Consider the following 60,948-nt stretch of genomic DNA (forward strand, 5'->3'; position numbering starts at 1 on the left):
AAGAGGGACGGCAACGACTGGACAGTAGCGCTATGGCGGAGTGGCGATGTCCACCGGAACAGCAACAGCGGCAACGATGCCCCAGGGTGGGTGACTTCCGATTTCTTGCCGCCACGACATCAAATGGAGGTCTCCGTCTTCAATGGGGTGGCACAGCGGCGGTGCAACAGGAAACGAGGGAGGTGGCGGTTGTAGCTTCATTTATTCCGGCGAAGCTAGGAGGCAGTCGATCGGTTCTTCAGCGTGCCTCGGGTTCGTCGACACTCGTCGGGGAAACATCTCTGGTGGCCACAGCAGCGTCACGGCGGCTAGAAGGTGGCAGTCAAAGGTTGAAGGTGGAGAGGGTGGCGGATGGTGCTCCTTCTAGGGTTAGGGTAATGTAACAGTTAAATACCCGACACCCACTTAAACTTAACCCCATAATGTCACAAATAGTCCCTCCCCATAGGATTCTTTTCATAGAAAGTCCATAATTTACTCTTCCCACCCCTGCTCACATAATTCCTTTCATATTTAGTCCCACAGTTACCATTCAACCCCTCCTTTACAAATTATTTTCAAATAAATCCATATGTTACCCTTTTAACCCTGACCTTCAAAACTCTTTACAAATTGAGTCCGAAATTTACCATTTAGCCCTTAGCTTCCAACATCTCTTCATATTAAGTCCCAATAATTACCCAATAGTCCATGACTTTATGATTATTTACGAAACCAATCCGAAACTTACACTTTTAACCACCAATCCCAAAAATTATGACGATTAGCTCCTCGAGACCAACACCTTACTATATAGTTATTGATTTTTGGGCTACTATGCATTCATTAATTTATTTATTTATTTATTTAATAAATGGAGTGTTACACTAATCCAACAAGTATTGCCTAGGTTTCTAGAGTTTGATACTCCTTTTTGTTCTTAGTTACTCTATTATGGGATGTGGGCTGGTCGTATTGTACCTATAGGCGTGATGGGGATGATAGCAAGACCGGAAAGTTGTCGTGAGCTGGAGGAATGGTAATTGGAAACCTACAAGTTTTTGGAATGATGGGTACATGCATATAGACCCATAATGGTTGGTTATGGGGCTTAAAATTGGTATGTATTAAATGTGTGTCTAGACTAGTTAGTATGATTGTTCGGTAACTAATTGATGAGGATACCATGGTGTATGTTTGGTGTGAGGTACGAGACCTTGGGTGCTAAGAGTAACAGTGTAAGAGTGTGAGTTGGGTGTATCCATGGAAGATCGTTAGCCACTTTGTAATATTTTTTTCGTTCATGTAGTTGAAAGTGTTGATTCGTTAGGATGCCAACCAGAGTGTTAGAGTCGTATGGATGTGTATCGGAACCATTGTCTTTGTCAAGATGTTGGGAAGCTTTTGATCAAAATATATCTTCATTTAGGAGTGGTGGAGTTCCTTGCTAAAGGATTAGTCGGTTTTGTACCTAAAGAAGCAGGATTGATCGTCCGCCTCAGAGAGTCGGTATGCGAAATTTTAGACCGTAAAGTTTTAGAGTTGTGGGAGTTTTTCAAGGAGTGGGCTTGTTGCCATACATGGTTTAGGATTCATATGGTGAGATACCTTACTATTTCGGTAAAGAGAATGTAGTTGTTGATGCACTTAGTCTAAAGTCGGCTAGTGAGCTACTTCGAGAGTGTTGTCTACAAATGGAAGCGCTTACTCCTCTGTTTGAGCTGTTGGAGAAGGTACAAAACGTGACGTTTATGGAAGAGAATGCCAAACACGAGAGGGTTTCAGGAGAGATTTTGACTATTGATTAGGACAATCGGGGTTATTTGACATGTTATTTCCAGGTATGTGTTCCGACACTTGAGTTAGCTAGCAGATATCTATGCTAGGGAGGTCGTAGCCAAGCAAGGGGTGCTAGTTTCTATTATCTTTGATAAGGACATACGATTCACGCCTTAGTTTTAAGGAAAGTTTTCAGAAGGAAATGAGTATTCAGTTACGATTTAGCAAAACTTCCACTCTTGTATTGGAATGTCGTCGTTCAATCTGTGGTGTGATAAGAAGTGCGGGACGCCTATGCGTTTGGCGAGATTGGGAATTGAGTACTATGAAGCACATATATTGTGCTTAAGATGAATAAGTTGATTCAAGTGTTATGAGTGTGGTTGGTAATTATGCAGAGTTGACAAAAGGGCTAGACTATCATGAGACATTCATATTTCGAATTCCAGGAGGGAGATTATAACATGTTAATAGTTTCACCTCAATAAGAGGTGATGTGGTTTCGTAAGAAAGGAAAGTTGGGGGCCTCAGTACATAGGTACGTAAAATATTATTCCTTAAGTGGGGAAGGTAGCATTTCATTTGGAGTTCTAGATGAGTGGGGTTTTTGTTGGGTTTTGAGCATACTACAACATCCTATGGTGCACATACAACCCTAAATACCTTGGATCTATGTTTTCTCTATTATACATGCAAATGGTTTCCAAGGCATTAAACCTATAACTAGCATGCATTTGACATAAACCATATAATATACTAGTTAGGGAAACATACATTTTATGTGGCTTGAAGTCTTGATGTATTTGGCCTTAAGAGCTTAGCACCAATAGTATGAAATGCCTTAAATGGAATCACAACACACCTAGGACAAAGGTGGCTCTTGAGAGAGAATTCCATGCACCAAAACACCTCCATATTTCTCTAAGAAAAGAAGTGGTGATTTTGGCTATGGAGTAACCTATTTATATATAGGATTCCAAGGGTCATGGGTATAACCCATAATCCATACCCATGGGTTTTATGATCCATGGTTCATGTGGCCCAACTCTTTATGTATCCATACATAAACTTGGTCCAACATGGATCATAAGCCCAACACATATAAATATAACTAATTATCATAATTAGTCCCCATAGATTTAATTAGTCTCTTTTGATCACTAAATTAATTCCAAATTAATTCTTGATCGATACTAATTAAAACATATGATTTCATATTAATATATTATAACTTATAATATATTAATAAACCATAAATAACCTTCTCTCAAACGTCCATCCTAACAAATTGTCCTGATGATATGCAACCCAAATTGACCATGCTACTCTCGGGTCAAGTACATACCAATAATAGTTATGGGCTTAGACATCTAATCCAACACTCTCCCACTTGGATAAGTCTAAAACTATTATTGCAAGTACGACTTCATAACCTGACTAGCAATCGTAGCTCTTAAAGCTGATGTCGAACTTTGAACAAATCAATGACGCGTCCATTAGATAAGGGATCATATATTCCTCCATTCTAGATATCATATGGACTGAGACATGGATTATAATCATTCTCTCTGTCCATTTGTTGTTTCCCGATTTTCGATTTATGATGACTGACTGATTGAACAAATCAAATCAGTCCTGGCTTGGCCAAGCACTCACATGTGTCATCGCTAAATCATCGAGGGGCCCACAGATATCGCTTTTATCCCAAAGGTAAAAGGAATGGATAAACTTCGACTCAAATGGTTTGTTCTACTACTTGTTGAATCATAGACAAAGGCACGTTTTATAACATCGAGTTACCAAATGCATTTTCGTGCAATCAATGTATAACCAACTCATAGTAACAACTCATACCTCTAGCTTTGAAGAACATAAGATATTATCGTCTCATGATCACTCGTGATAAAATCCATGAAGTGATTCAAATGAGCGCGGGTTGAATCCAATACTCAGAACTTATGAGAACTCATGAGTGTTGTAGCACCACTTTGTCCACCAACTTGGACCTCTACAAACCAACCCATGACAGTCTTGATTCATATCTACTTCCAACATATGACCGAATGTGGATGGTTTGAATAACTTAATCATTCAGGAAGAGCGACTTAGTTATTCTGGAAGTCAAAACATGCAAAGTGAAACACAAGAATAAATGAATCAAATATGGTATCAAACCCTATGAATATAAATAAACACTTTTATTTATCACCATACTGATTACTCATTATTCATTGTTTCGGTTTTATCAACTTTATACTTGAATTAAAAACACTAGTTGTCCCATGCTCCAAGCATGTACACTATGTTTTTCTTAAACAATAGCTTTGCCATACACCAAGTATGCACTCTATGTTTGTCTATGATCCTTACTTTGTGAAATAAACCAATTGAACATAATTTCAATGATTCTAATTTCACACTCCCAAATCCTTATCGAAAAATGTGAGAATTTCAAATTCCTATCATTTATCGAAATCTGTTTAGATTTTAAACTTATATGCACTGACCCTCCTGTAATGAATATGTACAAAGTCACAAAGACTTGTCAACAGTCATTATAAGGTATTCCAATGGAGATCAACTCCATGGAAACTAAGTCTCATATTCAAAGTACATTGCTTTGGACATGCATCTTGCATTAAGTTTTCTAATCTTACACAGATAACTTCCACCTATGGAGACAACTCCATATTCTCATTTTGACTATCACTTCTGAATAAGAGATGCCTCTTTTCAGAATATGTCAATATGGTCCTTCCAAAATTAGCACTATACTTCCAACTGTCCCTGAGCAACCAATCTTTGGTAAACCTCAGATTGTCCTCGACAATTGCTTAATCATTTTAGTCATATCCAATTCTAGACCTTTTCCTTCTTAATGCCTCTGGGCATTTGGAAAAATTTAGAAATGACAAATATTATAGCACATGCAATCGATCCTGTACCCAAAGCAAATGGTACACGATTCATGATGTCTCACATAAAGACATGATTCTAGACCAGTCTTTTGCTACAATATTTTTATTTGCCATGTTTTCAAAATTTGACTATGAAGAGGGATGCCGTAATCATAATCGAATTTTGAGAACGCAATATATAGAATTTCCTTAAGTTGAACCAATCCAACATGAAATTCATATATATATTCTTGACTAAAGATGATTAAGGTCTCAATCTAAGCCTTTAGAACTGAAATGAAGTATATCCTCCCCTTAATTATAGCAAAACAACTTTTTCAATCCCTGCAGCCTCACGAATTGAAACTTTTGTTTTCTATAATTAACATTGCTAACTTGCAACACTAACAATAATTATCATGCTCCCACTAACATGATGATTATTAGCATAACACTTATGCTCCCACTAGCTTTGACATGTACTCAGAAATCAGCTGGACTTCTAGAAATCAATACTTTATTGACTTTCTTACCAAAGTTCAGATTTCTGATACGAGATGCTTTGATAAAACTTTATCAAAATCATACACCTTTCCTTAGATAGCATGCATGTGTGTCTAAACAATTTCATAACTATGAAAAGGGATGCCGTAATCATAGTCTCAATTGTTTAGACCTTTTGCCATCTGCTTCAAATCTACTTGGTGGAAGTGTTTCCTCACCATCATTTTCATGAATCGGAGAGAAACCTTATTACCCTTAGATTTTATGGTGTATGTGTTCTTATCCATGTGAATCGTCAAAACCATAGTCACAAGACAAGGATAATGACAAATCCAAACTCATATGGACTGAACTTATGCAATCTTAACTTCTTGCCACCTGGTAGTACAGGGCCTGCCATTGCTTCCAAGTTGTTATGCAACCAATTGAGAACTTTCAGAACTCCTATGCAAAGCCAACTTTAACTGGAATGGGCACAGAATATGTCAACACGATAGGTTATAAACCTCAAGTCGTGTGCTAGTGAAGAACCTCAGGTTTTATTCTTGATTAGTTCTTGAAATTCTTTTTAGGATCTTTAAGACTCCCACTATCCTCTTGACATATAAGACTATCTTGCCAAATATTCAAGAGATAGTGCGGATTCTTTATCAAGACAAACACTTCACACAATTGGCCTTAGTTGGTCTTTGTTTTATCCAAAACATCACAACTTACCAATTTCAAATGTACAAGAGTAGGACACTTTTACTCTTACATTTGACAAGTGTTTTAAACCTTTCTTTAAGATATGTCACTCAAGTTACAATCTTGGAGTATGACTCTAAGAATTGTTTTGGAACGAAGTATGACTCATCTTCCTGATCTAACCATTTCAACATTTCATGACTCCTCTTCTTAGTCATAAGAATGCACTAAGATGAACTTTAGAGGACTAATTGTGATATGATTTATAAATCATTAAGATGATCACAAACATGATACTAAAGTACTCTCCCATCTTTTCAGATTTGAGAAACTTTTATCTTTCTGCCTAATTTTATTCTTCCCATTCGTTCTGCCATACATTGAGACTTTTCCAATGTTTCAGAATTGTACTTGAACTTGTAAGTATAACCATATTTACTAAACTTTAGTAAATCAAATAGTCTTAACGAGCTTTGTGGTGGACATGAACAGTGCACAAAAATGTGTACTCGATCCCTTTAGTCCTTCACTTGACTCACACATCCATGTGAACAAGTAATTAGTCTTGATTTTCCAATGCTTTAAAGTTCTCATTCATCATACTATTCAACTTGCATGATTCCAAGTTTCGGTCCAATTGAAACTTGGGCGATGAGGAACTTTCCTGATTTGGTAAATTTAGACACTACCACAAATGAAAGAATCAAATCCATTTTCCAATATTGCTGTCAGTGGAATCATATAAGCAACAATTTTCCACAAATGCCATTGTAAGGATACCTCAAATAAATAAAATTAAACAATTTTCTTTTATTTTAAAACTTTGCGGAAAAACTTATCCTTACAATCCACATGGAAAATTGTTGTTATCTATTCCTTAGCAATATATCATAACTTCTTAAGCAACTGCTCAAAATTCTGATGCGATCGAAATCCACCTTCGCGATCAGAATCAGCATATACTTCCTTTAAGATTTTTCTCTATTCTTTGATTCTTAAAACATCAACATGTGACCCAGTCACATCATGTAATGAGGATCTCAGAATAGAACTTAACAGAGTTAGATAATGGGCTCTACCTGATGTAGAGTCAAACTTATTGACTGTAACATCCTTAGGTAAATTTGGCAGCTTTGCAATCAACGCCCCTTCCTTTGGCAAAATAAACATATGGACCCTTTGGTAATGGGACTATCTCAGACTTAGCCTTTCTCTTTACCATTTGGTCAACCGGGTTGACTATGGCCAATCCCTTTCCATTGGGAAGAGAATGCTTTTTCTGGATTTCCAGTGTCACCATTGTCACTGTCCATAAAGTTTTTGGGAAGTTGATCTTCTAATCAAATTTGCTTTACTATCGTTCCAAATCATTGCTGATTCAGCAGCACCAAGCAAATAGATATGATCATTAAGGTTCATGTCATAGTCTGTTTCATAGTAGTCCCAAAGGAACTCACTATGTGACTTAGAAAGTGATTGAACATCCAACTTTCTCAAGACTTTGACACCCAACTCTCCCGGCTTGTCAATATGTGACTTCATCTCTAAGATGTGATCACACATAGACCTTGCTTGCCATTAGGGCTTGAGTGACCTTGAACTTGTGGGTTAGGGAGAATAATTGGAGGATGTGGAGGAAGAGAAGTATGACTTCCATGAGCCAAACTCGGGAAGTCATATTCATTAGGAAAGCTTGGTTTGGGAAGATCATTGTTGTCTAAACCAGACATCAACAATGGGAGAAATTCACGTAAAGTTGATTTAAGTCCTTAATATAACACCCAATATGATATATTAAGGCTAGGACCCAACAAACTATTTTATAACTTGGAAGAGGGATGCCATAATCCAAGCTATAAAATATTTGAAGGTAGGTGAATGACGATTCACCAATTTCCACCAAGATAAACGAAATGTATTATTAGGTTTTAATTGGTTTTGAAACTCCTAGATTCTTTTGAGATTCATTGAACTTTTCAATGGCATGTTTCAATCTCGAGTGTGCCCTTCAGGTTTTGTGACTGGGATGCCGAGGATCACAAAACAAGGTGTGAAGTAACCATGCAAATATACTTGGTACCCTTAATATTTACCCCTCAATCGATGTGCCGGTTAACCACACACGCTCCAACGATACTATGATAAACATTAAGTTACCCTTTGCCTACCTTGTTAAGTCCAGGTTAGTGTGCCGGTTAACCACACACGCTCCACTAACAGCTTAAACAAAGTGCAAAGTGTAATTTCATGGATTAGCACCTTATTCACATTTTCCTAAGTAACTAAGATTGGGAATAAGTGTTTAGTTACCTAGTATTTATCATTATACTTATAATGAAGGGAGAATTATAGTCCTTGTCCTACCTGTTCGGCTAACGACCCTCCACCAGTCAAGGAAGCGGTGGGTGAGAGTGGACACCCATTAAACTGCCATTTTATAGGCAGTAACCTTATACCCCCCTTATAGACCGGCTTCGTGAATGAGGCCTACTAATGGTAAGACGACTTGCTCTTATACATATAATATATTAAACTTTTAATCTTATAATATTATAAGGGTGTATTTTAGACATTTAAAATACTTGGTGGTTTAATCTATTAATTAAACTATACTCTTAATTTAATTAAATTTAAACCATGTCATTATGGAATTATTAATTCTCTTTTAATTAAACACTTTAATTATCTATTAATAAAGTCCATAAGAGTTAGTTGAATTATTCAATAAAAACATCATAATTCCAATTATTAAATTCAAAATTAAAACCATTTAATTAATTGTTTAAGTTATGAACCCAAGAGTTTTAGAAATCAATTCTTTTTTTTTATCATAAAAAACTTTTTCCAAATTCCAAAACTTGAGGGCAAGTTTTGTAACTCTTGAAAACTTTTGGATTCCATAACTTATGGAGTTAAATACTTGTTTTATGATGAAACTTTTCATGTTCCATAACTTAAGAACAAGTTATGGAATTCTTTAAAATATTAAGACCAAGTTTTGTAACTCCATAAAAAACTTTGAATCAATTTTTTTTAAAAACATTTTCATATCCATAACTTATGGAGGTTTCAAAAAACTCTTTAGATCAAACTTTTAAAACTAATAAAATAATCATATCATTTTATCTTTTACTAAATTTGACCTAATCCAACTCATATAGCAAATGATTCAAATTTTACAAATAATTAGTTTTTCACAAAAACAAGTAATTATCTTAAAATTTGACAAACGTCATGTTTTTTTTCCTTTTTTTTCAACTTGAAAATAAAACATTTGCATCAATATAACAGAAAACAACCCATGCTTTGATACCACTGTTGGTTTTCAGCATACTACAACATCCTATGGTGCACATACAACCCTAAATACCTTGGATCTATGTTTTCTCTATTATACATGCAAATGGTTTCCAAGGCATTAAACCTATAACTAGCATGCATTTGACATAAACCATATAATATACTAGTTAGGGAAACATACCTTTTATGTGGCTTGAAGTCTTGATGTATTTGGCCTTAAGAGCTTAGCACCAATAGTATGAAATGCCTCAAATGGAATCACAACACACCTAGGACAAAGGTGGCTCTTGAGAGAGAATTCCATGCACCAAAACACCTCCATATTTCTCTAAGAAAAGAAGTGGTGATTTTGGCTATGGAGTAACCTATTTATATGTAGGATTCCAAGGGTCATGGGTATAACCCATAATCCATACCCATGGGTTTTATGATCCATGGTTCATGTGGCCCAACTCTTTATGTATCCATACATAAACTTGGTCCAACATGGATCATAAGCCCAACACATATAAATATAACTAATTATCATAATTAGTCCCCATAGATTTAATTAGTCTCTTTTGATCACTAAATTAATTCCAAATTAATTCTAGATCGATACTAATTAAAACATATGATTTCATATTAATATATTATAACTTATAATATATTAATAAACCATAAATAACCTTCTCTCAAAAGTCCATCCTAACAAATTGTCCTGATGATATGCAACCCAAATGGACCATGCTACTCTCGGGTCAAGTACATACCAATAATAGTTATGGGCTTAGACATCTAATCCAACAGTTTTACCCAAAACATTTTCCATGTATTCCAGTTACAAGAGTGTTTGGTGGATTAGAAAACAATAGTTCCACTAGAGGATGTATAGATTGATGAGCGACTTAACTATGTGGAGAAGCCTGTGGTCATTCTTAAAAGGAAAACAAAGACACTGAGGACAAAGAGATCAGTTTAGTGAAAGTGCAATGGTAGCATCGGAAAGACTCAGAGTAGACCTGGGAGCCAGAGGAGGAGATCCGGGAGCATCATCCGTAGTTGTTCACTGATAGAGACTTCGAGGACAAAGTCTGATTCAAGCATGGGAGAGTTGTAATGCCCTATTTTCTGTTTTATATTTTAAAATCATTAATTATTGGAGAAATTGATTTATAATGTTAAGGGTTGTTATTTTTGAGTTGAAAGTACTAATATGATTTAAAGGAATCATATTAGTTTGTACAAGGTTATTTATGAAGAGTTAGAAAAAGATAACAATAATAAAAAAATGTTAAATTTGATAAGGAGTTAAGGAGGAGGACCTAGTGTTGGTGTGTTACAGACTTGGAAGGTCTTAATTTAATTTGGGACCTAATGGGTTAAGTGGATTGAACCATAAACCTAGTTTTCTCTTTATGAAAAATCCATTGTTCTGTCCCGTTTTTGTAAATATCATAACTAATTCTAGAGACATCGGTTTTGGTTGAAACTAGTGCCCAAAGTTTCATTTTGGAGTCTACTATATTTCATTGGTTTTAACCAAAAATCAGAAATGCATCTAACAAGGCTAAAAGCGACCATTTACAAAGACTAGTCCGAAATGAGCTGTTATGTGAGACAGTTTTGTAAAATTAACCATAAACCGTATAAAATCTTATGGAGGTGTGTGAGTACTACTTTTAAAGCTAAGGACCTGATCTATAATCATGTGATACATTTTCAAAAAATATGAAGCTTTAGGTGGGAAAAACAGGTCCTGAACAAACCCCAATTTTTATGTAGAAAGCTGAAATTTAACCCCTTAGTCTATTTGCACAATTAGGCCAAATAAGTAACTAAACTTAACTTAAATCGTTATTATTAGGAAGTGTGAAGGACAAGAAAGTTTGAGTGATTCACGGGTTACTTAGGAGATTGCGTTGCTTTTGGAGGTGAGTTCTTCACTATACCGTGTTATGTTATATTCTCTTTACGTTAGCTCGTGTGTGCTATGTGTTGCTTATGCGGGTAGTACTAGGAGGGGTACAGTCTAGTGGTTTTCCCTCATGTATTGAGGATTACGCATGGTGGGACTCGGCGCATCCGAGTGGGGATGTGGCATAGCCAATGTGTCCCACAGGCTCCACGAACTGAGCAAGGGGGATTAGACATGGCCAATGTGTCCCAATGGGTTTGGGTTCGGGTACGGGGGATCGGGCTTAGCCAATGTGTCCCAAGCGCTCGATGTACTGAGCAAGGGGGATCGGGCCTAGCCAATGTGTCCCAGTAGGAGTATGTTTGTTACTGATTCATTCTTTGACATGCATGCATGGTTATGTGTTTGATACCATTGTATCTGTGTATGGGGGTAAGGATTATATGATATGATAATGTATATTTGTGAAATTCACTAAGCTTTGTGCCTACCCCTTTTCCCTTAAAATACTATTTCAGGTACATAGGATGGTTGGACATGATTGTACACACTGGCTCGAGGCGGTTTTTGGAATTGATATTTAATTGGTTATGTTTCATAAATTTTAGAATCATAACTATTAATGTTTGGAAACTGAATTAATCTTGGGGTTTGGTATTTCATATGTTTTGAATAAAATACATTAAATGGATGATTTATGTTGTTTTAAAAAGTTCAAATTTATTGGAAATTTTAGGATGTTACATTTTGACTTTAGAAAAGAACTTCACAAAATCGATTTGACAAACAAAAAGCTAAAAATTGTGAAATCGATTTTACAAAACCACTACACCGGAGTTGCCTCGTCCCTTCACGTCAAAAATATCACATATATTGGGAAGGTTGTGTGGGCATAAGGGGGTGTTTATCGGAGAAGAAGAAGGTTGATAAGATGTAGTCATCGATGGTGGAGACCTACAACGGTCTTCGAAAGACTTGCCCTAAACAACCTATGTTACTGATGACAAACCCATTCTAGAACCCTTTCTGGTGGAATCGATGTTGGTCACGTGATAAAATCGACGACGTCATGAAATCAGATAAAATCGACCTAATGGTTTTGTCGGACGTTGATGTTAGTCGGGCGTAGATACGTTGATGGGTGGTGTCGCATATGGTGGTGTAAGCGCTTGGTGGTGGGCATTATTTATGGTGGTTATTGAATACTCAGAGAGGGTAAGGAAGGAGGTTGAAAGGGATGATTGGTGTAGGGGTGGATCTTGGGTTATGTAACATCCGGATTCCCAGGTATGTTATTTTAAGTATTTATTTTTGAGGTTCATTAACCTACTCGACGAGTTGGTGCTATAACTCGTCGAGTAGAGACGGGATGGCCACATGGGTTTAATGATCTACTCGACGATTCCGGGAGTAGACTCGCCGAGTAGGCGCTGGGAGTGAAAACCTTAGATCGCCAAGTTTGAGACCTATTTAAAGGCACTTATAGCCTCATTTGCGGCCACACCTCACTGAAAAGAAACCCTAATCACCCCTTGAGCTTGTGAGAGAAGTTTTCAGCCTTACTTGAGATTTGTGAGTGCATTTTGGTAGGGGAAAGGAAGATTCCAAGCAAGGATTGTGAAGAGGTTGATAGATCTACTGCTTATACGTCCAAGGGTTTCTGTTAGAGGTATCAAGTTCGAACCTTTCTCTTTTATTTGAGTAGATCTCTCATTTTGAAGATTAGGGCTTCCTTTCTTTATATTTTGGGACTATGAGGATTTGGGGTTCATGAGGAGGCTTGAACTCCAGATCTGGACCTTAGGAGGTCCCTAACATATAAAGGTTCCTTCTTTATTCAGCCTTGATGGAATTTATGAGTGAATAACCCATTTAGATCATGTTCTTGGCTTTTCATGCCCAAAATTCCATGCATGGACATAAAGTCTATGACTTTACGTGATGAATGAGCCCTGAGAGTATGAATCTAGAGTTTGGGAAGGTCTCCTACCTTAAAGTCGTCTAAATACAAGTTGAGTCTGAATGGACTCGCTGACTTGATGAACCGACTCGGCGAGTAGATTAGGGTTTGTCCCGATGAAGCTTTACCATGCGACGGCTCGGCGAGTCAGGGGTTAACTCGACGAGGTGGACCTTCATGAGATTCCTGAGAACGATGAGACTCGACGACTCGCGCAAGTGCACTCGGCGAGTCTGGTCAATTTGGGCTGTTGACTGGAATTGACTTCTGTTGACTTTAGGGTTGGTCAAATGAGTAATGGAGGTCAGGAAAGGGTAAGATGGTTGATGAGTTTAAAAACTCTTAGATCGATTAGATCTTCAACAGGCTAAGCAATAAAAGCGAACAAACACAATAAACACTATATAGAATCAAGTAATGCTTAATGATTCAAATATAGTCACGCCTCAGCAGAGCTCGATTAAGAACTTCCACTGTAGAGGCGAGCTAGGGTTTTTAGTATATCTAACAGAATAATTCTTCGAGCTATTTACAAAGGATGCATGCATGCACCTTAAATACTAAACCCTAATAACACATATACGGTTGGACAGGCCCGAACCGGATAACAAAACTGGGCCAAGGACCGAGCCCATGGACGCAATACAACAAGACCCAACAATCTCCCCCTTTGTGTCGAATAGGGCGAGACTTCACTTCGGTTTAGGTTGTGGAGGTCGCTTCACAACCTTGAACAGCTTCGGAATAAGGGCAAGAAGAGTGTGCCTGAAAGCCATATACCACCGAAGCATATCTGAGAACAGCTTCTTGTCTGCTTCACTGTTTTGATCACACCCATGGATAAGCTCAAGAATATGCTCCAAACAGGAATTTGAAAATAGATGTTTGTCAGCCAGAGCAAATAAGCATCTTTGACCTTCTCCTCTAAGAAACATGACAGTGTGAGACTGTGGATCAATCTTTCCCTTCACCATCAGCTTAGTGTCACCAGCCTTCCCAACAGGCTTGACTAAGGGCCTCTTGCGTATAGCGGTAGCAATCTCCTGATCCATCTTAGCCACCTCATTAATGTAACACACTAGCATACGCTTGATGTGATCAATGATGGGCTCATATTCTTTCTGATTGGAGAGTAGGATGTTGATCAGAAGAATCCAATCATGTGGATTTAGATTTGGCAGATCAGCAAGGGAAATCATATGGGCCGAACCATCTGATCCTCGGGTGACCTTGAACCTGACGTTAATGAACTTCCCTGCTGCAGTAGGTTTCAGCACCTTAATTGTTGTGATCTTCTTGTTACTCCAGGCAAGATACTGAGGTTGAGAGAATTCATGATAATATTCAAGCAATTCTTGATCAACCTTCGGGTCAGGAGAAGGAATCGACACTACAGACTCGAAGTAGTGAAAGATGAAGGCTCTGCGAGTAATTGGCATGTCAAATTGAGAATCTTTAGAATTCTCGACATCAAATGAAAGAACGGGCTCCAGCCAATGTGAACTTGGAGTTTCAATAACCTCCTTTCGCAGTCTTTCCAATGTCCACAGAGGAAACATCGATTTCCTCTGGTTAAGCAGATTCACTTCCCTCTTCTCATTTTCCTTATTAATGGCCTCAGTGACTTTTTCTTTAATCTCCTGAGCAGTAGGCTTAGCTTTGAGAGAACTTGGTTTAGGAACCGTTTCTTCAACATCATCATTATCCTCATCATCAATATCATCAGCAATTCCTTTTCCCCTATCCTGCATACCCGAACCCGAAGCTTCTTTCCCCTTCAGTTCAGTAACCACCTTCGGTTGTTGTGGTTTCGGATTCGGTTGTTGTGGGTTCGGTTGAGGTGGTTTCGGTGGTTGAGATGAAGACTTTGGACCTTCTCCCCCTTGTTACGGAGAGACAACGGACTCCGGAACACCCTCGATTCGCCTAAGAATATCCAGAGCGGGTCGTAACTTCTCAGCCAAATGACGTCGAACCGTGATGGTAAGAACGAAATCGTAGGCTTCAAGAAGATGAAGTAGAATAGAGTGAACATTACCAATAGAACTTTTGACCACACCGCTCCGAACGTAGTGCTTCAAGATCCTTGTTCGCTTGATTAAGCTTGACAGTCTGGGTTTTGAGTTGAGTGGTCCTCAGATCAAGTTCATCCATCACTTTGTTTTCCAAGGCAAGATCTGCCTGAAGTTGATTTAAACGTTCATTGACAGAAGCTTGATGTTTGATGTGATCAGAGGTGAGGTTCTTGCGAAGCACCTAAAATAGCTCTTTCTCCTGTTGAATAGACTGAGTGAGGGTTTGAACTGAGGCATTGACCTTGTTAGCATTCTGCTCTGCAGCGCCCTGTAAAGATTCAAGGAAAATGTTTGTGTTAGAAATTAGTTTATCGACTTTTTCGGTCGCTTCTGTGCAGACTTTTGTTGAAGCATCAATAGCAGAAGTGGCTTTGGTAATGGAAGCTTCGTGTTCCTTGACCCAGGTGGCCATCAAGCTTTTTATAGCAGATTCAGAAGTGGAATCCATAGTTGAGGAGGAGGCCATCAGCTTATCTAGCTTCTCATTCAGCTCCTTGAGATGACATTTGGTGACAGGGGCATCATCATCATCGTCGCTTTGCACCCTGTAGGGGCTGTAGTAGAAGGTGTCATAATCAACATTTTCACCACCAAGAACGGTATTGGTATCTGTCGATTGGGTAGGTGATGGAGGTTTGGTAGTAACAGGGGTTTCGGGTGCTGAAGTATGAATCCCCATATCAGATACGTTGGTCTAAACTCCAGTGGTGGTTGTTGTTGTAGCTTCAGAGAAAATCGGTGAAGGAATGGGAATGGTAGAGGAAGGTTGAGAGGTGATGATTGGTAAAGTGTGAGGTAAGGAAATAGGAATGGAAACAGGTGGAGGAGAAGGTGCGTGGGAGCGAACATATCCCTCTGGCATAGGCGAACGAGGTGGTGTACCACCACGAGCCGAATCTTCATCATCTGAGCTTTCACTTTCAGAGTCGCTAGGAATGGAAGTTTGATGACCAGGAGGCACGTACTCGGAGTCAGAGTCGCTTGATGACAAGAATGAGCTTCCGAGCAGGTTTCTTGACCTTCTTCTGCTTGGGCTGGGAAGGCGCTGCCTTCTCAGACTTTCGCTTCATTGGAGTTTGAACCTTTGATGCTTGACCTCCTTTATCCCCCTTTTTCACTTCCTGCTTCTTGCCCCGTTTAGCAGGTTTGTCTGCTTCCTCAATGGATTTTATCATTTCAGGAGTAAGTTCCCTTGGACCAGTAGAGGGGAGCTTCTTGTACTCCTGAATAATCTTACTCGTAGGAGACACATAAGCATACATTGACTCAGGAATTGAGCCAACGAATTGAAACTTCGACAGATGAGTGACAATGATGTTGGTGGTATAAAATGTAGCAATGGAGGAGAGCAGTGTGTCTGCCATGACGGGAACATGATAACGTTCCATAATCCATTGAGTGATAATGGTCCAAAACCGGGCACATGAAATTTCTGTGTGGCGAGAAGCAGAGGACAAACTTTGGACAAGTTGAAGCCATAAAACCAAACCATAATCAAGGTTGACACCATCGTACAACCCATAAAGCAGAGTCATGAAAGACTTGCTAGCACCATCAGATCCTGCACTTCGTTCGGAAAGCCCTTTGAAAAGAAGGGTGAAAAGGCCATTCCATTGAGGAGGAAGGCATGATTTCTTGAACTTGGTCACAGTAGTTAGGGTTTCAATGTACCCCATGTTATAGAACATCGAGAAAAGCTGACCTGTGGAGATGGAATCAGGATTCACCATTGATTCGTCATAAGTGAGCCCTAGCAACGAGCAAAATCTGCTCTTGGAGATTGAAGCTTTCTGGTTGAGAATGTCGAAGTAAATCTTCTCTGCACCTCTGTCGTACGTAGCAGTGGAATAGATTTGGGAAAGGCACGCCATTGGTACGACTTCCACCGTTGACAAAGCTTTGATGAGTGGGGAATACTTTAGACATTCCACCACTTGATACATATAAGTATCATAGAGAAACGGTGTAAGATCGATCAACAAGTTCTGGTTGGACTTGATTGCGAGAAGAGTGGAACGTGCAGTGGTTTCTTGAACGGAAGAAGATTCTGCCATTGTTGAAGGTTGAAGAAGAAGAATGTGAACAGTGAATATCAAATCGTCTTCTTTTGCATGAGAGAGATAAAGTGTGGTAGTGAAGAAGCCTTCAGAAATCAAATCCTGATATACGATTTTGAAGAGAGAGAAAAATCACAAGTAATGATTCCATTAATTTGGGAAACAGCGTCTAAAAGGCGTGATTGGACAACTAGCAACCCCAATAAAACGGTCGATGATGCACGATTGGGTAACGATTCAAATTCACGCGCATTTCCATACTTATCCTCTTTCCAAATCACCAATCGATTAGACTTCCTGCTGTGTCACCACTGGAACCTTCAATCGAATACCAACGCATCCCTTTGTTCGGAAATGACTGCATTACATCATTAGGAACCGAAGCTATATTTATGAATAGCTTATTTATAACAAAACAAGACTTTTGGAAAATTCAAGATTTTCGTGCAAGATAGTGTCAAAGATAAAGAAATAAATCAAACTATTTGTGGGAATTTGTGATGTCATTTAAGACATAAAGCAGTGGATCTCGGGCACGAATCTCTTCCTTCAAAGTCAAGAGAGACTTCAAAGTGCTTGTTTGGATTCCCGTTGAATTACGATCAAGTACTTGTTGAGAAGCATTGAAAGGCATCTTTTATATATAAGGCTATTAAGGGTGGCTTTCGCTTCAATTCTGGTTTCCGATACTTAACATAAGACCGAAAATAGAACGAAGTACTTGTGAGACCGATGTGGCCTGCTAAACAAGTAGGTTTGGAACATATTCAGTGACTTGTTGATAAATGTTAATTAGAAACCAAAAAAAAATAAACCTGGATCCTTTGGGAAGAAAAGTCTTGGTGGAAGACATTTTCATAAGGATCTCAAAAATAAAATGAGATTTCAAGGTACTTTCATAAAGGTGATTTCGTTAAATCAAAGGGTGAAGTCTAGAACAATTAATTGTTCACCGTCAATGCTTTATAGGTTTTGAATTTTGGGTTTCACTTAGCACGTAGTGGCACGAAACTAAGATCATTAACACAGAAGTTGTGTAACCATAAACCTTAGTGTTAATGTTGAGTGTCTCAAGGGTTACATTTATGTGATGAAGTATGATGGAGAATAAATAGGAGGTGGTTAAAGAACCGAATGTACCTTTTCTATAAAAGATAGACTAAGCAGGACAACTCTTAACTCAATTTGAGAAGAGTAAGGTAGCTCATGATTAGAGTGAATTGACAGCCTGATTGGGAAGACATGATTTGTATATATCAAGTCATTAAGGCTTCACTCAAAATCTTTTGAGGCTTGGGTCAACATGCAGCAGCATGCTTCTAGGGACACTTAGCTACTACATAGATAAAGAATTATACCTTCCCCAGCTTCATTATAGAGAATAGCCCTTATACACAAACTATATTAAGAGTGAAGCATATTGCAATAAAATGAAAGAAAATACTTTTAAGTTTTTTTTTTTTTTGAAATTCCTGAAAAGAGATAAAACAAAGAAGAAAAGTATTTTTGTGGTTTTTATAAGTTTTTCTGAAAAAGAATTAAAACAGATAGAAAACATTTTTGAATTTTGTGAAAATAATAAAAACATAAAATAAACTATGAAAAGGAGTATACATACTATACAACCGAAACCATCAATTGAAGATGAGAAGCGAACCGAGCCCGGTGACACCGAACCCGAAATAGGCCGAGCGTTCGGTTCATTTCGGTTCTCGGAAGAACCGAACCCGAAATGGACCGAGCGTTCGCTCTATTTCGCTTCCAGCATTTATTGAGACAAAAGTGATTTCGTTACAGATTCAGCTTCCATCATTCCTAAGCCCTGTAGGATTTTTCTAAAACTTGCTTCAGGCAAGGCCTTAGTAAAGATGTCAGCCAATTGATCAGTGGTTCTTACGAAATGAATTTCAACGTTACCATCTTCCACATGATCTTTGATAAAGTGATACCTTAGTGCTATATGTTTCGTCTTTGAGTGTTGCACTGGGTTATGACAAATCCTAATTGCACTCTCTGAGTCACAATATAGTGGGTTTTTCTTCATGTTCAGACCATAGTCTCGAAGTTGACTTTGTATCCAAATGACTTGAGATGTGCATGATGCAGCGGCTACATATTCTGCTTCGGCAGTGGAGAAAGACACACAAGTTTGTTTCTTGGATTGCCAGCTAACATGCCATCCATAAATTGACATCCTCCAGTGGTACTCTTTCGGTCCAGTCCACATCCCCCAAGATCAGCATCTGAGAATGCTTGGACAAAGAACCCTGATTTGGCTGGGTACCACAAACCGATAGAAGATGTTCGCTTCAGGTACCGAAAGATGTTCTTCACAACTATTAGGTGAGGTTCACGTGGATTTGCTTGAAACCTGGCACAATAACAAACAGAGAACATTATGTCTGGCCGACTTGCTGTTAGATACATTAGAGACCCTATCATCTGACGATAAAGGGTCATGTCTGCAGCCGGTTTGTCCAGAGAAGGTGTTAGTTTTGTGCCAAACGCCATAGGAACCTTTACTTTCGAATCTCCCATCATTCCAAACTTGGCGAGCAAGGTCTTTGTGTAAGCCTCTTGATTAATGAAGATGCCTTCGGGTCCCTGTCTTATATTCAAGCCAAGGAAAAAATTAATAGGACCCATTGAGCTCATTTCAAATTTAGTCTCCATCAACTTCCTAAATTCAGTTGTTAAGCTAGGATTTGTGGAACCGAAGATGATATCATCAACGTAAATCTGAGCGATCATAAGGTGGTCACCCTCTATCTTACGAAAGAAGGTTGGGTCAACCGAACCTTGTTTAAACTTAGACATTTTGAGAAATCTAGTTAGAGTTTCATACCATGCCCTTGGTGCTTGCTTGAGACCATAGACTGCCTTGTCCAGAATGTAGCAGTGATCTAGATACTTCTCGTTCACGAAACCCGGTGGTTGCTCTACATACACCGTCTCTTCCAGTTCTCCATTTAGGAAGGCACACTTCACATCCATTTGGAATACTTCAAAGTTCTTGTGTGCAGCATAGGCGAGAAAAATACGAACCGATTCTAGCCTTGCTACTGGAGCGAAGGTCTCTTCGTAATCTATGCCTTCTTCTTGACAGTAGCCTTTCACAACCAATCTTGCCTTGTTGCGTATCACATTACCTTCCTTATCCATCTTTTTCCTGAAAACCCACTTTAATCCAACCACGGAAGCATCATTTGGTGTTGGAATCAGTCTCCACACTTTATTTCGCTCAAACTCATTGAGTTCATCCTGCATCGCCTGTACCCAATCAGAATGATCGAGTGCAGTCTTGACCGTCTTCGGTTCGATTTTGGATACGAACGAATTAAACATGCAAAATTCAACTTTAGAGAATAGTGTAGTTTGTTTCGCTTTCAGTTGTGATCGTGTGAGAACCTTTTCTGTCGAATCACCAATAATTTGTGTTTGTGGATGATCTTTGGTCCATTTGGTGAGTGGAGGGTAATTAGAATCATATGAGGGATCCAGTTCAGCATTCACTTCTTCTTCAAGTTCTAACTGAGTATCATCATCGTTTGTATTCGCATTCTCCCCCTCGAATGATGATACATCCTCAGCTTCAGGCTCAGAAGTCTCCCCCTGGAATCGACTTTCGGTTGGTAATAACGATGAGCTCTCCCCCTGGAATGGTGAATCTTGTTTATTTGGAGAAGACGAACCCTCCCCCTGAATATGAAAACTATCTTTTGGAGGTTCGCTTGTGACAGGCTGTTTGTTTGTTACCGGTTGTTCTTCTGCCATTTTCTTTGCAGCATCATCGATTATCTTCTTCAAGTTATCTAGCTTGTTGTCTGCAGCTTCAGATTCAGAGAGAATAGCTTTTTCGGGTTCATCAAATAGCAGCATGTACTGCTCAAAGAGGTTTGAAATGGGTACCGTAACTTGACCAGAGATTGGAAAGATTTCCTCCATAGAACCTTCGCTTGTCTTCAGTTTCTTGACATAGTTATCATCGAAGGTAACATAATAGGTTTCCTCTATTTTCTTTGAACGCTTGTTGAGAACCCTATATGCTTTGGAGGTTAAGGAATAACCCAGAAAGATTCCTTCATCTGCTTTCACATCAAACTTGTTTCGGTGCTCGTTTGAATTGACGATGAAGCATCTTGAACCGAACACGTGGAAAAACTTTACATTAGGCTTTCGGTTGTTTAAGATCTCATAGGGAGTAATGGTGAATCGCTTGTTGAGATAAGATCTGTTCTGTGTAAAACAAGCAGCAGCAATGGCATCAGCCTAGAAATATAAAGGCAGAGATGCGAAGCTCAGCATAGTTCGGGCTGCTTCACATAAAGATCGGTTTCGCCTTTCGACAATACCATTCTGTTGTGGAGTGTATGGAGCAGAGAAGTTGTGAGTTGTTCCCTTCTCTACAAGAAAATCTTCAAAGTCTTTGTTCTTGAACTCCAACCCGTTGTCGCTTCGTATGTTTCGAACTATCTTTCGTAGTTGAACTTCTATCTGCTTGATAAAGAGTTTGAGTTTGGAAGTGGCCTCTGATTTCTGCTTCAAAAAGAACACCCAAGTGAACCGAGAGAAGTCATCCACTATTACAAGTATACACCTGTTACCACAAAATGCTCTCGATTGAAGATGGACCACATAAATCAATATGAAGTAATTCTAGGGGTTCAACAATTTTCGTATTGACTCGAGATGGATGACTTTGTCGACTTTGCTTTCCCATTTCACACGCAGCACACAAATGTTCTTTGTCGAACTTCAGAACAGGAAGACCTCGAACATGATCCCCAAGAACCAGTTTGTTGATGTCTTTGAAATTGAGATGGGAGAGTCTTCGGTGCCAAAGCCAGCTTTCATTTGAGTGAGCTTTTGTTAGCAAGCAAACTGCTGGTTTTCCCCGTATGGGATTGAGATTCAGAGGGTACATCTCTCCTTTTCGCTTCGATTTCAGCAGAATATTGTTCGTCTTCTTTTCAATAATCTCTGAGCCATCGTCATCGAATGAAACTTTTAACCCGGTACCAACCACCAGTTGAGAAACACTGATAAGGTTGTGTTGTAAGCCTTCAACGTACGCCACTTTTAGTATTGAGAAATCACCATTGGTGATCATACCATAAGCTTTGATCGTACCAAAAGAATTATTATCATACTTGACACTTCCACCATCTTGAAGGGAATGAAATTCCCTCAGCTCTTCCTTTCTCCCTATCATGTGACGCGAGCAACCACTGTCTATGTACCATTCATCGTCAAATTGCTCGTCACGCATAACCTGCAAAAATTAAGCAGATTTAGGAACCCAAAATTTCTTGGGTCCTTGTGAGCCTATTACAGAACAGGGAATTGTAAGAGAAACATCAACTAAAAAGGTTCTTTTTATTAAGGTTGTTTCATCTTTTCTTTTTATGGTAAAAACTTTGATTTTATCAGAGTTGAGTACTTAAGGTTCAGTTTTTGAATTTCAGAATTTGAAGTTAGCAGACTTTCGGTTCTCGAAATTGGATTTAAACGTCATCTTCTTTTCGTTTTCCTGAAAGAGCTTTCCTTTTCCCTTTCGATCATTCTGTGAGTGAGAATGATAATGAGAAAGATGAGATTTAGGAGCTGAGTTAAGCTTTCGGTCATTGCTCTTACTTGGTTGAGAGCCGAAGCTTCTTTCTCTTCGGTTCCTCTCATTGGTTGGTCTGTGACTGAAACCACCCTTTTGGTATTTCTCACCTTGAGGACCGAAACTTCTTTTTCGGTTGTCATTCGGCTGAGGATCAATACTTCTTTTTTGAGTGTTGTGCCTTTGTGGACCGATACTCTGTTTTCGGTTGTTTTGAGTATGGGGAATGAAGCTCTTCTTTCGGTTATTTTCATTATGTTGAGTGCGAGAAGCTGAGTTTGCTTTCGCTTCTTCCTTTGACTTAGAGGGTTTTTCATAACAAACGTAATTCGGGTTTTGAGAACTCCAAAACTGTTTCCTTTCAGTGAGATTCTTCTTGTATCTCAAATTTCGTTGATGTTTTCGTTCTAACACCTGTTTTTGGATTTTTGTGGATGTTGGCACTTTTCTTTGGTCTTTGAGCATGAGTTTCACTCTTTAGCGAAGAGGTTTCGCTTGACCTTATAACCGGTTCGCCTGAAGGAGTTTTGGTGCCACTTGTGCTGGGCACATCAAAGCGTGTAGGATCATTAAGTGGTTCTGGCACATACCTTCCTTTTACTCTCCATGATGTTTTCGTAGATAGACCTACTGTCTCATCAGCGTTATCAATCGGTGCTGACCAGAAAAACTCATCACAGCCATCAGCATTATCTTTTGCTACTAATGTTGTCAGTTCAGCTGTCTGTTGCTTAGTAACTCCATGAACTGCATAAACTTGATTTGGAGTCGTTTGGACCTTCTGATATATAATAGCCTTTTCCTTGAGAACTTTGGTCTTTTCTTTGGACAGACGAGCGAATTCAACAGAATTTTCAGAAATAAGATTTTTGTTAGTTTCGGGTTCGCTCTTGAAAAATTCGGAACAGTCCACTTCATCTTCCATAGAAATTACACTCATATCATCATCCTCATTGAATTCAGAAGTGCTTTCAATATCAATTTTCTTTTCTGAACTCAACTTGGCATTCAAAGAGTCAAATTTATGTACAGTTTCGGTTTTGATTTTTTAATTTGTCATTTTCATCCAACAAATTTTTGAGCATGTCCTTATGGTCTTTTGACTTTATGAAGGACTCTATTTTGTCATCCTCCTTCAACTCAAGGAAGGGTAAAATCATACGATGTATTTTCTTTCCTATTTCACAATCAAGATGCAATTGGGTAATGTTGGAATATAATCGTTTAGCAATTAGACAGAAAACATTTCGTTGTTTTAAAAGCTTTAAATTATCTCTTTGCAAATAAATAGTTTCATCCCTAGACTTAATCAACTCCTTCTCCTTCTGCTCAATCCATATACGCCTCTACTCACTCTTCGATGATACCCTGCTGATTTGATCAGTTAGGTTAGAGTTTGTGACGCATGTTTGAGTTAAACTACCACTAATACTTGAAAATTTAGATTTCAATCCATTTAGTTCTTTTTCATAGTTTGTTATGGGGATTTGTAAGGAAACAAGAATAGATTGTACCTTCTTGATCAGCTCATCGTATTCGTTGATCTGCTCACTGACAGGTTTCGCTGCAAAACACATGTCTTCTCTCTCTTTCGCTTCATCTAGTCCCCCATCAGTAGTATAGCCTCTTATTTGTGACACTCCTGAGGTCACCATCAGACACTTTCCTGCAACATACTCTTTTTTTACCATCAGAGCCCTGCCATGAGTTGGCTTCCTCACTTCTTCATCTTCAGAATCAGTGGACCAAACTTCAACACCGCCAAACTCATCTTCAACAGTATTTCCCTACACAACAAGAGCATTCATAGTGTTATTAGATCCAGCTTTCTTCTTCTTGATTTCCTCCAATCGTCGGGTGAGATTTGCTTCCTCGTCATCATCTTCATTCTTTTCTGACATCTTTCTCAGCATACAATCTTTAGCGAAGTGATTTTTGCCTCCGCAGTAGTGACAATTAATGCCCGAGTCACCACCAAGTTTTACTTCCTTCTTTGGTTCTTCGGTCTGAGAAACACTCTTCGGTTCCTCCTTTGCTTTCTCGGTACTGTAGCTACCCTGCCAGTTTCGGTTCTTATTTGCTGGAAACCTTCTTTTGATGAACTTCTTGGGATTTGACACCATCAAAGCATAATCTTCACTTGTTAGATCATATTCAGAAAGATCTAAATCTTCTTCTTCTTCAGTAGCATTCTTTCCTTTGGTAATTAGGGCCAAGGACCCCATACTAGAAACCAAATTCGTTTCTTTAGTTACTGTATTCTCATGTGACTTTAGTATTCCTACCAGTTTTGCTAGAGAATAAGTCTTGAATTGTTCATGTGCCTTCACAGTAGACACCACAGCCATCCATTCGGGTCTAAGACCATTCATGAATGTGACCTTCTGTTCAATGACTTTCCTTTCAATCCCATGCTTCATCATCTTACTAAGGAGATGATTAAAGCGATCGAAGGCATGAATGAGCTTCTCTTCAGGCTTCTGCTTGAAGTCACCAAATTCTGAGAGCAGTAGTGTTTGGATTGAATGCTCAAGATCTTCATCCATAGAATACAATTCCTTCAACCTGTCCCATATTTCATTTGCCGTTGTACAAGAGCTTACTAACCGAAACGTGTCGGATTGTAAAGCAAACCTAATCATTCTCAAAGCTTTGATGTTGCACTGAAACTTTTCCTTCTCATCTTAAGGTATGTCTTTCACATCATTGACGAGTTGATTGTACTCCTTTTGAGTTTTAACAATTATTGAAGTGCTTGAGTGAGCGAATGGACCTGTAATGATCGCCCCCCAGATTAAGTATCCATTATCTTCTGAACCAATCACGTAGTCTTCAAAGTGATGCGTCCAGACTTCATAATCTTGAGTGTACAATATAGGAATCCTTGTCGTCGATCCTATACTATTGGAGATATTGATTGGGTTTGACTGAGAATCATCCATGGACATGACGATGTTTATTCAAAAACTTGTTTAAGATCAGACTTGTAAATAACGTTAGGGTAAGATCGAATATTTAAAGAACTACGTCAATAGCAGATGACGGCTCTAACAATATCAATCAAAGCGGAAAACCCTAAGATCTTCTTCAATAGAAGGGATGTGTATAGATTACACAGTCTCCCTCTCTAATACCAATTGATGAGTTTAAAAACTCTTAGATCGATTAGATCTTCAACAGGCTAAGCAATAAAAGCGAACAAACACAATAAACACTATATAGAATCAAGTAATGCTTAATGATTCAAATGTAGTCACACCTCAGTAGAGCTCGATTAAGAACTTCCACTGTAGAGGCGAGCTAGGGTTTTTAGTATATCTAATAGAATAATTCTTCAAGCTAATTACAAAGGATGCATGCATGAACCTTAAATACTAAACCCTAATAACATATATACGGTTGGACAGGCCTGAACCGGATAACAAAATTGGGCCAAGGACCGAGCCCATGGACGCAATACAACAAGACCCAACAATGGTCTTTTACCCATTTCTAGGGTAAAGAGTGTAAGAGAGACCAATGAATGATGTAGTTGAGTATGAGGAGGGTATTAATTAGAGATATTATCCTTGTGTTAGGCGGAGGCTAAATCGAGGATTCCCGAGTACGAGGCTTTTACTTACTATCTTACGAGGTGAGTCTTCTCACTATACTTTACCTAGACTGGTATGTATTTGTGACCAGAGGGTCTTATATGTTTGCTTGAGTACTGTGATATTACTACATTATGTCTGTGTGATTTATGTTATGTGTTATCCAGAGTTTATAGAGTTAGGACCGGTGGGTCCACAGAGTTAGGACCAGAGGGTCCACAGAGTTAGGACCGGAAGGTCCATCAGAGTTGTGGGACTGGAGGGTCCCACTGAAACCCATTGACTTATAGCCTCGAGTGGCTAATGTGTTGTATGTGGTATTTTGGGGAACTCACTAAGCTTCGTGCTTACCGTGTTATGTGTTATGTGTTTCAGGTACCTCAGAGGATCGAGGGAAGTCACCGGCATGATTGTACACATCTATTCGAGATTATGTTGAGGATTCTGGGATTTGACTTTTGTCGTGGATTTATGTTGACTTTGAGACACTTATGATTTTTATGATATATAATATATGAGTTTTATGTGATTTAAAAATGAAAAAAAATTGGTTTGAAAATTTTACGTCATTACAGGTTAGAAATAAATTTTAATGGTAAATGGTTTCTAATGATGATTGGGTACTTGGGTTGACAAGAGATGGATCTTGGGTTAGAAATAAATTTTAATGGTGGCGGTGACGGCCGGTTGCAGGAATCAAAAACGGAGAAGTGAGGTGACGATGAAGAAATAGGGCAAATGGGGTATGTTTTCTCCTGTGAAATGAGGTATCTGATGAATATGTGAGGATGTCATGGGAGAGATGAAAGAGAAATTAAATATCCTCCTACTTTCCTTCCTACATATATACATTTCCATTTGAAATGATGACAAGTATATTAAAATATTACTAATTTTATCAAAATATGACACATGTTACCATTTTACATGGATAACAAGATAAGTATGAAGAAAATAAAAAATGATATTTAATTTCTTGAGATGAAAAGGTGCCTATTAAACAATTTTTTATAATTTTTTTAATAAGTTAATAATAAACAAAATAATTAAATAAATAGATAAAGGTATATCGAGGTGTGAAATGAGGTATCTGATGAATGTGTGAGGATGCCACGGGAGAGATGAAATAGAAATTAAATATCCTCCTACTTTCCTTCCTACATATAATGTGAAACGCGCAAATTACCTAAAACCACATGGACGAGTAAGAATCCTTGGGATGCCAGGGAACAAGTAGGGGGAGTGATCGAGTGTGAGTATACTCGAGCGAGTCTCTGATTACTTTTGTGTTGTATTACAGAGACATCATGGTGAGTACGCACCACAACCCAGGGGGCAGTGGTACCAGTGGTACCATTGACGATGAGATCCGGAGGATGATTCATGAGGAGGTAGCCGGAGCCATTCGAGCAGAGATTCCCGAGATGTTTGGGTCTATCAAGACCACGCTAATTGAGACATTTGATGAGCGATACGCTGCTACCACTCAGGTTGCTGCTGCTGCCGCCACCGCAGCTGTCGCTGCTGCTAGGCCACAGGGAGGTGACTCGTTTTTGTTCCGGGAGTTCAGCAACATGAAGCCACCAGAGTTTGATGGGACACAGGATCCGATTACTGCTATGAGATGGATTTCAGATATCGAGGGGTGTTTCTACACTTGTTCTTGTCCAGAGCACTTAAGGGTACAGTTCACACTGAACCAACTTCGCTTGGGAGCGAAGGATTGGTGGAAGTTTGTGACAGCTCATTTTACTCCTACAGAGCACACTGTCGTGACTTGGGAGAGGTTCACTACGATGTTTAGAGATGAGTATGTTCCCATGATGGAGAGGGAACGGTTGGCCCAGGAGTTCCTGTCCCTCAAGCAGAGGACAGAGTCTGTGACAGTGATTACTAGGATGTTTCATGAAAGGGTGTTGTTCTGCCCTGAGCATGTATCTACCGAGCAGGCACGTATGAGTCGGTATTTAAGCATTCTGAGGAGGGATATTCGTGAGTTCGTGGCGAACTCGTCTTACCGGTCATTTGTTGAGCTTCAGGCAAATGCCCGGAAGAGGGAGATGGAGCTAGAGACTCAGGCCAGGGAGGAGGCGGAGTCTCAGGGGAGGGATCGGCGGCCGGCACAGTCTCAGCTGGCAGCCAAGCGAGCAAGGCCCGCTGATTCGAGATCAGCAGGTCAGAAGGGCCGCACTTGTGGAAAGTGCGGCAAGGGTCATGAGGGGATATGTCTGTTGGGTTATGAGCATTCTAACACTCCTAAGTGTACATGCAACCCTAAATACCTTGGATCTATGTTTTCTCTATTATACATACAATTATGAACATCCAAGGTATTATCCTAATCTAGCATACAAAATAATAAATATAACAAGATAGAATACATACCTCTTTGATGTAGAATGTCTTCATGAAGCTTGAGTGCCTAGTGCCCCAAGTGTGACACCTCAAATGGTTCACACAACACCAAATACACTTGGAATAACTTGAGAGAAACTTGAACACTCCTTGAAATCGTCTAGCCCTCACACTCACACATTAGTGCACGATTTCTTGAGCCATGGGATTCTTTTATATGGTGGCTATTAGGGTTACACCATGTAACTCATAACTTTACCCATTCCTTATGCTCCATGGATTTTAACCTCCATGGAGTATCCATGGGTCACCCCATGGACTTAGTCCAACATAAGGAATCTTGGATCACAAGCCCACATATATAAGAATGAATGATTTACACAATCAACCCATATATTTAATTAGTCTCCTTTTGATCACTTAATTAATTCCAAATTAATTATTGATCAATACTAATTAAATAACCTTATTAATATATTAGAACTTATAATATATTAACCAACCTTAAGTGTTATTTCTCTCATTATAGTCTATCCAAATGCATGATGCCATGCAACCCAAATGGACCATGCCGGGTCGGGTCAAGTCTTACCAATTATAGTTATGGACTTAGACATTAATCCAACAGTCTCCCACTTGGATAAGTCTAAAACTATTATTGCGTATGACTTCAGGAACCGATCAGCAATCGTAGCTCTCAAAAGCTTCTGTCGAACTCTGACCTTGTCGATGAACTCTGACCTTTGTCAATGACTTGTCCATTAGATAAGGGATCATATATTCCTCCATTCTAGATATCATATGGACTGAGACATGGATTATCAATCATTCTCTCTGTCCATTTGTTGTTTCCCGATTTCCGATTCATGATGACTGACTGATTGAATAAATCAAATCAGTCCTGGCTTGGCCAAGCACTCACATGTATCATCTTTAAATCATCGAGGGGCCCACATATATCGCTTTTATCCCGAAGGTAAAAGGAATGGATAAACTTCGACTCGTATGTCTTGTTCTACTACTTGTTGAATCATACACAAAGGCACGTTTTATAACATCGAGTTACCAATGCGTTTTCGTGCAATCAATGTATAACCAACTCATAGTAACAACTCATATCTCTAGGTTTGAAGAATATAAGATATTATCGTCTCATGATCACTTGTGATAAAATCCATGAAGTGATTCAAATGAGCGCGGGTTGAATCCAATACTCAGAACTTATGAGCACTCATGAGTGTTGTAGCACCACTTTGTCCACCAACTTGGACATCTACAAACCAACCCATGACAGTCTTGATTCATATCTACTTCCAACATATGACCGACTGTGGATGGTTTGAATAACTTAATCATTCAGGTTGAGCGACTTAGTTATTCTGGAAGTCAAAACATGCAAAGTGAAACACAAGAATAAATGAATCAAATATGGTATCAAACCCTATGAATATAAATAAACTTTTTTATTTATCACCATACTGATTACTCATTATTCATTGTTTCGGTTTTATCAACTTTATACTTGAATTTAAAACAATAGTTGTCCCATGCTCCAAGCATGTACACTATGTTTTCTAAACACTAGTCATGCCATACACCAACTATGCATACTATGTTTGTCTATGATCTTTACTTTGTAAAATAGATCAATTGAACATCACTCCAATGATCCTCTTTTCACAGTCCCAAATCCTTACTGCAAATGCAAGAATTCCAAATTCATGCCATTTACTGAAATATGTTAGATTCTAAACTTATATGCATTGATCCTCTTAATGATTATGCACAAAGTCAGAAAGACTTGACAACAATCATTACAGAGCATTCCAAAGGAGATCAGCTCCTTGGAAACATCCTTCTTTCATTAAGTTTCCTAATCTTACACAGATTGAATAATTTCTAACTTTGAAACATTTCCATATTCCATTTTGACTATCACTTCTGAACAAGAGTTGCCTCCTTACAGATTATGTCAATATGGTCCTTCCAGAATTAACATTATACTTCCAACTGTCCTTGAGCAACCAATCTTTGGTAAACCTTAGATTGTCCTCGATAATTGCTTAATCATTTTAGTCATATCCAATTCTAGACCTTTTCCCTTCATAATGCCCCAGGCATTTGGAAAATTTCAGAAAGGATGAATATAGCACATGTAATCGATCCTATATTCGAAGCATATGGGACACGATTCATGATGTCTCACATAAAGACTAAACCAGTCTTTTGCTATAATATTTCCATTTCAATTTGCCAAGTTCTCAAAATTTAGATTATGAAAAGGGATGCCGTAATCATAATCGAATTTTAGAACGCAAATAATAGACCCATATATAGAATTTCCTTATGTTGAGCCATTCCAACATGAAATTCATATATATATCCTTGATTAAATATGATTAAAATCTCAATCTAAGCTTTTTAGAATTGAAATGAAGTATAATTTCCTCTCCCTTAATTATAGCAAAACAACTTTTTCAACCCCTGCAACCTCACGAATTGAAACTTTTGTTTTCTATAATTAACATTGCTAACTTGCAACCTTTGTCATAATTATCATGCTCCCACTAACATGATGATTATTAGCATAACACTTATGCTCCCACTAGCTTTGACATGTACTCAGAAATCAGCTGACTTTCTTACCAAAGTTCAGATTTCTGATACTAGATTGTTTTGATAAAACTTTATCAAAATCATACACCTCTCTTAGATAGCTCACATGTGTGTCTAAACAATTTTAGAACTATGAAAAGGGATGCCGTAATCATAGTCTCAATTGTTTAGACCTTTGCCACTTCTCACAAGTCCATGTTAGTGTGCCGGTAAACCACACACGCTCCACTAACGACTTTGAGAATGCAAATATCACAATTGCTATCTAGCTAAAATCTACTTAGTGAAAGTGTTTCCTCACCATCATTTTCATGAATCGGAGAGAAACCTTATGACACTTAGATTTAATAGTGTATGTGTTCTTATCCATGTGAATTTGTCAAAACCATAATCACAAGACAAGGTTAGTGACAAATCCAAACTCATATTGATTAAACTTGTGCAATCTTAAATTCTTGCCATTTGGCAACTCAGGTGCCTGCCATTGCTTCCAAGTAGTTGTGCAACCAATTGAGAACTCTCAGAACTCCTATGCAAAGCCAACTTGAATAGGCACAAAAATTTCAACACGATAGGTTATAAACCTCAAGTCGTGTGCTAGTGAAGGACTTTAGGTTTTATTCTTGATTAAGTCTTGAAACTTTCAAGAGCTTTAAGACTCCCACTGTCCTCTTGACATATAAGACTCCTTTGTCAAATATTCAAGAGATAGTGCGGATTCTTTATAAAGACTAACACTTTACACAATTGGCCTAAGTTGGTCTCTGTTTTATCCAAAACATCACAACTTACCAATTTCAAATGTACAAGAGTAGATAACCTTTTACTCTTACATTTGACTAGTGTTAACAAACCCTCTTTAAGATATGTCACTCAAGTTACAATCTTGGAGTATGACTCTAAGAATTGTTTTGGAACGAAGTATGACTCATCTTTTTGATTTAACCATTTCAATAATTCATGACTCCTCTTCTTAGTCATAAGAATGCACTAAGATGACTTTAGAGGACCAATTGTGATATGGTATCTTAATCATTAAGATGATCATAAACATGATACTAAAGTACTCTCCCATCTTCTCAGATTTGAGAAACTTTTATCTTTCTGCCATACTTTGATTCTTCTTATTCGTTCTGTCTCACAATGAAACTTCTCCAATGCTACAGACTTATACTTAAACTTATAAGTATAACCATATTTACTGAACTTAAGTAAATCATGACGAATAGTCTTCTTGATCTTTTGTGGTGCACTTGACCAGTGCACAAGAATGTGTACTCGATCCCTTAGTCCTTTCCTTATTCACATAAGGAATTAGTCTTAATTTTCCAAGCTGAAAGTTCTCATTCATCATACTATACAACTTGCATGATTCCAAGTTTCGGTCCAATTGAACCTTGGGTGATGAGAATCTTTCCTTATTTGGTAATATTATACACTACCACAACCGAAAGAATCAAATCCATTTTTCCAATATTGCTATCAATGGAATCTTATAAGCAACAACTTTTCACAAATGCCATTGTAAGGATACTTAAAATAAATAAAATCAAAACCTTTTTTCTTTTATTTTAAAACTTTGCGGAAAAACTTATCCTTACAATCCATATGAAAACCTTGTTGTTATCTATTCCTAAGCAATATAAATATCATAACTCTTAAGTAATAGCCCAAATTTCTGATCACCGAACCATGCGATTGAAATCCATCATCGCGATCAGAATCAGCATGTACTTAATAGAGTTAGACAATGGACTTTACCTGAAGTAGAGCCAAACTTATTGAATCCTTAGGTAAATTTGGCAGCTTCGTAACCAATGCCCCTTCCTTTGGCAGTAGTTACCTATGGACCCTTGATAATGGGACTATCTCAGACTTCGCCTCTCTCTTTACCATTGGGTCAACCGAGTTGACTATGGCCGATCCCTTTCCATTGGGAAGAGAGAGCTTTACTGGATATCCAATGTCATCATTGTCAATGTCCATAAAGTTTTAGGAAGTTGATCTTAGCAAATAGATAAGATCATTAAGGGTCTTGTCTTAGTCTGTTTCATAGGATTCCCAAAAGAACTCACTATGTGACTTAGAAAGTAGTTGAGCCACCAAATTTCTCAAGACTTTGACACCCAATTCTCCCGGCTTGTCAATATGTGACTACATCTCCAAGATGTGATCACTCCTAGACCTTGCCTTGCCAATAGGGCTTGAGTGACCTTAAACTTTTTAGGAACTTGAGGGTTAGGGAGAATAATTGGAGGAGGTGAAAGAAGTATGATATCCATGGGACATCATCTTCATTTAGGAAAGCTTGTTTCAAGAGATTTGGGAAGATCATAAATGTCTAGACCAGACATCTTTTTGGGAGATATTCAAGATAGTTGATTTAAAGTCCTTAATATGACACCCGATATGAAATATTAAGGCTAGGACCCAACAAACTATTTTATAACTTAGAAGAGGGATGCCGTAATCCAAGCTATAAAATATTTGAAGGTAGGTGAATGACGATTCACCAATTTCCACCATGAAAAATGAAATAATTTATTAGGTTTTAATTGGATTTGAAAGTCCTAGATCTTTGAGATTCATTGAACTGTTCAAAGGCATGTTTCAATTTCGAGTGTGCCCTTCAGGTTTTGTGACTGGGATGCCGAGGATCACAAAACAAGGTGTGAATAACCATGCAAATATACTTGGTACCCTTAATATTTACCCCTTAATCAGTGTGCCGGTTAACCACACACGCTCCACCGATACTATGATAAATATTAAGTTACCCTTTGCCTACCTTGTTAAGTCCAGGTTAGTGTGTCGGTTAACCACACACGCTCCACTAACGACTTAAGCAAAGTGCAAAGTGTAATTTCATGGGTTAGCACCAAATTCACATTTTCCTAAGTAACTAAGATTGGGTATTAATAAGAGTTTAGTTACTTAGTATTTATCATTAATACTTTTAATGAAAGGAGAATTATAGTCCTTGTCCTACCCGTTCGGCTAACGACCCTCCACCAGTCAAGGAAGCGGTGGGTGAGAGTGGACACCCATTAAACTGCCATTTTATAGGCAGTAACCTTATACCCCCCTTATAGACCGGCTTCGTGAATGAGGCCTACTAACGGTAAGACTGACTTTACTCTTATACATATATATAAATATTATTAACTTATAATATTATAAAGTATAAGGGTTCAATTTTAACTTTTAAAATTCTAAGGGCTAACTTGGAATTAAAGTATTCATAAGTGAAAACTTTTCAAATTCCAAAACTTGAGGGCAAGTTTTGAAACTATTCAAAACTAATTAATTCCATAACTTATGAGTTTAAAGTAGTTTTAATTAAAAAAAAAAAAAAACTCTTCAAGTTCCATAACTTGAGGACAAGTTATGGAAGACTTTAAACTAATTAATAAAAAAAATAACTTTTTTTTATTGTAACTTATGGAACTAATTAAGGTTACACTTTTTTTTTAATTTAATGAAGAGACTCTTGAACCTCCATAACTTGAGGACAAGTTATGGAGTCATAAAACCATTTAATTAGAACTAGACTCTTCATTTTGTAACCTTTGCCAACTTTTATGAGTTTTATGATTGTTAAATGTGACTTTTCATATAACTTGAGGACAAGTTACAAAAACACACTTTGGAATCAACTCTTAGATTAAAATGGATTGAAAACAACTATTTCACACAACTTTTCTATTAATCTAAGAACCTCATAAGAACAAGATAATTCAAATCATCAATCTTCAAGAAATTAGCATGAACATACAAACTAATACAAATCTTGAAATTATGACAATTATCTTAGAAATTGGATTAGCATGAACATTACCACATCAAAAACAAGTTTATAAGTCCAAAAACATCTTAGGGTAATGTTCCTAGTCCAATTCCAGCCAAAACAATCGAATATATGCATCCAACTCGATTTTTCAGCTACTTTTGCAAGTATAACAAGAAAACAAGCCTAGTCTCTGATACCACTGTTGGGTTATGAGCATTCTAACACTCCTAAGTGTACATGCAACCTTAAATACCTTGGATCTATGTTTTCTCTATTATACATACAATTATGAACATCCAAGGTATTATCCTAATCTAGCATACAAAATAATAAATATAACAAGATAGAATACATACCTCTTTGATGTAGAATGTCTTCATGAAGCTTGAGTGCCTAGTGCCCCAAGTGTGACACCTCAAATGGTTCACACAACACCAAATACACTTGGAATAACTTGAGAGAAACTTGAACACTCCTTGAAATCGTCTAGCCCTCACACTCACACATTAGTGCATGATTTCTTGAGCCATGGGATTCTTTTATATGGTGGCTATTAGGGTTACACCATGTAACTCATAACTTTACCCATTCCTTATGCTCCATGGATTTTAACCTCCATGGAGTATCCATGGGTCACCCCATGGACTTAGTCCAACATAAGGAATCTTGGATCACAAGCCCACATATATAAGAATGAATGATTTACACAATCAACCCATATATTTAATTAGTCTCCTTTTGATCACTTAATTAATTCCAAATTAATTATTGATCAATACTAATTAAATAACCTTATTAATATATTAGAACTTATAATATATTAACCAACCTTAAGTGTTATTTCTCTCATTATAGTCTATCCAAATGCATGATGCCATGCAACCCAAATGGACCATGCCGGGTCGGGTCAAGTCTTACCAATTATAGTTATGGACTTAGACATTAATCCAACAATGTCGAGCAGGGTCTTGCTACAAGTGTGGCAAGGAGGGGCACATGGCGAAGGACTGCCCCAAGGGATTTGCAGTTTGCTTTCACTGCAACCAGACTGGCCATCGGAAGGCCTAGTGCCCGCAGCTGCTTCAGGGATCAGCGCAGGGAGCTGTACCTGCTGCTATTCGAGTTACAGAGAGTCGGCCAGCTAAGGCCGAGTCACCGAAGGCTCGCGGGAGAGCCTTTCAGTTGACAGCGGAGGAGGTCCGCGCAGAACCCGATGTCGTGGCCAGTATGTATTCTTTTGTTATTCTATTTTGAGTTATTTGTGCTTATATTGTGATATGCGTAGGTACTTTTCTGGTGAGTTCGGTACCTGCCTTAGTGTTATTTGACTCGGGTGCGATTCGATCGTTTGTATCATTACCGTTTAGTCACCACATCGGTATCAGACGTGAGCCGTTGAGTCGACCTATGAGAGTTTCTATAGTCGATGAGTGTGCGGTGTTTGCCACTGAGGTGATCTGGGGATATGTACTCGAGATTTTTGGTGTTGAGTTTTCGATAGATCTGGTACCGATCGAGATGGGTGACGACTGTGTCATTGTGGGCATGGACTGGTTGAGCCGGTACGGAGCGGTAATCGACTGTGATCGTCAGTTGGTGACCATACGAGACCCTAGTGGGGGAGTGCTTTCAGTATATGGCGAGGGTACCCGATCTGGATCAGCTTTCTGCTTTACTTCCCGAGCGAGACAAAGTTTACATCAGGGTTGCATGGGTTATCTGGCGTATGTGATGGATACGCGGGTTACTGCTGAGAGACCGAGTTCCATTGCTGAAGTTTCGATAGTGAGTGAGTTTCCGGATGTTTTTCCCGAGGAGTTACCGGGGGTGCCTCCCGAGAGACAGGTGGAGTTCCAGATTGATTTGGTTCCAGGAACGGCGCCTATTGCCTAGGCTCCTTATCGCCTTGCGCCGCCCGAGATGCAGGAGTTATCCTCGCAACTTCAGGAGCTGTTGGGGAAGGGTTTCATTCGACCGAGTAGCTCGCCATGGGGAGCGCCGATCCTTTTTGTCAGGAAAAAGGATGGTTCACACCAGATGTGCATTGATTACCGGGAGTTGAACAAACTGACGATCAATAACCGCTATCCACTTCCGAGGATCGACGATCTATTCGATCAGTTACAGGGTGCATCTTGGTTTTCCAAGATTGATTTGAGATCAGGATATCATCAGATGAGAGTACGCGAGGAGGATATTCAGAAGACAACTTTTAGGACTCGTTATGGGCATTACGAGTTTGTGGTGATGCCTTTCGGGCTCACCAACGCATCAGCAGCATTCATGGACCTCATAAACAGGGTGTGCAGACCCATGTTGGATCGATCGGTGATCGTGTTCATCGACGATATCCTCGTGTACTCGAGGTCCAGGGAACAGCATGAGGAGCACCTTAGAGAAGTTTTGGGAGTTTTGAGATCGGAGAGGCTATATGCCAAATTCTCCAAGTGTGATTTCTGGTTACGAGAGGTCCATTTCCTAGGACACCTTGTTAATCAGAATGGGATTTTGGTCGATCCGGCCAAAATTGAGGCAGTTATGAGGTGGGAGGTACCGAGATCCCCCACCGAGATTAGGAGCTTTCTGGGATTGGTTGGCTACTACCGGAGGTTTATCAGAGATTTCTCTAAGATTGTCGTCCCCCTCACCAGGTTGACCCGGAAGGGCGTTACTTTTACTTGGGGTCCCGAGCAGCATACCTCATTTGAGACTCTTCGCCAGAGGTTGTGCGAAGCTCCGGTGTTAGATCTTCCCGGGGGAATGGAGGACTTTGTGGTTTACTGTGATGCATCTATATCCGGGATGGGTGCGGTGCTAATGCAGAGGGGACACGTGATATCATACGCATCGAGGCAGTTGAAGCCTTATGAGACGAGATATCCCACCCACGATCTGGAGTTGGGGGCGGTGGTGTTCGCCCTCAAGATCTGGCGCCACTACTTGTATGGGGTTCGGTGTATCATATACACGGACCATAAGAGCCTGAAGTATCTCATGGATCAGCCCAACCTAAATATGAGACAGAGAAGATGGTTGGATGTGGTGAATGACTATGACTGCGAGATCTTGTATCATCCGGGCAAGGCTAATGTGGTAGCCGACGCCCTAAGCCGCAAGGCAGAGAGTGCTCCGATCCGAGATGTGTGTATGAGGATGACGGTGATCACTCCAGTCTTAGATACCATCCGAGAGGCCCAAGCAGATTCCGTGAGACCAAAGAACCGTAAAAGGGAGCGGGTGATTGGACAGGTGTCCGAGTTTGTGACGGACAGCCGAGGACTTATGATTTTCAGAGGGCGAATTTGGGTGCCCTATACGGGAGGAGCTCGACATATACTGATGGAGGAGGTGCATAGATCGAGGTTCTCGATCCACCCCGGGGCCACTAAGATGTATTTAGACCTGAAGAGAGACTATTGGTGGCCCTGTATGAAGAGGGATGTTGCTTGGATAGTTGAGAGGTGCTTGACCTGCCGTCGGGTCAAGGCAGAGCACCAACGGCCACATGGACCATTGCAGCCTTTAGAGATTCCCCAATGAAAGTGGGAGCAGATCTCTATGGACTTTATCACCAAGTTACCGAGGACTGCACGTGGAGTTGACGCGATTTGGGTGATTGTGGATCGGCTGACGAAGAGTGCTCACTTCCTTGCTATTAGTGAAAGCTCTTCTGCGGAGAGATTGGCCGAGATTTATGTGAGGGAGGTGGTAGCTCGGCATGGAGTGCCGACCACGATAGTGTCAGATCGAGACGTGCGCTTTACTTCCAGATTCTGGAAGAAGTTTCATGAGGAGTTGGGTACCCGGTTACACTTCAGTACCGCGTATCATCCGCAGACAGATGGGCAGAGCTAGTGTACGATTCAGACGCTTGAGGACATGCTGCATGCATGTGTTATGGATTTCGGAGGAAGTTGGGACACTTACTTACCCTTTGCTGAGTTTTCTTACAACAACAGTCACCATTCCAGCATTGGTATGCCTCCATTTGAGCTCCTTTATGGGAGGAGGTGTCGGACTCCTATCTGTTGGGGAGAGGTGGGACAGCGAGTGATGGGTAGCACTGAGATAGTGCTCAAGACAACCGAGCAGATTCAGCAGGTCATGCAGAGGTTACTGACGGACCAGAGTCGCCAGAAGAGTTACGCAGACAGGCGACGATCCGAGCTCGAGTTTCAGGTTGGAGACTTTGTCCTTCTGAAGGTATCCCCTTGGAAAGGGGTAATCCGATTCAGGAAACGGGGCAAGCATGGGCCCCGATACATCGGTCCTTTTCAGGTGACCGCCAGAGTGGGTAAGGTAGCGTATCGTTTGGAGCTACCTGCAGAGTTGATTCAGATCCATAACACCTTCCACGCATCCCAGTTGAGGAAGTGTGTAACCGACGAAACGGCAGTGGTAACGCTGGAGGACATTCAGGTAGATGCGAGCCTGAATTATATTGAGAGGCCGACCGCGATCTTGGATCGGAAGGTGAAAGTTCTGAGGAACAAGGAAGTGCCCCTGGTTCAGGTCCAGTGGCAGCATCAGAGAGAGTCCGATTTGAATTGGGAGTCGGATTCAGAGATGCGGGAGCAGCATCCAGAGTTGTTTGTGGAGCATGACTTCGAGGGCGAAGTCTGATTCTAGTGGGGGAGAATTGTAACATCCGGATTCCCAGGTATGTTTTAATTTTAAGTATTTATTTTTGAGGTTCATCGACCTACTCGACGAGTTGGTGCTATAACTCGCCGAGTAAAGACTGGATGGCCACGTGGGTTTAATGATCTACTCGACGAGTCCGGGAGTAGACTCGCCGAGTAGGCGCTGGGAGTGAAAACCCTAGATCGTCGGGTTTAAGACCTATTTAAATGCACTTATAGCCTTATTTGCGGCCACACCTCACTGAAAAGAAACCCTAATCGCCCCTTGAGCTTGTGAGAGAAGTTTTGAGCCTTACTTGAGATTTTGGTAGGGGAAAGGAAGATTCCAAGCAAGGATTGTGAAGAGGCTGATAGATCTACTGCTTATACGTCTAAGGGTTTCTGTTAGAGGTATCAAGTTCGAACCTTTCTCTTTTATTTGAGTAGATCTCTCATTTTGAAGATTAGGGCTTCCTTTCTTTATATTTTGGGACTTTGAGGATTTGGGGTTCATGAGGAGGCTTGAACTCCAGATCTGGACCTTAGGAGGTCCCTAACATCTAAAGGTTCCTGCTTTATTCAGCCTTGATGGAATTTATGAGTGAATAACCCATTTAGATCATGTTCTTGGCTTTTCATGCCCAAAATGCCATGCATGGACATAAAGTCTATGACTTTACGTGATGAATGAGCCCTGAGAGTATGGATCTGGAGTTTGGGAAGGTCTCCTACCTTAAAGTCGTCAAAATACAAGTTGAGTCTGAATGGACTCGTCGAGTTGATGAACCCACTCGGCGAGTAGATTAGGGTTTGTCCCGATGGAGCTTTACCATGAGACGGCTCGGCGAGTCAGGGGTTAACTCGACGAGGTGGACCTTCATGAGATTCATGAGAACGACGGGACTCGACGAGTCGCGCAAGTGCACTCGGCGAGTCTGGTCAATTTGGGCTGTTGACTGGAATTGACTTCTGTTGACTTTAGGGTTGGTCAAACGAGTAATGGAGGTCAGGAAAGGGTAAGATGGTCTTTTACCCATTTCTAGGGTTAAGAGTGTAAGAGAGACCAATGAATGATGTAGTCGAGTATGAAGAGGGTATTAATTAGAGATATTATCCTTGTGTTAGGCGGAGGCTAGATAGAGGATTCCCGAGTACGAGGCTTTTACTTACTAGCTTACGAGGTGAGTCTTCTCACTATACTTTACCTATAGTGGTATGTATTTGTGACCAGAGGGTCTTATATGTTTAATTGAGTACTGTGATATTACTACATTATGTCTGTGTGATTTATGTTATGTGTTATCCAGAGTTTACAGAGTTAGGACCGGTGGGTCCACAGAGTTAGGACCAAAGGGTCCACAGAGTTAGGACCGGAAGGTCCATCAAAGTAGTGGGACTGGAGGGTCCCACTGAGACACATTGACCGGAGGGTCTTACAGAGTTATAGCCTCGAGTGGCTAATGTGTTGTATGTGGTATTTTAGGGAACTCACTAAGTTTCGTGCTTACCGTGTTATGTGTTATGTGTTTCAGGTACCTCAGAGGATCGCGGGAAGGCACTGACATGATTGTACACATCTGTTCGAGATTATGTTGAGGATTCTGGGATTTGACTTTTGTCGTGGATTTATGTTGACTTTGAGACACTTATGATTTTTATGATATATAATATATGAGTTTTATGTGATTTAAAAATGAAAAAAATTGGTTTGAAAATTTTACGTCATTACAGGTTAGAAATAAATTTTAATGGTGAATGGTTTCTAATGATGCTTGGGTACTTGGGTTGACAAGAGATGGATCTTGGGTTAGAAATAAATTTTAATGGTGGCGGTGACGGCCGGTCGCAAGAATCAAAAACGGAGAAGTGAGGTGACGATGAAGAAATGGGGCAAAAGGGGTACGTTTTCTCCTGTGAAATGAGTTATCTGATGAATGTGAGAGGATGTCATGGGAGAGATGAAAGAGAAATTAAATATCCTCCTACTTTCCTTCCTACATATATACCTTTCCATTTGAAATGATGACAAGTATATTAAAATATTACTAATTTTATCAAAATATGACACATGTTACCATTTTACATGGGTAACAAGATAAGTATGAAGAAAATATAAAATGATATTTAATTTCTTGAGATGAAATGGTGCCTATTAAACAATTTTTTATAATTTTTTTAATAAGTTAATAATAAACAAAATAATTAAATAAATAGATAAAGGTATAGCGAGATGAGAAATGAGGTATCTGATGAATGTGTGAGGATGTCACGGGAGAGATGAAATAGAAATTAAATATCCTCCTACTTACCTTCCTACATATAATGCGAAACGCGCAAATTACCTAAAACCACATGGACGGTTTGTTAGGCTGCCCGAAGTGGAAGCAAGAAGATGCATGAGAGGCTGACATGGAGCCCCCAAGACGCGTGAGCACCGCCCCTAGGGGCCTGTGCTCTGCCTGTGGCGTGAGTTCGAAGACGATAGGAGACGTCCAATGGGAGAAGGGGAAAGTTGGCAACGGTCATTTTGACCAAATTCTTACCGTTACATATTAAAAAAAATTCTTTTTACAATTTAAAAACCTATCGACTACAACTATATATACCCATTATTTTACTAACATTTTACACTACAAAAAACACTTTCTTCTCATATTTTTTTTATCTTCTATCTATGGATCCAAATCAAAATACCTCACTCACCCCCAAACACTCCAAATGATCCATTTCCAAATCTTAGTTACATGCAATTGATAACATCTCCACTCCAACAACAAGTTCTCTTCACCAATCTTCCATACCACCCAAACTACTACCAACAACAAACGCCACCACAATTCAATCAACCCCAATTTCAAGCCTTTCAATCCCAAACTTCTCAACATCAACAATTTCACGCACAACCTTCACAACCATCTCAAGTTCCATTATCTCAATCCCAACATATAAACCTTGACAATGACGACGACGACGAACGGGTTGAAGAAACACAACAAAGTCGTAGAAGGCACAAAAAATCAAAAGATCCAAGAAAAAAGAAAACTACGCAATGGATTGAAGAGGAGGATGAAGCTTTAGCTAAAGCTTAGATTTTCATATCACAAGACGGGGATGTCGGCTACGCCCAAACGGGTCAATGTTTTTGGAATCATGTTTTAGACCACTTCCACAGGTTATTAGGAAGGAAAACAAACCGGACATACGACACGGTCAACGCAAAATGACGTGACCTTCGAGCGGATTGCACCAAATTTAACGGCGTGTTTGACAATCTTAAAAATATGCATAGAAGTGGTAACAACAATTTCAACATTTTAGCAACCGCGTTGTACCAATACAAAATTACCAACAATGGTAAACCATTCGGCAACCAAAAAGCATGGGAAGTTTGGCGTAATGGTCCAAAATGGGTCATTTATCCAGATACGTTGCATTCGGGATCTACCATCGGCTCCAACAAAAGGGTAAGAACTTCCGAGTTGGACATTGGTGTTAGCCTCGACCTAAATGATGAGTTCAACGCCACCGAGGGGGAGGGTCCACCGAACGTCCAACTTCGTCGGCCATCGGGAAGGGACAAAGCGATAAAGGGGGTATCTTCAAGCGAAAAATCAACCAACGAGGACGTACTAGCAGACAAAATAGACAAAACTCTACGCTTTTTAGAAAAAAAAATGAATCAACGAAGGAAGTTCGTCGGCGAAAAATGGCACTCACCGATCTTCAAATTTTAAACACGAAGCCGCAACCGGATCTCTACCCGGAAAATTTAAGCGCGTTTTTAAAAATTCAACAACTTCTCGAAAAATATTGCAACTAGATTCTATGTTTTTTTTAGTGATTTATGTTTAATTTTCTATGTTTTTTAGTAATTTAGGTTTAATTTTCTATGTTTTTTTATGTTTTTTTTAATAATTTAGTTTTTAGTTTTCTATTTTTTAGTTTTAATTTTCTATGTTTTTTAACTAATGTAATGTGGTTTTAATTAATGTAAAATATTTTATTATGTTTTAAATTATGTTTTTTATTTAATTTAATATTAAAAAAATAAAAAATAAAAAAATGAATATTGTTGAGTAGTAATCATTTCCAATGTCTAGTTAATTGGTGTTAGGTTGGTGGTGGAGCTGATGTGGTGCTGAGAGAGTTTTTCAGTGGTTTGGTTAGTGGTTTGGTTGTGACCATTTCCCACGGCATTAGTTGTGTAGTCATTACGTGTAAGTTTGTTAGGATCTCATGACCAATGTTCACTATTCTCGATTTCTCAAAATCTTAGACAAAATTGCAAAAATGGTCCCTGTGGTTGGCAAATTATGTGGATTTGGTCCAAAATGAAATGTTGGTGCACCACTGGTCCAAAATTGGATCTTTTTATTGTTTTTTGTCCCTATACACTTAAAATGACCTTAATGCCCCTTATATATATATATATATATATATATATATATATATATATATATATATATATATATTTGTATTTATATAAATGTTTTTAATTAATTTAAAATGAGAAAAAGGCCCACCCACCTCTCTCTCTCTCCCTCTCTCTCTCTAGGTTTGTATCTGATGAAAACTCAAGAACACAAAAACCATTTCCATCGATTGGCACCACCATCACCATCGACTGCCGCCACCATCACCACCGATTGCCGCCACTGTTCGCCACCATTTGTTCACTGCTTGCCTCCATCCATTTGCAACCACGCCTCTCTTTCTTAGATCTGAAACCCAAATATCGTCGGACCTATCGTCGGATCTAGATTTTTCAGATCTCGTTGTGGCCGGAGGATTGAGATTTTTCTAGTGCAGGTTTGAACCTTTGATGGAATAAGGTTGTGCAGGTGTTGGAATGGAGCTTAATGAAATTAGGGCTCATAAGCCCCTGTCTCTTGTTTTAATCGGGATAAAGAGGGGACGAACAAAGCAGTCGAAAGGGATGAAGCATTTCTTCGAGACTGGTGACCCTTCGTGGGTTTTTCTTCCTCGTCTTCGGCAGCGATCTGAGAGACGCAAAGCAGAATTGTCGGCCTTGGGTCGCTCGAAGAAAGAAGAACGGAGGCGACAACCAACGATGAAACTTGAAGGAAAGGTGGACAGAAGAATGGTCCGGTGGAACAAGGCAAGCAGGTGGGGGTTCGGTGGAGTTTGCTCGACGGGAGGAGAAGAAAAGTGCGAGAGATGAGGCTATTGTCTTGGTGGCTCACCGACGCACCACTACAGCCCATGGTTCATGGCAGATGAAGATTGAGAGAGAGAGAGAGAGAGAGAGTTTATTTTGTTTTTGTTTTTCATTTTATTAGAAGAATAAGAAAATAAATAAAAGAAATTAAAATATAATTATTTAAGGGGCATATTAGTCATTTTAGGTGGGATGTGGACCAAAAACACAAGAAAATACAACCTTAGGGACTAAAACCACACAAGGTATCTAAAATTGGACCAGTGGTGCACCAACATTTCATTTTGGACCAAAACTACAGAATTTTGTCAACCACAGGGACCATTTTTGCAATTTTGTCAAAATCTTATATCTAATTTAGCTACTTATTTAAATGACTATTTGAACGGTTTGATATTTGATCCAATTAACCTCATACCGAATAACCCAAAATCCGGCAATTCGGACAACCGAATCTTCACGGCGTGACTTGGTGAACAAATATCTTAGTTTTATTCGCACTGCGTACATGCTGAAAGACCGACGGCAAGCAACGGGCCCACGTTTATTCCGACCCCGACAATCACAACTTTGGATATAAATTATGCGTAAATTATGTGTCTCCTATATTAACCTATATGTAGTAAGTAATTGATTAAATCGTCAATATACGATAGGCAATTGAGTTCGCGACATCAGGTTACGAGGAGTAAATGTAATATAATTTATAAAAGATAAAAGAAGGACAAAATTGCAAAAATGGTCCCTGTGGTTGGCAAATTTATGTGATTTTGGTCCAAAACGAAATGTTGGTGCACCACTGGTCCAAAATTAGATTTTTCTATTGGTTTTGGTCCCTATACACTTAAAATGATGGTTATGCCCTTATAATTTACATTTTTCATTTTCTTTAGTTGTTGAAATACATAAACAAATTTAATTTATATCTTTTTAACTTAAAACAAAAATAATAAAAACAAATAACTCATTCCCCACTCTTATCTTAAAGAAGCCCTTCATCACCGGTTCCATCCTCATCATTGATATCTGGAACTAACATTATCTGGAACCAGCATCCTTCATCACCGGTTCCCTTTGACCCCCGATTCTTCTAGGGTTTCGGTGGCCTTCTCCCATTTGCAGTTTACTCTAAGCAAGCGGTTTCAGATCCTAAAATTAGGGCTTGCGTCAGATCGTGCTTCTCTTCCTCCACAGGGGCTCCATCTCATCCATCTTCTAAGTTAGTTTTTCGATGCTCTGTTTTGTTTGATTGAACTTCTATGTCGCTTTAAAGCTCCTAATCTGCCTCCACCGTCATTTTAAAGCTCCTGCTCTGCTTATACAGTCGTTTGAAAGCTCCATGGTGGGCAATGATGGAGGTTCGGTAATGGTGAGAAGTAATGGAGATCCGACAACCATCCTGTCACCACACCTTCTAATCAGCCCTCCTCACCTTCTTCTCTCATGTTCACCGGCCTTAATCTCTTCTTGATTTACCACAGAATTCCAATCAGCACCACCAGACACACCATCACCAAGCTCGTGTGATCTGAATCGAAGAAGGTAGGGTGAGAATCAAATCAGAACAGAATAGGAGGAAGGGAGGGTCGTGGTTGTCGTCGATTGAAGCTAGAACTGGAAGGAGAGGACCTGTGATTGTGAGAGAAGGAGGGGTACATCGATTTGAGATCTGAGTTGTGTGATCTGAAAAGTTTGTTGATGATTAGCTGTTGAAGATAACGAGGAGTTTTTTGTTTATCATAAAATGGAAATCGTTGATAATTTTTTTTGTTTTTTTGATGAACACATTGAAGAACACTGATGATTTTTTTTGGGTGAATGTTTGATCTAAAAAGTTTAGTTCTGTGTGTGAGAGAGAGATTCGTGGGGTGATATATATTTTTTGTTTTCGTTTAATTAAAGGAATTAGAATTCAATTAAAACAAATAGCAAAAAATAATTTTAAGGGCATATTAGTCATTTTAGGTTGGGTATAGACCAAAATCACACAAAAATGCTAACTATAAGGACCAAAATCGCACAAAGTATCCGAAATTGGACCACCGATGCACCACCAAACTTTTTTGGACCAAAACGACATAATTTTGACAAACAGGGACCATTTTTGCAATTTTGTCTAAAAGAAGAGAATCTCAACATCACACCAACCCCACTCCGTCTTCACCACTTTCTGTGGACGACTTCTTTTATTTCAGTTCTTATACGTTACCAGTCAATCCAATGTAAAGATCCAAATAAGTATTCAGATGTTTATGTTCCAATCAGTTCTTCAATCCAATCACTCATGATCGAGGTATTTTTATAGAAAAAGATCGGATTTTTATGTTTCTATTAAACAATTTGCTTGTTTTTAGCCCACCCTCGTCAGAATTTCCTAAATCCGTGCAGCAGATCGAGTAAAAATGGCGGAGAAAGCTAGCAAAGCGATGAGCTTACTGAAGTTAGCGGAAGAACGAGCTACGTTGAAGAAACAACTCGAGGAAGGAAAACAAAAGCAACGGCTAGATTCTGTACCTTATCTTCCAAAAGATTGCGTATCCAATATCCTTATCCGATTACCTCTCGAATCACTTCAACGATCCAGATTCGTTTGCAAGCCATGGTATAGCATCATCAACAGCCGTACATTCGTTCACGACAATCTTCAACAAGCCGAGAAGGTCTTGATATTCTTGAGCCCCTTCAATCTTGTTTCTCGCTGGTCTGATAAAGATTCAGTTTTCCGAGAAAACACTAATACGTTTTCTGTTGAAGCCAAGATCTTCGATCTGAAATCAGTTCATGTGCTTCATCGACCTCTAATCGCCTCATCATCAAAGTATGCTATCAGATACATGATGTTAGCCGATGGGAAGACAACAATAGGTGAGTTTAACGCCACTTGTTTGGGCAAAATTAGAGCAACCTGCGATGGTTTAATCGTGATCGATAACATATTAAAGAAAGGTGAATTGGTGATCATGAATCCGGTCACTCGTGAACTGGATTTGCTTCCTTTAGGCACGATATACCCTTCACATGAAGAATCATTCGCGCTTGTGAATTGTACACAAGGGTACAAACTAATTCACTTGTTTCGTGATGAATCACAGTTCATTGGGTGTGAAGTTCTAAGAATTGGTGAAAGATCATGGAGGGTAATCGATGGGCCATCTTTTGGGCTCTTGAAATGGTTTGGATACGAACCGGTTTTTGCAATTGGTGCATTACATTGGGTTCCTGAAATTGATCATAGTGAATACATAGTCTCGATGACTATAGATGATGAGAAGTTTTACAAGATCGAGCTTCCAAAAGTTAGTAGATTCAATGATAGAATAATGGAAGTGTCTGGATGTCTTTGTTTCGTGGCACATGAAGAAATGAATGAAATAAGCATTTGGATATTGGAGAGTTTATTGGGAGAATGGAAAAATATATATACGATTGGAGTTGGGTGTATACGAGATTTGATCCCTCTTTATTTTCCAAAATTTAAATGGGAGATATATTTCATGGATAAAGATGGTTCGGTTTTCGCTTTTGATTTTGAAAAGGAACAAATGCGAAAAGTTGTGGTCAAGAAGGAGATTTTTCCAATTCATCAATCTGCTTATACGATTCATGTCAATAGCCTCGTTTCGTGGTCAATCACAGAGAATGGTCATGATAATATTGACCCATAGAGCACTAAGTACTTAAAAAGGGTAAATTTATATCTACAGTCTCACACGGTATATTTTGGGCCTTAGGGTAAACATTATAGGTTTTTGAATATAAGACCTTTTTAGAATTCCACTTTTAGGTTTCATGGGTGGTCTAGATCAATAAGTGTGTCATATCGCTTTATGTTGTTCCTTATAGATTTTCACACATACCAAAATGTGAGTCATGTCATGTTTATATATTATTATTTACATATATATGAATCAAATATATTGTTTTGAGTGCAATTATCTATTCAATTAATTTACAAAATACTAGTTAGATATGAAATGAAATAAAGAGTTTAAGAAGTGAAATAATATTACATTTGTATGATAGAAAAAAGTACTAAAACAAATGGAAAAAAGGGTAGGGTAATCAAGAGGCCAAGAATTTTGAGCTGCCATAGAGTTATTGAACTGTTTAGCCGACCTGTATATAATTATCAAATCATTAGTAACTTTATAACAAATAAATTACAATCTATGATTTGATACATATATAATAACAACATTTAGCAACAATAAAATTATCATTCATTTACTCGTATTTATTATCAATGTCAGAGTTACATAAAATTTGGTTTTAAGATGCATACAAAGGTTGTAATGTATGACAACTATGGTTGCAATTGGTCTTAAACCGATCCCCCCACAACATCAGTCTTCTTTTAGTATTTAAGCTTATATAATTTTTTTTATATGTACTTTTGTAAAAAGAAAACTGTATAACGTTATAGTGATTTTTAAATATATTAACTTAATAAGAAGAGTATATAACCTAAAAATAATAATTTTGAGATATAATATAAAATCAATTCATAATATAAACACTTCTATTGAACTAAATGAAGAATAAAATTGTACGCATTACAAATATTGTTAAACAAATTACCTAGCAAAAAAGGACTTTTAACACATAAGAAGCCAGGCCAGGCATGGAACTGCCCATGGGCCTAAACTCAAAAGCATGGAGCAACAGGCCATGGCCAACTATGCTTGTAGTATATCCATATTTTTATTTTATTTTTAAAATAACAATTATTATTTTACAACTTCTTATTTTGTTTTGTATATATAATAACTTTTTTGTCTATTATTTCATATAATGTTTTATTAAAATGAACTGAAAATTTATTTTTACTGAATATTTCGAAATTTTATGTTGACAATTTATTAATTTTTTAACTAAACCAATACTTAAAAAACTTATTTACCAAACAATAGTATTTTTAAACCTAATTATGATAACAGAGTTGAAATAATTATGGAGCTCATATTTTTCATTAAAAAATGAAAAACACTTTCCCACCACCACACATTGCCAACGTCTTCTTACTCTTTCTCATTCACCTCTACCGGAGATAACCACGATGCCATCTCTGACTTGTTCTTTCTCTTGCACTTTTGTTGTTCTTGAAATACTATGAAGTGACGATGTCAATCTCTCAAACATAACAGCTAACCTTTGTTTTTCAAGTTTTTTCGCATTTGAGTATGCACCTTTCAAATATCAAAAGAGTTTTTGCAATGGATGCAAAAGTTCTTATGAAGATGCCACTAGACTCTTAATTAAGCGGGATCGTAAACATTCACGATGTTGCTAGATTGATAAATAGATGAAACGACAACAAGTTTCCAATCCAATGAACAAATTCTGGAAAAATGACACAAGGCCACGAGATCCAAGCCCAGTAAACTAGATATTTCCATGAAAACGCTTCTAGAGAAGAAGCTCACCCTTTGAGAATCTTTTTGGTAATGAAGGGTTTCTGTTAATGGTTCTTGATTGGGGTTGACAACAATGCATGTAATTCAAGAAACGACGAGGAAGGAGGGAGCACAACGATAATGCTGGTAATTCAAGAACATATAGCAAAAAACTTTAAGAAATTATTACATATTAAAACCGTTTGCTATTTTCCAAAAAAAAAAAATAAGAGAAAAGACCAGTGAGCTTTTGAGTGTGAAGAATTGATACATTTATCTCCTTCGAAATGGATGAGATGAACATGGAAATGGCACATGATGGTCGGCGATGGAAGAGAAGCCGGACAGTGGTAGTGGCTGGTAGAAGAGGATGAGAAGAGTAAAAATAGTGTCAATTAAGACTAGAGGCGTACCTATGTTTCGTTTTTCACTTTCATAAGTGCGTCATCTTATTTTCCCATCACTATCTTTTTACTCTTTAAAACCTGGAAATTATCACATTTTACTCCATCTCTTATTTTATTTTATTTTTAAAATATATTTTATACAAATATTATAAATTTTTTACAAAGAATTAAAAATCATAAATTTTAATATATATATTTTTTATAACTTTTTAGTATATACATTATTTAATAAAAACTAAAAAAGAATAAAAAAAATAACTTTTCTAGCATTGACCAACCAGAAGAAGAGAGAAATAACTGAAAGGCTAAACCGCACCCAATGTATGATATTCCTAAGTGCGGTTCCTGCCAAGTCATCATACCACACGCTGCGGTTTGGATTACACCTTCGAGTGTAAAGGTCGTGGTGAGGTAATGTGTTTTTTCATTTTTTTAATAATAAAAAAGAGGTCCATAATTATATTAACCATGGTTTTGTAATTACTTTTCCGAACACTATGGTTAAGTTAAAAAGTCACAATTAATAAGGTATATAACCTAACAATTTTTCACATGTATGTATCTCATGATTTAAAACGTAAGTAACCTCAAACCATGTCTCACAAGTTGATGATATATAAAAGATATATTGTTTCGATATGTTTTTGAAGTTCACATATTTAGCGATTAAAATGTTTGGGTAATTGCTTGTATAGCATTTTGACTATAAAATAGAGGGAAAATGTTCAAAATGACCAACGATTATTTTATTTGTCCAATATTAATTACTGGATTTATTTTTGCCCATTTTTAGATAATAAATTTTCTAAAATCGTCTAATTTAGTCTCTTTAACTAGGGGTGAGCAAAAACTGCACCGCAACTAAATTTAATCGCAAAAACCGCATAAACCGCAACCGATAAATCGCAATCGCAATAAAAACCAATGGTGAGGTTTTCAGTTTTTCAAAAACCGCAAATTTGTGATGCGGTGCGTTATTAGTTTTCAAAAACCGCAAAAAAAAAAAAAAAAAAAAAACGCACCGCATATATTATATACAATTTTTTTAATAATTATTAATATATTAATTATTAAAAATAAAACAGGTTTCATGGATGAAAGAATGATAAAATTTTAGAAGACAAAAATGTTTGTTTTTGTAATGTTTAACTTTGGAAAATTGTGAAATTTCACAATTTTAAGATATTTATTTTTAATTATTAGTGATTTCATGTTTTTAAGATATTAGTTGTTTGTGATTTATGTTAATTGTTTTATAACTTATTCTTTTTATTATTATTACAAGTAATATTTTTGAACTCTTAAAACTGTTTGAACTCTAAACTACAGTTAAAAACCACACAAAATAACCGCACCAAATTCATACGGTTAATAACTGAAACACAAAAAAAAAAACAAAACCGCACCACAAAAATAACTGCCTAACCGCACAGCAAAAACAACCGCGCCAAACGGTTTTGAAAATAGATTAACCGCATTTGCGGTTAGTGGTGAGGTTTTGGCCAATAACCGCACCGCGCTCACCCCTATCTTTAACTGAGTAACATATATATGTGATACCGAACAAACTTTAAGAAATTTGTTATAAATGATCAGAGAGAATTATTCTATTTGTCAACTTTTTTTGTTATTCAACTTACTTTTATCCTTTTTTTAGGCAATGAACTTCTCAAAATCATCTTGTTTTAACTATTTTATTTGGCTATAAACCTTAATCTGCTTACATGACATTTTCTATTATCTATATTAAAACTTTGTTAATATTTAGATTTTAGATGACATGGCTTTTATAGGTATGACTTGACAATCTAGCCTCTTAAAAGCACAAATTCAATAGTCTGGCAGGGAATCAAATTGGTTACGTGTGTTGTCTTCGTTTCTAGGAAACATGAGGTTCTAACACATTGATTAAAATTTACTACAAATCATTGAATAATGTCATCTCAGTTGGTTAAAGAAACTAAAATAAGACAATTTTGGAAATCTAAAAGTGTAATAAAATAAGTTAGTAACTAAAAGTGGACAAATGTAATTATTTTTATTGGTAATTTATAACAAATGTAATTATTTTTATTGGTAATTTATAACATTTTCTCCAAAGTTTAACCGATATTACCTACAATACTTGATTAAAAGCACTTGAAAAATTCATTAAAGATGGACAAAAAATTAAATTAAATGTCTAAAATGAACAAATGGAATAATTCATTGATAATTTTCAGCCTTTTCCCTAAAATAAAATATCCAAAAGAACATTTAATAAAAAAAAGAGATAACTTGTGAAATGAGAGTAAAAGTCAAGTTAGAGGAATATAGATAACTTATTTTTATTTAAAATAATCTATTTTATTGAAGCCAATATAAACCTAGCAAATTATTTGACTCTTATAAAATTAAATAATGAGATTATGGTTATCCAAATATTAAATACTCGTTAGTATAATTTCAAATTTTAGGAATCACAGCTAAACATTATGGTTAACTAAATCCACATTCCGCATATTAAAATTGATCATTATATAACTAGTATATTTTCTATCTTTTTAGAAATTAAAGCTATAATTTAATTAATATTATATCGTTTCGAGAATGATCGAAACAATCTATGGTCAACTAAATCTATATGACTCAAATTGACCATTGTAACCGCGTCATTAAGATTTGTCCGTAATCTTAATTAGGGTTTGGGGGTGAACGAAAGCACTCTAAATTAAAACCTTACTTTCAAAGCATACATCCATTAAATTCAAAAAAGAATTCATTAATTAAACTTTATTAAAAAAAAGAGACCCTTGATTAGATGCTAATTCAATTAAATGTCACTAAAAAGGGTAAATTACAAATCTAGATTAGCTCGAGTGATCAAGATTTGTGAAAATAAACACAAAATTTTGAGCTTGAATCATACACGTATGTATTAGTCAACAAATTATCAAGAAAAAGATTTTCATTACGAATCTAATCTTCTCAAAGAAGCAAAACAAATTAATACCTTGCTAGTAAAATTGACTGAAGTCGTTCATCATATGCTGCTGTGGATGAATCAAAGAACCTTGTTGTTGATCTCTTTCTTGCTTTAATTTCTCCATATTTTGCAAAGATCCATAGTTGAACATACGCGAATTATCAATAACACCACCATTACCGATCCCATTGCTATGAATATAATCCAACACTGCACCATTGTTAATCCCATTGTTGTCACCATTCCATGATCCAATCAAACGTTGCTGCCCAGATTTATTGTTGTACAAAACCCCATTTTGCGTAATGGGAACTTGTCGAAGATGATGATGATGAATATTAGCTTGTTGGTATTGCGTTTTATAAACCCTAAGTTCTTCTGAAACCCTCTGAAACTCTCCTAATGGCCCTAACACAGGATCTTTAAGCCGACAATTCGCTTCCCAGATGAGTGAATCCACCGCTTTTTTCCCGTCTTCCCTAGTCAAATCCTTCACCAATTTAGTCACATTACTAACCCCGAAGACCTTATGAACAGCTTGAAAATCTTGGGTTTTTTCCGCTGGAAAAAAAGGTGCCAAGATGCACTTTTCTGTGCACTTCTTTCGCTGGTGGCGGCATGATGCGCATGCAGGAACTCCGCCTCCGCCATTGGTGGTGGTTGTCGGTGGCGGAGATGGGGAGGGTGCAGCCTCAAGAACCCTAATGGTGGTTGTAGTAATGTGACTCTTCTGCATCTTTTGATGAACTATATAAATCAAGAATTGAGGGGAGATGATCAAGAAAAGCTTTGAATGAAAGAATATTATTTGATCGATTTAGGGTAAAAAATTAACAAGTATGATAATTTACATCTATATATAAACAAGATCTTGACCCATGTGCCGTATCACAATACTAAACAAGATACCATTTATATTTATACCTTTGTTTATGTCAAGAATGAAAAGGGTGTTTCTTGAATAATATAATTAATAAAATCCTTGAAAAAGATAAGTAGACATACCAAGAAATACTATGTTTCTGTGTGTATCTGTGTGTGTGTGTGGGGTGGGGTGGGGTGGGGTGGGGTAGGGGTAGGGGTAGGGGAAGGAGAGTGATATCTAAATATTACGCATGGAAAGATTGAGGATTTGTTTAAAAAGGTTTAGGGTTTTATGGGTGTTTGTAGGTGGTTCACATGAAGACGAAGGGTGTGTGTATACATGTTCAACTAAATTTAACTTAACCCCCCTAGATTTTAGCAAATGTCATCTAGGTCCGAAATATTTTCTACCTATGTCTTAATGATATGTCTTCACGAGAAAAATGGATCCATATGAACAAGTGTTCATAAAGAAAGAACATACATGTAATGGGTTTCATGCTTAGTTTTTTTTTTTTTTCATCATATATTCATTTAAAGATTTGCTTGATAGTTTTTTTTCATCATATATTCATACTTCATTTAAAGATTTGCTTGGAAAGATGTATAAGAATTTGTTCATACCAATAAATTAGTCTGAATAAAATAAATTTAAATACACCATCCATTTTAATATAAATATTTTCTAACTTATCTGGTAATAATATGTTTTTTTTTAATTTTACTAGACAAGAAATACTTGAATAATGTTTATAGTCGGGTTAAATGCCTATTAAAATCGATATTTTTATTGAACATTATTGTTAGATAGACTACCTACAAGAGCAAATTTGGAGATATGTGGCATAGATATTTCTTCTTCTTCCTATCCTATTTGTGAAATAGGGCAAGAGACCGTTGTTTCCTATGACTTATAATAATTGACTTTTGTGGTTTGAAGCTATTCGTTTTAAGAAAGATGCTAAAGATTTTCTAGAAGTTGTTTTTTACATGATGTGTTGGCATATTCGAAATTTTCGAACACTCTTCTTTTTGGTAAAGAAAAATTAAAGCTAACTCACATTTTTTACAACATAATAACTCATATTTATATATGGTGTACCTATAGACATAAATTTTATTAATTAGGTTGGTTGGCTTCACAATCCAATTGTCGTTGATATGTAATTCTTTGTTGTGTTTTTTTTTCGTCTAGTTTCTTGCTAGTGGGTTGCAAATAACAATTTTGTCATTCAAAAAAAGAAATTAAAACTACTAAAATGAAGTTCTTTTAGGTAGCGTTTGATAGATGGAACAGAACTGGACTGAACGGAACAAAAAATTTCGAAGAATGTTTGGCATGGATGGAACAATAACAAAAGAGGTTATTGACTAAGTCAAATGGGACAAATTCTAAAAAACTTAGTCCCGCTTAAAAAGATGGAACACAGTGGGACAAAAAATATTTGACAAAAATACCCAATTTTCTCTTCCTCGTTCATCGTTTCTTCCTATACATTTTTTTTTCATGTTAACATTTTTCTATCGCCTCTTACAATTTTCTATTGTTTCTTCAAAAATGTTTCAAGAAGAAAAAAAGAATCGTTTATAACAGTGAGTACAACAACAGATTATTTCGTTGGTAGTAATTGTCTCTCTTTATATATTATATTTTAAATTTGATTGGTGATGCATCTTCCACTAACTATCTTAATTTTTCTTCATCTTTTTTCTTTATAAAATCAATGATTTGTACCTCTTATCCAAAGCAAAAGCAATTCCAAATTCCAATCTAATACACATACGAGTAACTTTCAATAAGGTTATTAAAACGTAGGTTGTAAGCATTATACTATAAAACAAGTTAGAAACGGTTTATGAAAATTTTGATAAATTTCAGGATAATTTAGTAATTTTACAATTTAGTTCCGTCGAGTCCTAGCTTTGCCAAACGCTATACAAATCTATTAGTTTAGTCCAGTTCAGTTCTGTTCCATCCCGTTCAATCCGGTCCTGTCCAGTTCTGTTCTTGTACCAAACGCTACCTTAAGATTTTTAATTTGCAATTTGGTCTGGACGAACAGAAAATGTGTGCACCAAAATTAGCCATTTTCAATTCCGAGAACTTTTTCAATTGGACTCTGAATTTAACGAGACTCGTCATAGATATCGACTTTAGGGACTAACTTCAATAAACTCGAAGGTTTGGGTGGTAAGAGAAAATAAGAGAAAAAGGCTGGGGGTTAAGTGGAATATATAAGATTTTGGATATGGAAAGATTGGAAAGGGTAAAAAATTTGGTAAATTGTAACTTGCAATGATTATGCGTATTTGTACGGTATAAAGATCCGTAAAGATACCAATGTTATCCATTATTTTAATCTTTTTTAAGATACATAAATTTTCTAAAAAACAACTGTACATTTTATTTCAAAACCATTATTTTATGTTTTTCTTCAAGAAAATCACTTATATTTTTATACTTTTTGAAAATCATTCAAATTTATTATCTTTTTTCAAAAAAAACTATCATTTTTTCTTTGAGATACAACCTAATTTTTGATCACGGTACATAGTTTGTTAACCATGAAAATCATTCAAAATTATTATCTTTTTTAAAAAAACTATCATTTTTTTTCGAGATACAACGTAATTTTTTATCAACCATTAAGACTAGACGGAGTGGTGTTCGGCATACCTAGCTAGAATCTTTTTGTCGAGAGGAACACCGACCCTCGTAGACATTATCAAGCAAAAAAATGCCGAGCTCGGCATGTTTATGTGGACTCTCTCGTCTTTCTTTTTCTCCCATTCTTGTCACTCTCTTCTCTCCTACTCCATTTACATGATAAAAATACATCACTCCTAGGTGGAGCTGAGGTGGAGTTCAACGCTTATCATAATTCCTTGCGGTCAAAGGGTGGGAATGGTTCGAGAATATTAATCATGACAAGCGCAAAATCTTTATACCAAATCTCTCTTATCTCTCATTTATCCCGTTATTGTCACACTCTCTCTTTTCCTTTTATTCTCATACATTCCTTTCCTTTGCCAGGGTAAAAATACACCACTCCCACGTGAAATTGAGGTGGAGTTCGGCATCCCTATCACCACTCCCTGCAATCTAAAGATGAGAATGGTTCGAGAGTATTACTAAAACAAAAATCAGACTGAAAATTTTAATAGTTTACTTTGGAAAATACCAAACCATTGGTTTTTTTAGTTTTGGTTTCTCGTTTTTTCTTTTGTTTTCTCGGTTTTATGTTTAAATTTTTATTTTTATTGATACTTCATCAACAAATATTGCTAACATTTAACAAAATAACATAATTTTCTAAAACATAATGCAAGACAAAGTCAAAACATTTTTATCATTTTAATTTTCTGTAACGTCCTATTTCGAGAAGTTTATTATTTCGGGATTGTAGACAATAATTGGATCAAGTAAATGTCATGGGCTTCAAGGGAAGAACATTTAGTGTAACATCCAAATTTTAAAACCAAAATTTTCATTTTAAGTTCACATAAAAACATAGTTCATAAAAATCATCTCAAGAAAATCACAAGTGTCAAATACAAATCATCATTAAAATATCAGAGTGTCCCAAAATATCCAGAATCATAAACTACATGCAAATATGTACAATCAAGCCTCCGCCTTCCTTCGGTCATCAGAAGTACTTGAAACAAATGCAATTAATAACTGTAAGCACAAAGCTTAGTGAGTTACCCAAAATATCACATACCACACAAGACAAAATAAACAGCTATGAGTTATCAGCAACCTTGGAGACTACTTGAAGTCTCAGCACACACAACAACACATACCACAGTAATAGCACATAGACGCGGCTGGTCAACACAAATATTCTACCACGCAGGTAAGAATAGTGAGGAGACTCGCCTCGCACAGATGACTGATAGAACTCACACCCAAACCGTCGGAACTAGACTCTGCCTAATAATTACACCAATAACCCTAATTAACAATTTAGGTAAATTTTCACACTCTACTAGTCTCAGGCCAAGTCTAATCCATATTTAAGGCAAAAGACCATTTTTCCCCTTTCTAAGACCAAAACCCTCACAAATTCACCCAAAGGCACAATTGGTCGAAAAAGTCAAAGAAAGTCAAAGGTCAACAGTTTGACCTTTACGTGCAACGTACTCAGCTCTACGTTGGTCGTAGAGCATAAAGATGGAAAAACGGGATATGGGTTGGTTATGTTGGGCGTAGCCAGATTTACGCTCGGCGTACGCACCCAAACTCAAATCTTAATTTTAAGCCCTTAATCATTAAGACATTTTACTCTAACCTCAGACCTGACCCTTAAAAGACGCCCTAATCCATAAGGTCCCTGGCTTTATGACTTTTCATGGCTAAAGAGAGCTTAATCTTAAAACCCTAACTTTTAATATCACCAAAACTCCATAACTCGTGCATGGAAGAAAGAAAAGGGCCAAGTTTTGCATTTTAATGGTACCATGCACTCCAAAACGTCTGAAAGGACAACTCAAATGGCTTGGAGTAGTCCATACTCACAAAGACCAAAGTTTTGGGACAAAATGGACATAAAATTAAACCTAAACAAGATCTAGCAAAAACAAGCTCCAATGTATGAACTTTATAGCTTTTGGAGATGAACAATGAGGTGTAGATTCTGGACCCAAGAGCTTGAGTGCACCTCCACTTCTTCAATGACCTTCCTTCACCACCAAGAACACTCAAAAATCACTCAAAGGCTTCAAAACTCACTCTCATGGGCTAGGTTTTTGATTTTAGGGTTTGGAGAAATGGAGGTCGGTCATAAGAAAGTTCAAGGGAATTAAAGTGTTTAAATAGGGGACACAACTGTAACACGTGCAGATTCGGGCTAGTTAATTTGACTATTATCCGCATAAAATTTTAATTTTTGATAAATGATTATTTAGGAAAAATGATTATTTAGGATAAATAATCTTAGCCAAAGTATAGTATATGTGACAAGGATTTTGTGCATATAAAGAACACCCAATTCCGACTTCGAGTGAAGACGTTACGACATTCCGAAGTTTCGTGTTCGGATCGTATGTCTTAACTAATGAATCAGAGATAGGTTGCTTTTTTGCCTAGGTAATCTAAACAAATTTTGTAGTAGTCATTGAACCGATTTCATGTATATAGAGAACATCTAAATCTGACTTCGTGAGAGGAAGTTAGGATTTTCACAAGTTTCAGCACAACAATATACGGCTCAGAAACTAAAGCAGAGATCGGTTGATTGTTAGGAAAAACAATCTAAACGAGAGTTTAAGATCCCATTCTCATGATATCTGGCAATATAAAGACAGTCGAGAATGGATATCATATAAGAGAGTTATGAATTTTTAACGGACTTTAATAGTCTAAGCCTGTTAAAAATATAGCTTTAAAAATAAAGTCAAAAGTAGCCGACAGAGTCTAAATGAAAGTTATAGATCTCGTCAATAGCTACTGTAACACCCCAAAAATTCAAGCCAATTTAAAACTTCTTAAAACATTTAAAACCATTAAGTCATTACAATTTGTTTTCAAAATAGTCTAGACATCAGAGTATCCCCAGAATTAATCATGAAAATATAAGGAGGTGCACGATCACGCCTTCGTCTTCCCGCGATCATCAGAATTACCTGAAATAAAATCAACAACTGTAAGCCTGAAGCTTAGTGAGTTTCCCCAAAATACCAACGCCATACAAACATAATCATATCATATAACCAATACAGAACAACATGCATAATGAGTCATCAGCCTGACTGGACCGCCTCACAGGCCTTCAGTCTATCTGGACTGCTCTTCGAGCCTTCGGCATGTCTGGACCGCCACGCAGGGCCTACAGCCTATTCGGACCGCTCGCCGGGTATGTTGGCCTACAGCACAAAGCAGGACCGCCTCAACCCAACCCCCAATCAAACAAATATGTGCACATAAATATCATACGCTAGCTCATTTCATATAACAGTCAAACCGATCTAACAGATCACCAATCATAGCAACATCCCAATAACCGGGATACAGACCTAACCGGCCACTAACATAGCATCATCCTATAACCAGGACAATCATGTGCACATAGACATCATATAACACTAGCATGTATATATATAACAGTCAAACCGATCTAACAGATCACAAAGCATAGCAACAATCCTATAACCAGGATATCGACCTAACAGTTCACTAACATAACATCATCCTATATACCAGGATACCGACCCAACCGGGTCACTAATGCATAGCATATCACCATCCTAACTACCAGGATATAAATCAGTAAGCATAACATGCAATAATCCGAATACAATCCATAAAGGGCCGGCCTTGGTGCCTTAGACCCTGTTGATATAGTGAGGAGAACTCACCTGGCACTGCTGAAGTCCCGCCGATAAAACTCCAGCTGCTGGTTGACAGATTCCCGAACTG

General features: G+C 37.8%; 2 protein-coding genes across 3 annotated transcripts; one reads left to right on the plus strand and one right to left on the minus strand.

The window, feature by feature from the left end:
- Positions 1 to 47,043: 47,043 nt before the first annotated feature.
- On the plus strand, positions 47,044 to 48,830 carry LOC145104058 (F-box protein CPR1-like). Of its 2 annotated transcripts, none has more exons than XM_079041339.1 (2): positions 47,044 to 47,191; positions 47,290 to 48,830. In XM_079041339.1, exon 2 carries the CDS (start codon positions 47,301 to 47,303, stop codon positions 48,561 to 48,563), a length of 1,263 nt encoding a protein of 420 aa, XP_078897465.1. In that variant the 5' UTR covers positions 47,044 to 47,191; positions 47,290 to 47,300; the 3' UTR covers positions 48,564 to 48,830. The 2 variants fall into 2 exon arrangements, with proteins under 2 accessions (XP_078897465.1, XP_078897464.1); XM_079041338.1 differs by having other exon boundaries at positions 47,046 to 47,191; positions 47,287 to 48,830.
- Positions 48,831 to 53,694: 4,864 nt separating this feature from the next.
- LBD2 (LOB domain-containing protein 2) lies at positions 53,695 to 54,437 on the minus strand. The gene has a single exon (XM_079047034.1). It carries the CDS (start codon positions 54,397 to 54,399, stop codon positions 53,695 to 53,697), a length of 705 nt encoding a protein of 234 aa, XP_078903160.1. The 5' UTR covers positions 54,400 to 54,437.
- Positions 54,438 to 60,948: the final 6,511 nt, after the last annotated feature.

Source organism: Lactuca virosa, chromosome 4 (assembly GCF_052849685.1).
Source record: "Lactuca virosa cultivar CGN04683 chromosome 4, Lactuca_virosa_CGN04683_v6, whole genome shotgun sequence".
NCBI lineage: Eukaryota > Viridiplantae > Streptophyta > Magnoliopsida > Asterales > Asteraceae > Lactuca > Lactuca virosa.

Bases quoted from the DNA above. Each gene is read 5' to 3' on its own strand.
- LOC145104058 (XM_079041339.1), top strand. From the start codon at position 47,301: ATGGCGGAGAAAGCTAGCAAAGCGATGAGCTTACTGAAGTTAGCGGAA.
- LBD2 (XM_079047034.1), bottom strand. From the start codon at position 54,399: ATGCAGAAGAGTCACATTACTACAACCACCATTAGGGTTCTTGAGGCT.